At 39.9% G+C, this 72,089-nt stretch overlaps 2 protein-coding genes across 5 annotated transcripts; one reads left to right on the forward strand and one right to left on the reverse strand.

Annotated features, from left to right (window-relative positions):
* The first annotated feature begins 2,637 nt into the window (after positions 1–2,637).
* Positions 2,638–49,573, forward strand: LOC18426835 (putative NAD(P)H dehydrogenase subunit CRR3, chloroplastic). 4 transcript variants are annotated; one of them, XM_088854026.1, is made up of 3 exons: positions 2,638–3,326; positions 3,408–3,553; positions 49,385–49,573. In XM_088854026.1, the coding sequence occupies exons 1-3, from the start codon at positions 3,148–3,150 to the stop codon at positions 49,507–49,509; spliced, it is 450 nt and encodes a 149-aa protein (XP_088710152.1). In that variant the 5' UTR covers positions 2,638–3,147; the 3' UTR covers positions 49,510–49,573. The 4 variants fall into 4 exon arrangements, with proteins under 4 accessions (XP_088710152.1, XP_020518384.1, XP_088710151.1 ...); XM_020662725.2 differs by lacking the exon at positions 49,385–49,573 and adding an exon at positions 25,093–25,971; XM_088854025.1 differs by lacking the exon at positions 49,385–49,573 and adding an exon at positions 10,498–10,774.
* Positions 49,574–65,527: 15,954 nt separating this feature from the next.
* On the reverse strand, positions 65,528–71,121 carry LOC18426838 (transcription factor HHO3). The gene is made up of 5 exons (XM_006833476.4): positions 68,730–71,121; positions 68,391–68,638; positions 68,068–68,311; positions 67,850–67,926; positions 65,528–66,079 (listed from the first exon to the last, which is right to left on the reverse strand). The coding sequence occupies exons 1-5, from the start codon at positions 68,848–68,850 to the stop codon at positions 65,726–65,728; spliced, it is 1,044 nt and encodes a 347-aa protein (XP_006833539.3). The 5' UTR covers positions 68,851–71,121; the 3' UTR covers positions 65,528–65,725.
* Between the last annotated feature and the right edge of the window lie 968 nt (positions 71,122–72,089).

The raw sequence follows: 72,089 nt of genomic DNA on the forward strand, positions 1-72,089 counted from the left end.
AAAATATTATCTTTCCACAATAAAATCTTATCCTTGCAGCACTGCAGATCAATGAAAAAGTAAATGAAAAACAAAAAACGAGAGAAGAAACCCAATGCAGAGATAACTGATAACTCTATTTGAGTTTGAAAAGTCAATAAAGATAAGGATATGGTTATTACTTTGCAGCCTTCATGATTTAATAACAGAGAAAACACTAATAGAAACACCAATAAATAATATCAGCAAATTTTAGTGAATTTTACAAGATTTCAGCGAATCCGTGAGGTTATTTTATGATAACAACGAGATGGGAAATTGAGTGATGGTACGATCATTCTACCATAAAGCTAATAACGAAAAAATAAATGGATATGACTCTTGGCTTAGGCGATTGGAGAAATCCAACTAGAATTTTGCTAGCCTTATGTAAATCACAAAAGATAACCGGGCTTTGTCACAAGAGTGACATTTCAACGGGCTCTGATACTTCTGAACAATAAAAACTCAAAGCTTCTCTGCTTATACCTCTCCATGGCCATGAAAGGCTTTGCTATAGAGGGAGGGATAGAGGAGGCCGTTCAAAGCTTCTCTGCTTGTGCCTCTCCATGACCATGAAAGGCCAAGTTATAGAGGGATAAAGGAGACCGTTCTCCAATGTTCGGCTTTCTCCTCAAAACTCTGAGGAATGTGAGGTGGGTAGTTATCATCTACCCGGTAGATGATGACTCTTCTATCTCTAAAAATGACTTTATTTAGTGATAAAGGTAATATTTATCATAGAGATTAAATAGAGAAAAAATAGCATGTAAAGACCTTATTTAGTGATAAACATACTATTTATGATAAAGATTAAAGAGAAAAAAAATAGCATCTATGAGGGCCCATGGCCACCCATATGTACCAATAGGTAGCACGCTCACACCCTAGTCTCCATGTTGTGGTTTTCATTTCCACTTACACCACCTCACTAATGTCTTAACAAAAACTAATTTCTAAACTATTTGAAAAAAAAGATAGAGGTCTGTCTTTCCCACTAAATTACCTAAAAAACCATAATGTTAACAACAAAAAAGATCCAGATGCACAAGACAACCACGCAGATTGGCCACAACACAAGTACAGAGTGTCGATAGATAGCCCAATGATTCTCACTTTGCCGAAGGAGTATCCTTTTTCACTAGGGTTTCCTGAAAGAGAGAAGAGAAAGCGACATATGTCTATGGTCTCCTTTTAGGGAGAGCCACATTAGAAAAGCCTTGCGAGGTATATTCAACCAACTTCCCTCTTTCTCTACAACCGAGGATCTACCCTTTTATTCCCTCCCTGTGGTTATCTCCGTCTTATGGAAGTTAAACTACTTAACCATGTGGAATTATCGTTGGATAAATTTTCAACCAACTATTAAAAGACAAATTTCGCTTTTCTCCCTCTACAACAAATAACCTAATTGCATGGAGGTCCACCCATACATAAATGGTGGACCATCAAATCCATCACCGATAAAAAGGAAAAAGTTAATGGCCTGTTAATCCAGCATGCAGGCGCCCCACATTAAGGCAATTTATGCTTGTGGCTAAAAAGGAGAAATCCAACCGGTTCCTAACGGTTTAGTAGGTCAAGTAGAGCACCTCGTGTTTCATGCATTTCTTTTCAAATTTATTTAGGTATATGCAGTCCTTCAAAACTTGCCGGTCTAATTTTATCTCCAAGTGGTCCAATTCTGTCTCCAACTTGGGACTTTGCCAAATAGACTTAAACATTATGTTAATTTTTTTTGTCCCCTTTTAAAGCCATTATTTTTTGGGTGTGGTTGCATAAGGTTGCAACCTTAAACAATCAAATTAAAGCGGGCAGCCAAAGTTTATCATAAATATAATTTTGGTACAAAAATTCTTAAGATGGCTTGAGAATCTATTATGATTTCCAATTATGAAAATTTAAACTTCAAAAATGGTTTAATAAACACATGAAACTTTTGAAAATAGGGGGTCCAGATAATGTGTTCCAAGATACACTGCTTTTAAGACTCAAAGTCTTTTTTTCTTTTCATATTCATACATCTTGATGTTGAGATAGTCAATTAAAGGGGTTTCCAACATCAAAATAGCCTTTTATGATCGATTTTTTAGGTGCATGTTAATTCTACATTTTAAGGTTACAACCTTAAACTTTTCCCTTTTTTTTAATGAATGTTCCTATAGATTCTATTTATAGATTTGAAATTTTTACCTTTTTCTTTGCATTCATTTTGCTTTTCTTTTCTAATTTGTTAGTAAGCCGAACCTAGTCAATTACCCGGCGTCAAAAACAGTTGGTGGCTTGTCCTATCCCACAAGTTATAAAGCGCCTCTACAAAATCAATGAAAATTATAGGAAAAATTATGTATGGATCCTTTTTAGCACCCTTTATTACAAGGTGCTACATATTTTTGCAAACATTATATGGAGACCACCCCACCCCGCTAATCTTTTTTTTTCTAAAATCCCCCTTCCGGTCCGATATTTTCAATACGGATGAAAAATTCTTCAATTATTTTTGTTTTTCGTTTATTTAAGGCCTATTCAATATAAAAAATATTGAACAACCTTATTAGTTGAGTAGTTTGATGTTGGTAATGTCGAACAACCTTATGTTTTTTTTAAGGGGTTTTCTTTCATTTTTTTTTTTTAATTGTTTGTGGATGTGATTTTCCCTTTTAATTTAATTAATTTTTCGTTAACACTAAGAAAAATGACTTGAAAAAATGATAAAAATGATTGAGAGATATAGAGGAAGAGCGAAAACGAGGGTTAGATAGAGAGAAAGAGAACGAGTAAGAGAAGGGCGGGCGTGCTTTTCAAGTCCTAAACAGCTAAGGCTGCTTGGCATTTCTAATATTGAATAGGCCTTGAATAAAGAAAAAATATTTAAATTACAGAATTTGCCCCCTGTCTGATATCAGACAAGTGACAATTCTCAAAAAAATATGACAGCAGAGTGGATGCGGTCTCCACATAAAATTTGTTAAATTATTAAGCGCATCGTAATAAAGGGGCCAAATAGGGTCTGTGCGTAATTTTTCCAAATCTTTATTGGAGTCCTACTTTTGGGACCTTGCTGCCGTTCACTTCCTTATCCTCTCCAATCCTTTTTCTTCTGCCATTAGAGACAACAGAAGAGAGAAAATGGAAGCTTATCTCCCTCTCTCCTCTTCAGTCTGCATCACATCCCGCCTATATTCATCGCCGTCCTCCAAGCTTGTTTTCTGCACACACGCGAGGCGCCAAGCACGCAGCCCCTCAGTTGCAGACGTGGAGCGAGCCATTGGCGCTGGCAGCTTCCACGATAATAAGCATAACCCCAGGTTCTTCTCTCTCTCTCTGCTACTAAGTCATTGGCTTCTTCCTGTGATTCATAGCTTGAATTGATGGTCTCTATGTTATAGGAGGGGTGTGGCAACAACTACACCTGCAAAGCTCATAGAAATGGTCCGAGAACCTGGTGTTGGACGTGAAGAGGGCTCTACTCCCAGGAAGCTTCACGAAGCAGGAGAGTGGATGCTTCGCGATACGGAGGACAGTTCTCGTTCCGGTACTCTTTCTCGCCCTCTCTCTCATTCCGTTCGAAGGAATATGAAGGTGCATCTCTCTCGCTCTCTCTCTCTCTCTCTCTCAATGACCCTTGAAGAGAGAGAGGGGGGAATGAAGCTGGCGATGAGCCATATAATTCAGGCTTTATTTTTTTTAATTAATTTCAATGTACTACCTTTTCATTGAAACTGCTTTATAGATCTGCACAAGTATAATTCATAGTGTTAGTAACGAAATTAAAATGTAGTGATAGTAATAGAGGGATGTGTTCCTCCTCCTTTAGCCAAATGATCTGCATCTTTGATAGCTACCTTGCGGCAATACTCAATTTTTGATACCATTAGAATTCCCTTATTTTTTTTGCAACAATTTCCATGGAATCTCTATTTCTTTTTTACACCAATTCCCTGAATTGAGAAAATCTCCTTCAGCTATTTAACCCCCACAAAATCCTTAAAGCAGTTTTATTCCCTCTAGTAAAGTTACTATCTTATGGTGCAGTAGACGTGCCCTATGATAGGGTTGTACTATGACGCTTGTAACTCTTTTATCTTTTTCTAGTGAAAATGGCTATATGGTCCCTAGTCTTTGTTGGGAGGTTGATGCAAATCACCCCCCATTTGAAATTTTCTTGTTTGTTGAGGGTATTTTCATCATGAAAAAAATACCTTTTATGGAAGCCCATAAAAGTGCATTGGTAAAGAGAGAAAACATAAGAAAAAGTATAGAGGAGTTTGGGGATAGAAACTGGTTTTTCGTACAAACTGTAGTACCATTGTAGCCTTGTATTGGATCAGTTTTTCATCAGTATTTTTTCATGGCAACGGTCTTTGTCGATGGTGACGAAAAAATAAGTCAATTGATGGTGAAATTGTGTAAGGAAATACCTACTTTTTTTTTTTCATTGTATCTGGTAATCGCTACAAAACCACAAATTTGTAAATTTCTTCTATTGATAATGAATGCATCATACCCCCTTGCCCGTGGATGTAACCCAATTTGGGTAAACCAAATAAATTTTTTTGTGTGCTTTTTACTTCTTTTTTTTTTGTTGTAGTTTGGTAATTTCACATTTTACTTGTTTTTTCCTATTTTTATATTTCCTAAATATATTGTACATATTATTGTTTTTGGGTACTTTATTTGGTTGTTGGATTCATTGTTCTGGAGTGCTCACCACATTAAGCAAGAATTTGGGGTATCCCAATGTACCAGCAAGTGGTATTAGAGATCAAGGAAGTGGTGGTAACTCACAAGTTTATGGAGGAGAAGTTTAATGGGAAATATGATTTTAAAATTTAAAAATTTAAAAATTAAAAATACAAAATTTATTAGTACATCAAGGACATTAATTGAAAAATATAAGAAAACGATAAATATGATTGATACTGATTGAGAGGAAGTTGATATGAAGGGACGAGCCACTATTTGTTTATGTTTGGGAAATGAAGTGATGTTTAATATTATTGGGGAAAAAATGACAAAAAATTTGTGGAAAAAATTAGAAAGTTTGTATCAAAAAATTCTCTCACAAACCAAAATTTCTTAAAAAGAAAATTGTATACTTGATAATGAAAGAGGATGCAAAACTGTCGGAACACTTAAATGAATTTAATAATTTTATTTGTCAACTTAAAAGTATTGGTGTGAGATGGAGAATGAAGATAAAGTTGTCACCTTACTTTGTATATTGTTCGTCCTAGGACAATCTTTTTACTATATTGAGTTGTAGTAACGAATATTCTCTTGATTTCGGCTTATTGTATAGTGCTCTCCTTGCCGATGAACTTCGAAAGAAGGCATCTTTCGAAAGTTATGTGGAATAAAAGACGGAAGCTCTTATGGCAAGAAGTTGATGGAATGAACGGGGTGATTCGCTGAGGAATCAATCAAGAAGCAATTCAAAATCTCGATAATAATCAAGAGGGCCAAATAACAAAAATCTGCATTGGTATTGTGGGGAGCTTGGTCATATAAGAAAGAATTATTTTAAACAATGTTGTTATATTTGCTTCGTTTTGGGCGAAGCACCCGAAGTCTTTGGGTTCTACCTAATGATTGAAGCAAAGTGAACAACTATCACTACCTTTCACCATTCAAATTTCAAAACGCTATCCAAAAACTAAATTGCGAAGAGAGAGCACTAGCCCCAAATCCAACTAATTTGAGGGGCGTGTTACATTCTTCATTACCCACGTGGCCCCATCCCTCATCAATGGGTACCAGTTGCCCATCTCTTTTGTTTTTACAAAATCCCACAACTATCCTACTTTTATTAAAATAAAATTACCCTCTAGTTTATATGAAAGGGTGGTTATGTTCTCATCTGATAAAATAATTGAATTTTTTTTCTTTAGTTTTTAAATTTTTGATAATTTTTTTTATTTCTTATTATTTTATATATTAAATCTATATTTTATTTATATTGAATTAAAAAACAAAAAACCGAAATCTTCCCCCAAATTTGGTTGTATAGTATTTTTATATAAAAACTTATACTTCATTTATATTCAATTTTTTTAAAAAAAACACCGAAGTTTTCCCTCGAATTCGTCGAAGCACAGAATTGCTTCATTTTTTCTTATCAAACCGAAGAAGGTCCGAAGCGAATCCGACAATATTGGTTTTAAATGAAATGGATGAATTCTCCAAAAATCCTAATGTGGGAGGTGAAAGGAAAATTGAATCTTGGAATGAAGAAAATCAAGTTGAAGAGTCAACATTTGAACTCTTTGAAGATGAAGTATTGATGGTGGCATACAATTCTATATTCTATCAAAATTGGATACTTAATAGTGGAGCTACCTATCACATATTCCGACATAGATCATGGTTTGACTCATTGGTTGCTCCGAAATGTGGATGCATTAAAAGAAATACGAAATGTTTAGACGAACATTAAATTCTAGATGGAAAACTAGTGGACATCACATTCGGGGCCAAATTCACCGTTGCACTTCATATCAGAAACACATGCTTTATTATTTATATTGGGCACTGAGCAATACTAGAGGCTTAATCTTCTGTTATATTTATATCAACTTTGAAGACTTAAAATAAGACGAACACCTTTGATTCTTACTTTGAAACCTATACATCCATTTCTAAAGAAGAAAATACAGATATGTTAAAGGGAACAGATAACGTCGAGGGCATATTGACCCATATACCTGTAAGTAGGGACTTATTATCCTTCGAGTCTGGTCTTCAAAAGAGAACGGGTCTCAAGTGAATCGTAGGAGATAATTATCCTCTCCTCACATCTTGAATACTACTCTCTTCTCTACTCTTGATTCTTACCGAGGTACAACCTTTGAAGAATATCTCTCTATTAAACTGTGTCTCTCAAAAGTGTGACCTCCGCTTCAACCCGAGAAGTACCTCCTTTTATAGTGCTAAATTATGGTTATTCGAGAGATAACCACACACTTATTATCTTCAGATCTTTACCCTCTATCTTCATCTTGAGTTTATCTACTTATTTGAATTACAAATCTTGTAGGGCGCGATCTTTATCTTCATAACACGGTTTACCTTTTGTATTTATCTCCTCACGCTATTGATCTCTCTTCTAAGTTATCCTCGTAGATGCAATTGCTGTCGCTTCTCTAACCTTCGAACCCCATGATTTCATAGGAGTAGAATTATGAATGTTGATGTTAGTGGGTTGTAGCCACTTCTGTTGTTCAACTCAATCCATGCTAACCTTTTAAGAGTGATAAAGCAAGGAGCCTTGAGTTCACCAGTGTTGATAAAATTCCTTGTTCCCAAAGAAATAATTTCCTTTTTGTGGAAACCGATTTGTCGTATAATCTATAAAGCTTTTAAGGCTTAACTGCCGAACAATGATATTAATGATGGGTTAAGATATTGTCGGATAGTTCAAGACTGTTGTTGAAACTGAGATGGATTAAGCCATCTCTAAATAGCTTTTAGACCGTCGTTGGAATGGAGATGGGTTAAGCCATCTCAAAGCACCTTTTAGACAGCGGTTGAAACTGAGATGGATTAAGCCATCTCTGTGCAGCTTTCGATTTCTATTAAAACTGAGATGGGTTAAGCCATCTCTAGGCAGCTTTAGACTGCCGTTAAAATTGAGATGGGTTAAGCCATCTCTAGGCAAATATTGAGGCTGACATGGGTTAAGCCATCTTTGGGTAGCTTTAGACTGCCGTCTCTAGGTAGCTTTAGACTGCCGTTGAAACTGAGATGAGTTAGGCCATCTTTGGGTAGCTTTAGACTATTGTTGAGACTGAGATGGGTTAAGCCATCTCTAGACAGCTTTAGACTGCCGTTGAAACTGGGATGGGTTAAGCCATCTCTAGATAGTTTTAGACTGCCGTTGAAACTGAGATGGGTTAAGCCATCTCTGGGCCACTTTAGACTGCCATTGAAATTGAGATAGATTAAGCCTTCTCTGGAAGGCTTTCGACTGTCATTGAAACTGAGATGGATTAAGCCATCTATGGGTAGCTTTAGACTGTCGTTGAAACTGAGATGGATTAAGTCATCTCTGGGCAGCTTTAGAATGCCGTTGAAAATGAAATCGGTTAAGCCATCTCTGGGCAGCTTTAGACAGTTATTGTAAACAATCCTTGTCGTATTCTTGAAATCCGTAGACTAAGCCATGCTTTAATCATAATCAAATAGGGCACACTTGAATGACGAGAACCATACTCATCCTCTGTAGGCTCATCGCATATCTCCAAGTGGTTTTATTCTTAGACTTTCATCAGGACTAAGTGTTCATACTTTCCAAAAGCAAAGTATGAGTCATTAGCAACTCGATGAATTTACTTGATATTGTACGTGATAAAAGTACACCCAACAAAAACCGCCCTGAACGTTTCACTGAAAGAGGAAAACCTCAAAAGGGGTATAGCGTTTGGCCAATCTCAGGTGGACTTCTAATATCATACAACTTACACCTTCTTCAATAAGGCAGTGCATGCGCGCCTTTTCCCAATCACCTTAATTAAACACGGGAACATATAACCATCTCATTCGTCACTTCCTGATACAACTGTCATCATTTTGGAGGAAAAGAACCCTTGGCTTCTTCATGGGGATCTATAAATCCATTAGTTACCCTTCCTGGTGATCAATCCATCTTCCCAGAGGTTTTTGACTCTTCACCTTCTTCTAAAAATGTCTTCCGATGTTCCTCCCAAGTGTCTCTCTTTCTCTCTAAACCAAGAAGTTACTGCTACTCTTCGTGGCAGTGAGGGTGAGGAGGGGTTGCACATTAATACTCCTACAACTGCTAGCTTAGTTGAGTATGAAAAAAAGTACTCCACAACTTTTACTGTTGTGGGTCTACCTTCTTCTTTTGAGGAAGGTGTTGACATTGCCTCCATGGTCATGAAGGAGGTTGTTGATGCCAAGCTTATACTGGACCCAAAGCCTAAGGAAATTGAAGACCTCAAGCAACTGGTGGTTTGCCTCCATAGAGAGGTGAACCATCACCAGAACATGTTCGACTTCTGGCGAAGCGGGTCAAGGAGCTTCTGGCTTCTGTGAAGCGAAAGCTAGCAAGGGTCAACAGGGTATTCTGCCTTGGGGAGCAATGCCCCCAAAGTGAAGACAAGCAAAGATTTTTTCTTTCTTCTTGCTTTTTCTTTTCTTTTTTTCTTTTTCAATATGTAAGGGCTAAGTTTCCCCCTTTTTTTGCTATCAATGAAGCTTCTCTGGTTTGAATTCATGCCTTGTGCTACATAATTCTGTATCCTGCATCATCTCTGCACCTTCCAGGTATGCATATCATTCCATCCGCCATTGGTTTACCTTTTTATTTTCTTGCCTATTCCATGCAAGATAAGCTTGATTTAAAAAAAAATGAAATATTTTACCTTTCTTTTCAAACAATGCCAAGGTAAATTGGGTAATACGATAATAAGATGAAAATGGCATTTTGCTTTCCACGTGGGGTGTTTTTGGTAAAATGTCCATAGGCTATCATTATCCGGCCACCAAGTCTTTTCGATTTTCGAGATGAGGAGGCCAAGTGTCATATTGCTCTTTAAAAATGTCATCCCTTTGCATCATTTCATCTCCATCCTTTGCTTTGGAAATCTTTTGCCTTAAGCAACTGTTTTTGACATCTTTCTTATTTCCTTTCCAGCAGATCTTTTTTATTAGAGAAACCTTTTGTACTTCCTTCAAAGAGAATAACCTTCCTCAAGGCGATCCTTCTACATCTTCTTCGAGAAGAGCTTTCTTCGTCCTCTTCGACTATCAAAGAATTCTTAAGCTTTGTTCTCTGGTTTTCAGGAAGTTTCCAACTTCAAAGCTCCTATCTTTAAATTGTTTAGGGTGACTCTTTTCTTTCATTTCATCCATGTTTCTTTTTACCTTGTCCTGCCTGCAATCCTTTTCCCCAAGCACATACTTATATCGGAAAGAGGATTTAGTATCTCCAGGATCAGTCTCTCCTTTTTTTTTTTTTAGGTTGGATGCTTCTAAAAGCATGATTTGACCTTCAATCCTCTGGTATCAGTGAACTATCCCCAGATTCTCAATATCTCTTAGAGAGATTTCATCTAACTCTGTTCAACTCGTTTAAGTGTTCTGTCAAAGTCAGGCTAAACCTTCCCTAAGGTGTTGATATGGGAGTCGAAGACTTCCATTGAGTCATTTGGATAGACTTTGGCATTGAGGCCGACTATCTTCAATGCATCTGACCTTAGGTCTAGCTTGTGATGCTTTTGGTTTCCTCTGCTCGATAGGAGCATTGGTTACCTTTTGAGTTTTGGAGTTCAGACCTCGTCCTGAGCCATGAAGGCATCGGGTGTGGGTTTAAAAATTTCGAATCCTGATTGGGATGAGTAGAACCAGAGAGTTGAACCTTGATCTAAGCCATAAGGCATCGTCCATAGGTTTAGAGACTTCTAGAGTCATATCCTTAATCTTTTTGTCATCTAACCTCTCTTTTTCTTTTCTTTGCAGCGGGAATCATGCGCTCCATTCTTTTCTCAAAGGAAGATGAGAATTGGAAGAAAACGTGCATCGACGTCTTAGTATCACAGAACTCTCATGTGTGCCGATTCGATGGAAAGTTTCCAACACATCTCTCATGGCATGGAGATATCAACTTCCTGGTGAACCAGGTTGAGTGCGGTGAATTCACACCCAACTTCTACCATGCCCTCCCTCGATGAGACTTCTTCCTTCATTTCGCTCATGCGAATACTGCTAAGCCTAAGACCTTCCCAATCTTGAGGCCTAAAATCTGTGATTACAAGGTTTCTTGGTCAGAAGAAGGCTTTAGATGCGATGGCGCGTGCGGGTTCATCTAGGCCTACTTCTTTTGGACCCAGAATGTATGCGAGCACTTTCCTGCTATTCTTGAAAGAGTAGGTCTTCTTGGTGCCTACGTGTGCTTGACACTTCCGTACGATCGCTGTTCAAATGTCGTGCGAGCCTTCCTAGAGACTTGGTGTGCTGAAACAAACACCAACTTCCTTGGCTGTTGTAAGAACAGCATGTCCCTCTTGGAGTTGCACTTCATTGGTGGCCTTTCCCTTCTGGGAGAGCGCTATGAGGAATTTACCCTAGAAACTTGAAACAGATGGTTCTTACCCTGGGCTTCGAAGGCCCGGATGTTTAAGAAGTGTATTAAGAGAATACGTGCAAGCGAGAGTAAAGACATCCCTTTCCAAGTCTGGATCAATCACTCCTTTGACATGGAGAAGGCTAAAAGGGAGCCAAAGAATCCCCTCTTTAATGGTTCTGAAACTCCTCCTCCTCTAACTTCGAAGATGCCTTGTCGTCCTGACTCTGGGACCGACCAACCTATTTGGTGTCCTACATCACTTTGTTCTTGCACCACTTCGCACTTTCGGACTCTGGAGGCCATGTGGTCAGGCCGGAGTGCTTATACGCTGCTTGCAATATGGCCGAAGGCCATAGGTATTCCTTAGCTCAGCCTGTGCTATGTTGCTTCTTCTACAACAGGATAACCTCTACAACAAACCTTGAGAAAGTTCTGGGAGATGCTTGAATTCCTTTTCCCATCCATTATGTTTATGGGTGACTAGGTGCCTACTTTCCGTGCACTTATAAATATTATTTGTCCTTCAATATTGACACCTTCCCTTTCTTCCTCCTTCTGATGGGCTGTAGGGCGGCCTTTCATTCATCCTTCCAAGCAAGGCGACTGTTCTAAGAGGATAGCTTCCTTCTATTCAAACCCTTCCCCATTGGGGGCACCTGAGAGGGATTCTTTACAGATGAGTATGCTCTCGGGATCAATAAGGGGACCCCAAGTACTGATTGGGAGATCATGTCTCTCATGAACATTGGAGGGTGTTTACTTCCTTTGAGGGTGGGCAATCGTAGGTTGATTGAGCTCTACAACCCTCATCGCTTAACAAGACAACATCATATGGACCAAGGTTGTCTTGTTCTCTATGACTTCACCAGACATGGATCTTGGTCAAATCCTCATGTGAAGTTGGCATGGGACTCCTGCATATTTCTGGGTCAATCTTGTTGGTTCATCATTCCCGGCAACCGTCGAAAATTCTCTATGACCCGTAGCTATTGTGCTTGGTATCAGAAGCATCTGCGAGGCTTCTTTCAGGGTCCTAGTGATGATATGCCTGCCTTTTGAGAAGATGATAGTCGTGAAACTTCTTGAACTCGCTTCAAAACAAGATTTGAGAGAGTTTTTTCAAGTTGGGAGCCTGGTTGCGCTTCGTTGAAGGCTGAAACGTGATAAGTGCTGACCATCGCCAGAGTATGATTGTCCCAAAAGGGGTAATTGAGGAGACTCGAACCTCCTTTTATTATCATCTTGACAACTTATTTACTCCTAAGTCAAAGACCTCGGAGCATTCTCATCAATATTTGAATTTCGAGAAGATAAGATGATCTTATGAGCCTCACCAGGCCCTTGTATTAATAGTTGAACCCAAGAGCGATAGGTGGCATAAGGGTCTAGTCACTTCATCAAGTGAACCTCCATCTGAGTGCTAGAACGAGAGAAAGGAAGAGGGACCAAGCCCTCCTTCTGCTCGAGGAAGTTTGGTGGAAAGAAAACCGAGGAAGGGACATTCTCCCTCTCTCTCAAATCTGAAAGAATTTAATGGGGCTCGTGATTCGTGCTGAAAATCAAGAGATCAAGGGCCGAATGTGGCTTGTGATATTGTTCCTTTGGCCAAAGAGGCCTTTATAGCAGACGTAATTCTGTAGAAGGCACTGGACTCTACTGATCCAGATTCTCAAGGGAAGAGGAAACCAGAGGACTCTTCTCCTTTGAAGAGGTCATCCAAGAAGGCAAAAGGTTAAAGCTTTCCTGAAGAAGTTAGGGAAACATTTGCTACTCCTCCTCCATCGACTGCTTTGGCATTGGCCATTCCTAGCATAATTACATGGAGCTCTATGGCCAGGGCTACTCCTTTTAAGCTGGGTCTTCATCAAAAGTTGACAGTTAAGAAGTCTGTAAAGCCAGAGGCTATTAAAATAAATTCCTTCTCCTCTCAAGACTCTTCAACTCTAGACTTAGATGTGCATGGAGGAAATCCTCTAGTTGTTGGTGTGAGAATGGAGATCGAGAAAATGGAGACTTCAGTTGACCGAGAAGAGGGGCTTATTGATGCCGTGGAGGGACTTGACCCCTCCCTTGTGCTAAGTGAAAGCTCTTCTTCTGATCATGACAAGACAGAAAGTCCCGCCCCAGAGGCTGAACCTCTAGTGGATAAATTGTGGAGAGCAAAAGGAAAATCCCGTGTCGAGGAGAAGGATCCTCCGATGGTTGACTCATCCACCATAGTTGCTGTGTTGAAAGTGGGCTTGTTAGCCACATCAATACTCACCCAAGCCGATGTGAATGCAGGATGTTTCATGGTCCCTGGCATATTGGATAGAGGTGAGTTCTCCTATGGTGATCCGTTTGAGTCGAGACTTCCAGATCCATCAGTCAGGTTCGATAAGACCAAAATTCCAAGTATTCAAAACTCCTCTTATTGTTTGAAAGAAGGACATAATCGGTCCAGTTTCTATTCCTTACTTTCCATATGATTTCAGGTTAGATCATTACCTAGACCATAGACGAGGATATGATTCAGGCTACTCTCCCCTGAGACTGTCGTTCCACAAGGGGCCCAAAAGGATGATGCTGCTATGACTGTGGTGAATACTGAAGCTGAGTCCGAGATTCCCAAGGTATCAAGCACTGCCGAAGTCTCTGAGGTGCTGGAGCAGTATCCCTTAGAGGACTTGGTTGTATGTCGAGGATCCCAAGGGTCTTGTAGAGTTGGTGCTCAAAGACCCCTCCTCAATTAGTAAAATTCTAAGGGAGATGAGCATCAGCATGGTGAGGACGCTCTTTTAAGCAATTAAGAACAACTCCCTCTCAGATCTTCAAGTGATTCCTTCAACAATCTTCCAGATGATATCATGGGTCGGGTCAATGGAAGCTGATGAAGAGAAGCTCCGATAGCTAATTGACTGCGTCACTCAAGACATCCAAGTCATAGCTTCTGACCAAGAGAACCTTTCTCATACATTTCTCATTTTGATAAGCGAAGGGGAAGAAGCCAATGCCAGCCTCAAGAAAGCTGTAAAAGTGAGGCAAGGCTTGGAGGTAGTTTTGGGTCTGGTGCAAGACGTTTGTGATCAATATGATTGGGCAGAGGCTCAAAAAGCTATGATCCTAGACTTCATTGAAAAGACCAAGACCCTACTGGCAGCACAAAAGCGGTAACTTAAGAGGGTTGTGGAACATTCGTGCCATCTTGCCGAAAAGGTGGACATATCCTTCTCTGAGCACGATGATCAGCTCCGCCGATCTGATGCAGTGATGTCTACAGTGCTTGTGGCTTACAAGGGCCTTGCACAGATGAGGGCAGACATGGAGACAACCAAATAGTGTGTGAACGAAGGCTGGAGAAACTTCTGCACTGCTTCAAGAGCTTCTGAATAATCTTCAATTCTTCTTTCTTTTCCCTTTGAAATCTATGGCTGTTTGCAAAAAGAACTATGCTTCCTCTTAGGATGCTTACTTTCTTTCTCTTTGACTACTAGATTTAGAAAACACATTTGACACTTTTAAGATTTCAAAGGAATTTTCGCACCATCCCACCAATTAGCACACATTCTTGTATACTTCAAACATAAGCCTTTTGAGAAGGCATATCCAAGTTTCTCATATCCGTTCATGAAGAGATATGAGTGGCTTCATATTCCATGGTTTCAAGAACCTCCAAGAGAAACAAACAAACACCATAGTTTAATGTTATTCGGGAAGACCATATGAAAAGGCTTCCGAACCCTTCATAAAAAGGGTATGGGTGGCCAATGCTTAGAGTCCTAAGACTCCAAAGAGTACTGTTGTTTATAGTCATACAGGAAGGACATTCCAGAAAAGCTTTCCTAACCCCTTTTATAAAAAAGGGTATGGGTGGCTAATTCTTAGAGTCCTAAAACTCCAAGGCGTATTGTTGTTTAGAGTCATACCGGAAGGACGTTTTGACGATGTCTTTTTTTGTTTGTTTGTTTGTTTTGTTTTTGGGTCATACGTTGTGGACCTATTGATGGCCTTTTAGGGTCATGCAACTCGAACCTTAACTTGGCTCAGTTTATAGTCGTGAGTAAAGACTATACGACAATGTTTTATAACATCAAAGCTTGATCTTTCAAAGAGACCAAATATTTGCTAGATAATTTCAAGTCTTGCAGCTCGGACTATATGATAGGAAGTTTAAAGTCATACATCATGGACTTTGATCCTTTTTGTTAAGGATAGTATTTCTTCATATACCTTTCATTAATCAGAGGCATGACTTCTTCTCTTGTCTTGGTTCAGATGAGGTATGCTCCAGCTGAGTATGACTTTTTAACGGCATACGTTCCATCCCACTTGGGCTGAAACTTAGATTAAGGTGCACCTATACGACGTCTTACGGCCAGATCCTGGTTTGAAAGACCATATCCTTACCTTCTTGTTAAAAGCTTGGCTTATTCTCAGTTGATAAACTTCTAGCTTTTACTGAGACACTAACCTCTTCTCATCGAGTGCGTTCAACTTGTTGTGTCGGAGTTTGACTCGCTCGTCGTTGGTTAGTCCATAATGGACTGCCACCCTCAAAGAGGGTATTTGAACTTCCAAAGGCAGCACTGCTTCTGTCCCATAGACCAACAAATATGGGGTTGCGGAGGTGGCATTCTTTCGAGTCGTTCTATAGGCCGAAAGAGCCTTGGGGAGTCTTTTGTGCCAATCATCCTGGCCCTTTTTCACGGTCTTTTTCAAGACCTTGCAAAGGATTTTGTTAAAGGCTTCAGTTTGTCTATTGTCCCATGGTCTGTACATGGATGAATACCTCCAGATGATATTAAACTAACTAGTCAATTGGTGAATGTGATCATTCTTAAATGGAGAGTTGTTAATGGATATAATCCTGTTCGGTACCCTGAATTGATACACAATATGATGCTGAACAAAATCAGACACTATCTTGCCAGTAACTCTTCGTAGTGGGACGGCTTCGGCCCACTTAGAGAAGTAGTCAGTAACTGCCAATATATATAAATAGCCATTTGCTGATGCCGGGGTAATGGGTCCCACTATATATCCATTCCCCACTAAGAAAAAGGCCAAGCCATGAGAGTGGGATGCAATGGTTCCAGTGTTTGGTGAATGTAGTTAGCATGTATTTGACACGCGTGATATTTCTTTGCATATTTAATCTCATATTTCGCCATAGTGGGCCAAAAATACCCCATCCGATGTAATTGGTGGTATAACTTGGGTCCAGATTGGTGCATGCCGTATACCCCATCATACACCTCGTTTAATGCTGCTCGTCCTTCCTCGTATGAAAGGCATCTTAACAACATTCCATCATATGACCTTCTATATAGTTGGTCATTGAGGAGGGTGAATCTTGTGGCTCCCCTCTTAAGGGCCAGCCTATCTTTTCTAACCTCAGGGAGTTGGCCATGGACCAAGTACTCTAGGAAGGGTTGATGCCAATCTGGCTGGGGTTCTTCTGCCACTGCAACGATCTCATCAAGGGAAAGTTCCTCCATCAATTTCCTCATAGCTCCTTGAGGGTATGGGGGAAATTTTGTCCACAAGTTTTCTTCATCTTTAGCATCTACATTTTCCATCATAAGGATGGATCACCATTCTTGTACGGGGATCTGAAGTGGTACTTGGGCTTGATGATCATGGCTACTCACAGCTTAGCTAATGCATCGGCTTGAACATTTGATCCTCGAGGAATATGCGTTAGAGTGGCCTCATAAATTTTCCTTAAGAGGTACCTTGCGGATCTCGTATATCCCTTTTAGCTGTCGGACAATTAGCTAGGAATCACCAAAAATGTCAAGGGACCCCAGGTCTAGTTCTAACGCCATGTCTAGACCAATGTTTAACACCTGGTATTCTGCTTCATTGTTTAAGCATTTCTCATTTAATGACAACGCATAGGGCAAGAGGCCCTTATCTAGTTTGACAAATGTCACACCTGCTCTAGTGCCTTTTCCGTGAGAAGCACCATCAAAGAACATTTGCACACATGACTTCCTCATTAGGCAGGCCTTCATTCAAAGAGGACCCTTTGGGCAATGGATGAGCAGCTAAAAACTCAGCCAATGCTTGCCCTTTAATAGCTTCCTGTGGCACATGGGTGATGTCAAATTCCATAAGGAGTAAAGTCCAGTTAGCTAGTCGACCAGAAAGGACCGGCCTTGTCATGAGATATTTAATTGGATCAGCTCGAGAAATCAACTGCACTGGGTGAACGAGCAAATAATGTCGTAGCTTTTGGTCTGCAAACACTAGTGCCAGACACATTTTCTCGATGTGCTGCGGCTTAATTTGTAAACTGCTACTTCCTTCCCTTATTTGTTGTACGAAGCCAGAAGGGCACCCAATGATCCCTCCAAAGCCATCACATATAAAATGAGTGGTTTGTCGGGTACAGGAGCTATGGGAACCGTTGGATTCAATAAATAGTCCTTGATGTTTTGGAAGTTATTATGGCAAGACTTGTCCCACTCAAAGGGGACATCTTTCTTCATGAGCTTAGAAAACAGCTTGCATAGCCCTGAAGGTTGGATATGAACCTTCAGATGTATGCCAGTCATCCTTGGAGAGATTTCAACTCCCTCAAGTTTCTTGGCGAAGGTATTTCCTGAATGGCACATATTTTGATGGGGTCTATCTCGATTCCCCAGTTCCTCATAATGAAGCCTAGAAATTTCTCAGATTTCACCTTGAAGGCGCACTTCAAGGGATTCATCTTCAGCTGATGTCCTCTCAGCCTCTTGAACATGACTTCTAAGTTCATGAGGTGAACAGATCGATCCTTTGACTTGACGACCAGAGCATCGACATAACATTCTCCGACATCATGGAGTATGTCTTCCAATATTATCATCATGGCGCACTAATAAGTGGGCATCACCTTGTAACAATATATCTTCTTCGTGGTTCTGAAGGCTGTCAATTTTTCGTCTTCAGGGGCCATCTTGATTTGATTGTAACCAGAATACCCATCCATAAATGAGTAGGTTTCACATGCTACAGTTGAATCAATCATGATTTTGGTGAGAGGCAAATGGAAGTCGTCTTTGGGCCAAGCTGAGTTGAGGTTGAGAAAATCAATCTATACCCTTGTCTACCCATTCTTCTTTTTGACCGGTACAATATTAGCATGCTACTTAGGGTATAGGACTTTCCTAATGAACCCATCTTTAACTAATTGTTAACTTCACCCTCAATCTTGGGTGCTATATTTGGATGAAACTTCCTCTAAGGCTGTTTCACTGGTTTGATGAGAGGATCGAAAGCGAGCTTGTGTCGTCACGTTGGGGTCAAACCCGGGCATCTCGTGGTAATTCCATGCAAAGATGTCTCGGTTAATACAGATGAAATCAATGTACTGCTCCCTTTCTTCTGGTTCCAAAGATGAACTTAGGAAGTTGGGTCTATGATCTCCTTCTTCTCCCAACTCAACTTCTATCAGCTCATCGACGGTGGCCTGGCCTCCGTCCTACAGTTAGCATGGTGTAGGCTCCATCTCATTTTCTAAACCTGAATTCTGGTAATTGTGGCTACTTAGAGATGCCAGAACACATTGGACTGTCCATTTCCTTTTGTGAACGTTCTTTGAGCTAGTCCTAACAGTCAAGGTATAACTGAGCCCTTGAGTATTGCACTTCTTTTGAGATACGTTTTTGATTGCTTGAAAAGGTGGTATCATCACCTTTCTGCCATTTAAGCTTGATTGGTAGATGGTTCGTAATTCATACTTCTTTCACTGGGCAAGGCTCCATCTTTCAAGGGGTGAGGCTCCATCTTTCAAGGGGTGAGGAACATACTCCTTCTGCCGTCCTTCTTTGAATTTCGTCTTTAAGGGAGAATCGAGTACATCATCTTTGCTCTGGTATGGCATCTTTGGATCGATGCTCACCAGAATGATGGTAGTGAGTGGCTTGGCTCATTCTTTGACGTCTAAGCCTTCAAAAGCTTTGATCAACGCTTGCCCTATCCCATAATCTTCGTCAGAATCACTATGACTCTCTGATTCCTTAACGGAGAGGGGGTCAGGATTCTCAAGATTATAGAATTTAGCATCAGCATAATGGGACTCTACTTGGGCGAAGGGCTTTCGACATAGTCTGTATTCTGTTTTCCTTCATGGAAATATTTAAAGCATTGATACACAGTCGAGGGAATGACACCATTGTCATGTAATCATGGGTGCCCTAATAACATTATAGGATGCCTTGATTTCAATGACTTGAAATGTCACATAGCTATAGATCGCCAGTTATGAGCTTCAATGTCCCTTCCTGCAAGTTCTGAACATCCATTCCCATAGACTTTAACGTTCTTAGAGGAAGTAGATTTACAACTGATCCACCATCGATCATTATTCGATTGATGTGTACGCCGTGTAGGATCCCCTCCACCATCAAAGGTGGATTACGGTACTTCATCCATAGTTGTAGATCTGTATCAGAAAAGGTGACTGACATAACGCCAAGAAGAACTGATAGGTCAAATTTGATCTGGTCCACTTCAGCTTGAAATTCTTCGAGGGATTAGGGGGCTTGTATCTAAGCAGCCTGATGTTCTTTTAAAAGCAAAAGGGCATCATAGACACTTGTGGTATCAAGATTCTTCTTAAATGAGAGGCCACATTCTAGCTGCCAGTCTTTCTATCTGACGGTTGTTTCGAATGTCCAGCAACATTTGATGCTTCGGCCCACCCCTTCGCCATAGGCATCACCTTCTTAGGGGGAGTGACTTTAGACAATTTGATCTTTGCAGTCTTCTTACCAGATCTGAACTTCAACTGCATCGCTTGGGGCTTGGGCGGAGCCTTGACTACCCAAGTCACATTGGCAGTCGTTCCTAGAGGGGCTTCATTCGTTGATTTTAGCTCATGAAGACCGTTCATCATCAAGGGTCTAGGCATAAGGTCTTTCAAAGTGGGATGAGGTTGTATTGTTGAATGAGGGTCTCCATTACTTTTATTCTTTGTCTTCCTACCTCAGCTCATAACATTTCTAGGCGTGGGGGAAGCTTATGCAGTTATCTTTGTGTGTGATAGCACCACCTCCAGCTCCTTTAAACTGACTCTTCTCAGAATTTCAGCTGGCATACACTTTTTCTCATTCCGGCTTGCATAAGTAGGCCGGACGTTCTCTGATACTTCCTCCGTATCAACTGAGGAGTTAAGAGTCTTAAAGTATTTCGAGCATAGCTCGAATAACTCTGGGTGAGTACAACCTTCGACCTTCTCCAACACGGGGACTTGGTAGGTCCGATGTTCAGGAGGGATAAGGTTGATGATTATGATCCCCTCATTTTTGTATTCTTGTATCAGATCCTTCATTGGCCAACAATCTCCCAGCCCATGGGTACGGGAACAATGGTATTGACAGTAAGGGCTCCTTTTAAGGGAGGCCTTCTTTTTGATGTCTTCCACTTTTTTGTTGGGGGAATAAGTCCTATAATGAGGAGATTCCTATATATGGCCGGTACCATGGCTTTATCAAAGTCATAGGGCCCTTGATATAGGAGGTTCTTAGCTATCGGTTAGGGTCTGGCTTCGTCCATCACGAAAGAAACCATGTTGGCCATCACAGTCTCGGTCTCTGGTGTTTCATGCTCAGCACACTTGAGCTTTCTGTCCTTGATGAGGCCTTTGATGATATCCTTTAAGGGATAATAATATTTTATCACATGTCCTCGCATCTGATGGTATGGGTAATGGTCAGTTTGATCTGTTTGACCAACCTGCTTGGGATATCTTGTCATAGGAGGCGTAATTGTCCCAGCCGCTAGGAGATTTTTGAAGACCTTGGGAACCTGGTATTTATCGAAGGAATACTCCTTGTCAATACATCTGCGGTATCCACCTCTTCCTCGTCCACATCCCGATGGTTGTGGAGAATCATAAGTTTTGGGCGGTGTATAATTCCTTCCTCTACCTATTGAGTGACCACCGAAGTAGTCATGGAAGTTTTAAATTAAGCAACCTTAGCTTTAGCTTTAGCTTTATCTGCATCCCTCCTAATGGTTATTGGCTTCGGGCTTAGGCTAAAACCCTCCATAAGACTTTCTAGGTTAACTGCATTAGTTACCAAGTCATTGAAGTTCTCGGATTTGGAAGAGAGAAGGTGTACTACAATGTCGGATCTCATGTTTTTGATACACATGAGCACCTCTTGATCCTCAGGGAGTGCGGTTGCTTGCCCTATGCTCATATTTCACCACCGAGTGATATACTCTTGCATAGGTTCATGATCCCTTTGCTCCACATTGAGGAGTTCAGCCAAGTGGACCACCCTTTCTGTGTTGTGAAACCTTGCTAAGAATGCTTCTTACATTTGCTTCCATGTAAATATGGTCTTAGGTATCAAGCTTTCATGATAGTGACTATACAAACTGTCGCATCAGGAGGTTCTCGTTACTGCATCAGGAGGTCCTCGAAATATGGAGTGATCGTAGTTTCTCCATCACCAACTTTCGCACTGTCTCCTCCGTTAAGGCAGCACTGGTTGGAGATTGAAGCGATGTAAGTGTAGGGGCTGATTGGTTCTCCATGGCTGGATTCGAGGACTGCTGTCATGAAGGGCCGCAGGAATTAGGAGTCTCTCTAGCGGCTCTCAATGCCTCGAGCTCATCTGTTGGCTCTCGGAACTCTACTTCTTTTCGGGCCAACATTGCCCTTAGGCGCTCCATTTCTTCAGTTTCAGGTGCGTCGCTCCCCGCTCCCATCCTCAGCACGCTCACGATAGGGTCTTGTTCGAATGGTGCAGTGGACTCATTATCCAAGCCTGGTGTGGAGAATTTGAAAGGGAAAGACAATGGAGGTACAAGGGGATCCTTCAGTATCGACCCCGCCCCTTGTCCCCTGATATTCAAGTTGGAGGGCAGCAGAGTGCGGGTCCATGAACCCAAGGTAGTGAATGCCACTCAGGTCGGAGTGCGCTCATCGCTTTTAGAGAAGCGGTAAACAAAGCAAACCACGAGAAAAAGAAAACTCTAAACACAACCATACAAGAAACTAAACTGAAACTTATATTTATACATATTCAAACTTAAAGTATTACAATTATCTGAGGCACCAAAGGCCCAATTACAAAAATACATAGTTCCAACATAAATAAGAACATGGCCCACGACCAATCAAACAATACAATCAAAGGTCTTCTAGGCAGGTGCAGCTCCTCAGAGCTACCAAAATGCTCACCCAACCAGTTGTCCTTGACCAGTAGCTGCGACTCTACAAGAATGGAAAGTAAAGGAATGAGATATAAAGTCCAATAAGTAGAATCAGATGTCATGTTCCACTAATATATCTAGCAAGGAGTCATGAGTAATTATTTTCGAAGATAATTAATAATAATAACACAGACGTCATTTAAAACACCAATCTATCAGATCTCATCAGCACAAGTATCATAGCGAATCACAAAACTATAAATCTGAACCAATGCTATTGTGTTTTAACATCAACATCAACATGTATATTAACTAACTCACTCTCTAGGTCACCTACTCCCGAAGTAGAGGGCCTATTCATTAGGCCAAGCCAATCTCATTGCTTACGACCTCTACCATCACTCTGGAGGGAAGACAATGACAAGTGGGTATCCTACTTCGTAATGTCTTCACACACACACACACACACAATCCCCAGCACTCTTTGGGGTTTTTGATAGGTGATGGCCTTGCAAGACACTACTCCCTACACCACCTTGGCTAGGAACATCATGCCATCAAGGTGCCAATCACTATGAATGGAGGAGCGGCCACTCAAACATCATCTATCCCAACTCTCGTCCTACCATTGGGCGAGCCTAGGAGATCACAAGTAAGCAATACAATACGCTCAAAGCATGCCCACCAGTCTTATATTACAGTATGATCATGCAATACACTCAAAGCATGTCAATCAGTCACATATCACAGTATAATGATGCAATATGCTCAAAGCATGCCAATCAGTCACATATCACGGTATGGTCATGCAATACGCTCAAAACATGTCAATCAGACACATATCACAGTATGGTCATGCAATACGCTCAAAGCATTCCAATCAATCACATATCACAGTATGGTCATGCAATACGCTCAAAGCATGCCAATCAATCACATATCATAATATGGTCATGCAATATGCTCAAAGCATGCCAATCTGTCACATATCACAATATGGTCATGCAATACGTTCAAAGCATGACAATCAGTCACATATCACAGTATGGTCATGCAATACACTCAAAGCATGCCAATTAATCACATATCACAATATCACATATCACAGTATCACGGTACATAGTTGACCACAGGGGTCCATTCACATATCACATAGGGCATGTCACAGCTGGACATGTATCATAATATTCACACATATCCGAGTAGTGCAAGTCCTGGAATCATACTTATTTGGAATTACATGGCACTGCACTTATCACATGCATCTCATACACTTATCACAAGAATTTATCGCATACACTTATCACAAGCACTTATCACATACACTTATCACAAGCACTTATCTCATACACTTATCACAAGCACTTATCTCGTACACTTATCACAAGCATTTGTCTCATACACTTATCACAAGAATTTATCTTATACACTTATCACAAGCACTTATCACATACACTTATCACAAGCGCTTATCTCATACACATATCACAAGCACTTATCTCATACACTTATCACAAGCACTTATCACATACACTTATCACAAGCATTTATCTCATACACTTATCACAAGCACTTATCTCATACACTTATCACAAGCACTTATCTCCTACACTTATCACAAACACTAATCTCATACACTTATCACAAGCATTTATCTCATAGACTTATCACAAGAATTTGTCTCTTACACTTATCACAAGCATTTATCTCATACACTAATCACAAGCACTTATCACATACACTTATCACAAGCACTTTTCTCATACACTTATCACAAACACTTATCTCATACACTTATGACAAGCACTTGTCTCATGTATGCTTTTACTTATTCATTAGCATTCATTGATCTTTGCATTGATAACTAGTTTGAGCTAAAATTCAAGGGCATTTTAGTCATCTGACATATTATTACAAAAAAGTAAAAGGTCCTGGAATTTCTTGCATTCTTAACAGTGACATTGCCCTAGAAAAAATGGATATAATTTCCAAACCGTAGAGAATTTTGGTGTGCTTCCAAAGCAAATTTTACACTAGGCGTATGTATCTTTCAAATGGGGTGGTTTGAAAGCATTTGAACTCGATTTGTTCAACCAAAACTCATGGCAACAGAGAACAATTTCTGTATTTTGCTAAATTCTGCCAATAGTGACATACCGTCGCCATTTAGATCGTAGCCTTCTAATTTCACAAAATTTGAACTGGATTAAAACATCAAAATCATAAAAATCTCATATATGTCTCAAATGGAAGTAATTTGGTGTCATTTGATAGGTCAACAGAGGGAGACAAAAACATCAAACCTTCCTGGAATTTCATTGCACAGCCATGGCATACTACAAAGATTACTTCATAGCTTTAAATCTATACTAGATAACAACATGAAACATTTTCTATCTCACACTATCCTCACATGAACATCATTTCACCAATTTTCATGCTCAACAAGAGTGATAGCAGTGTCTAGCATATCATACAAAGAAAGCCTAAATTCTGGAAAATTGAACACATAACATACATGCAATCCTATTTCATTCATGCTTAAACTCCTACTTCATTCATGCCAAAATTCATTCTTTCACACCATGGATACATAGCATCATGACCCACTTACCTTGTGTGCGTAATGGTGTTCACACAATCCCTCACACAGTCACTTCCACCTCACTCCAAGTTCACCCACCAAGCTTCCTCCAAAGGCCAAACTCCAAATCTCAAGTTCTAAGTGTTGGGCTCTAGAGAGAGAGAGAGTGAGAGAATTAATGGCGTGGGAAGGAGGGAGAGAGCTTAAATACTTTCTAGTTGGAGGTGGCAATTCCAAGGTTGACAAGTGGCAAACCTCATATATGCAATAGGACAAGTGGCATGTGTGTCAACATGCATTTGGCAAGTGGCAGTCTTGTTCATGCATGGCGATGACACAAAAGGCGATGGCAATGGAACAAAAGGTGATGGCAATGACATAAAAGGTGATGGCGATTACACAAGAGGTGATGACACAAAAGGTGATGGCGATGGCACAAAACGCGATGGCAATAGCACAAAAGGTGATGGCGATGACACAAAAGGCGATGGCGATGGCACAAAAGGTGATGGTGATGACACAAAAGGCGACGGTGATGGCGATGATACAAGGAGAGATGACACAAAAGGCAACGACAATGGCACAAAAGGCGATGGGGATGTCACAAGAAGCGATGACACAAAAGGCGATGGCGATGGCACAAAAGGCGATGGCGATGACACAAGAGGAGATGACACGAAAGGCAATGGTGATGGCACAAAAGGCGATGGCGATGGCGCAAAAGGCGATGGCGATGACATAAGAGGCGATGACACAACAGGTGATGGCAATGACATAAGAAGCGATGACATAAATGGCGATGGCGATGGCACAAAAGGCGATGGCAATGGCACAAAAGTCGATGGCGATGACACAAGAGGCGATGACACAAAAGGCGATGGCGATGACACTAGAGGCAATGACACAAAAGGCGATGGCGATGGCACAAAAGGCGGTGGCGATGACACTTCTCTTCTCCTCTTTTGTTGGCTCTGTATTGCCATAGAAGCCCCTCCAGCTGGGAAAGGTTTCGATCCTTACATTTCGCGCCTTGGAGACACTGCATGTGATTTGTGGATTTTCAATGGCTAGATGATGCCTTGCCTTCTTTGTAAGATTTCTAGTAGGTGGGAGATTCTCATTAGACGAGAGGTACGAGACATTATCAAAACCCATGGTGATCTTACCCCTCGGGATTTCCTTTTTTCCATTGAGCGTTTGAGTGGTTGCCCTGATCATGTTACATGGCCATACCTCGAGAAACTTGTCTTCTAGGTCATACGAGATCTCCTTCCAGATTGATCCCGATCTACGGCCTCGTTGTGGTAGTATATGACACTAATCTGTTCGAATGGCTTCCCTTGCTTTGTCCAAGATATACTGAGTAGGAACTCTATGCGCATGCTTGATAACTATCTTAACATGCGCCTTATGGACTTGTGTGTACTTTTTGAACTCCGCCTTGGGAACTCGGGTAGGCTTGTAATTGCCTTGCCTCAAATCCTGTTCTATTGCGGTGATCTGTGAATGAATAATACGAGATGATCTTGGTGGCTCATCTTTGTGAGAACTCATGGCTGCTGGTCGATGAGTATCACACGGATTGAGCAAACCTGCATCATAAGAATGTCTGACCGTCGGCATTTGGGCTACATACAGTGATCTCGACAGGTTTGCATCACGAGGATTCCTAACTGCTAGTTGATGGGTGTCGCATGAGTTGGACGAGTTAGCACCATAGAAATGTTAAACTATCGGCATTTGGGCTGCATACAATGATCTAGGCAAGTTAGCATCGTGAGGATTCCTAATCGCCAGCCGATAGGTGTCGTGTGAGTTGGAAGAGTTAGCACCATAGGAATGTTTACCTGCCTGCATCTGAGCATTCTTAACAATTGAGCGTGAAGCTCATATGATCAAAGGCAAAAAACGGGAGCTCTAGGGCATAGACATGAGGTGCCTCGACGGCTCAGATAGTGACTTAGCCTTTACAAAAATAGCTCGGTCACTCTTCTTTAGCGCTGTGACAGATTGGTTCGCAGACCGCAATGGACTTTCTTCACTTGGGATATTGTAAGTGATGGCGTCGCTGTCGAGCTTTGCTTGCAAACGTTGGTTGGGGTAAGTCAAAATCATCCTCAAAGGTCTGTTGCCCAGTAAATATGATTGATATTGATTGGAAGGAATGTGATATGAAGGCATGAGCCACTATTTGTTTATGATTGGCGAATGAAATGTTGTATAATATTATTTGGGAAGAAATGGCAAAAGATTTGTGGTAAAAATTATAAAGTTTTTATCAAAAAATTCTCTCACAAACTAAAATTTCTTAAAAAGAAAACTGTATACCTTGATAATGAAAGAGGATGCAAAACTGTTCGAACACTTGAATGAAATTAATAATATCATTTGTCAACTTGAAAGTATTGGTGTGAGATGGAGAATGAAGATAAAGTTGTCAACTTACTTTGTACAGTGTTGGAATCTTATGACAACATTGTTACTATATTGAGTTGTAGTAAATAAGATTATCATGATTTGGGCTTATTGTGTAGTGCTCTCCTTGTCGGTGAACTTCGAAAGAAGGCATCTTTCGAAAGTTATGTGGAATAAAAGACATAAGCTCTTGTGGAAAGAGGTTGATCAAATGAACGAGGTGATTCATCGAGGAATCAATCAAGAAGTAATTCAAAACGTCGATAATAACCAAGAAAGCTTAATAATAAAAATGTGTGTTGGTACTGTGGGGAGCTTGTGCGTATAAAGAATATTTGTTCTAAACTGTGCTGTTATATTTGCTTCTCTTTGAGCGAAACACCCAAAGTCTTTGGATTTACCTAACGACTGAGGCGAGGCGAACAACTACCATGTTTTCGAACTACCTTTCGCTATTCAAATTTCTAAACGCTATTCAAAAACAAAATTGCGGTCTGCGCAAAGAGAGAGCACTAGCCCCAAATCCAACTAATTTGAGGGGCGTGTTATATTCTTCATTACCCACGTGGCCCCATCCCTCATCAACAAGTACCACTTGCCAATCTCTTTTGTTTTTATAAAATCCCACAACTATCCCACTTTTATTGAAATAAAATTATCATCCACTTTATATGAAAGGTTTGTTATGTCCTTAAGTGATAAAATAATTGAATGTCTTTTATTTTTATTTCCAAATTTTTTAAAATGTTTATATTTATTTTCATTTTATTTTATATAGTAAACCTATACTTTATTTATATTGAATTAAAAAAAAATGAAATATTCTCCCAAATTGGGCATAATATATTTTTATATAAATACTTTATTTATATTCAATTTTTTAAAAAAAAAAACCAAAGTCTTCCCCTGAATTGTCCGAAGCACCGAATTGCTTCATTTTTTTTTATCAAACCGAAGAAGGTCCGAAGCGAATCTGACAACATTACAAGAAACTGGATGAACTCTTCCAAAAATCTTAATGCGGGAGGTGAAAGGAAAAGTGAATATAAGAATGAAGCAAATCAAGTTGAAGAGTCAACATTCGAATTCTTTGAAGATGAAGTATTGATGGTAGCATATAATTCTCTATTATATAAAAATTAGATACTTAATAGTGGAGCTGCCCATCACATATTCCCACATAGATCATGGTTTGACTCATTGGTCGCTTCGAAATGTGGATGCGTTAAAAGAAATGCAGAATGTTTAGACTAACATTAGGCTCCAGATTGAAAACTAGAGGATATCACATTCGAGGCCAAATTCACTCGTGCGCTTCATATTAGAAATACACGCTTTATAATTTATATTGGGTACTGAGCACTTTCAGAGGTTTAATCTTCTTTTACATTTACATTGACTTTGAAGAATTAAAAATAAGCCGAACACCTTTGATTCTGACTTTAAAACCTATATATCTGTTTCTAAAGAAGAAAATAAAGACATGTTAAAGGGAAAATATAACTTCGAGGTCATATTGGCCCATATATGTAAGCAAGGACGTGTTATCCTTCAAGTCTGGTCTTCAAAAGGGAATGGGTCTCAAGTGAATCATAGGAGACGATTATCTCTCTCCTCACGTCTTGAATACTACTCTCTTCTCTACTCTTGATTGTTGCTGAGGAACAACCTCTAACGAATGCTTTATCTCTCTACTAAATTGTCTCTCAAAAGTGTGATCTCCCCTTCATTCGAGGGATATCCACACACTTATTGTCTTCAGATCTTCACCCTCTATCTTCGCTTGAGTTTATCTACTCAGTTGAATCACAAATCTTGCAGGGCGTGATCATTTTCTTCATAACGCGGTTTACCTTTTGTGTTTATCTTCTCATGGTGTTGATCATTCTGCTAAGTTATCCTTGCAGATGAAATTGCTGACGCTTCTCGAACCTTCGAACCCCATGATTTCGCAGGAGCAGAATAAGAGATTCATCATTATCGTCAATGTTGATGTTAGTGGGTTGTAGCCACTTTCGTTGTTCAACTCAATCCCTGCCAACCTTTTAAGGGTAATTAAGTAAGGAGCTTAGAGTTCAATGGTGCTGATTAAACGAGAGAATTCTTTGTTCTTGAAGAAATAATTCCTCTTTTGCAAAAACCTATTGGCCATACAATCCATAAAGCTTTTAAGGATTTAACTTTCAGATAATGATACTAATGATGGGTTAAGCCATCATCAGATAGTTCAAGACTGTTGTTGAAATTGAGATGCGTTAAGCCATCTCAGGGTAGCTTTTAGACTGTCGTCGAAACTAAGATGGGTCAAGCCATCTCTGAGCAACTTTTAGACTACCATTGATAATGAGATGGGTTAAGCCATTTCTAGGCAGCTCTAGACTGCCGTTGAAACTGAAATGGGTTAGGTCATCTCTGAGCAGCTTTAGTCTGCCGTTGAAACTAAGATGGGTTAAGCCATCTCTGGCTAGCTCTAGATTGCTATTGAGGCAGAAACTTTAGACTAACATTGAAACTAAGATGGGTTAAGTCATCACTGGGCAGCAGCTTTAGACTGCCGTTGAGATTGCGATCGGTTAAGGCATCTCTAGGCAGCTTTAGACTGCCGTTGAGACTGAGATGGATTAGGCCATCACTGGGCCGCTTTAGATTGTCGTTGAAATTGAGATGGATTAAACCAGCTCTAGGTGGCTTTAGACTGTTGATGAAACTAAGATGTGTTAAGCCATCTTTGGGCAGCTTTAGACTTCCGTTGAAACTGAGATGGGTTAAGCCATCTTTGAGCAACTTAAGATTGCCGATGAAAACAATCCTTGGCCTATTCTTGAAATCCATAGACTAAGTCATGCTTTGATCGTAATCAAATAGGGCACACTTGAATGACGAGAACCATAGTCATCCTGTGTAGGCTCACTACATATCTCCAAGTGGTTTTATTCTTAGTCTTTCATCATGACTAAGTTTTCATACTTTCCAAAGGTAAAGTATGAGTCATTAATAGCTCGACTATTTGGTATTGTATGTGATAAAAGTACAGCCAACACTCATATGAGTCACTTGAAGGGGATCGGTATCTTAATGGGTAATAACTAAACTACTAGAGTGGTTGGAATAGGTTCAGTTTTCCTATGAATGTTTGACGGAACAATTCGGGCAATTAAGGATGTTAGGCATGAGCCAGAAGTAAGAAAGAGGTTGACTTCCCTCTCTTCTTTAGATTCTGAATGTTACAAATTCACTAGTCAAGGTGGAGTAATTAAAGTATAAAAAAGGGCTCTAATTGTGATGAAAGGAGACTGAGTTGGGAACTTGTACAAGTTGTTCGAAAGCACAATAGTAAGTGATGAGGTGAATTCAGTAGTAGAAGGTGACGAACTTTCATTTCGCCTATGGCATAGAAGATTGAGATATATGATCGATATGGTTATGAAGGTCTTAATGAAGAAAAATTTTATTCTTACACTTATGTTTGATGGATTTGAATTTTGCGAGCATTGTGTCTATGGAAAACAACTTAGACAGCCTTAAAAGAAACAACATAGACAAACCTTCAAGGTTGAAAGGTATACAAGTGAATGCAAACTTAATTATATGCACTCGGATGTATGGGGCCCTTCACTGACTACATTTTAAGGAGGTGCATTATATTTTGTATCATTTTATTAATGATTTCTCAAGAAAGGTATGGATCAAAACTCTCAAGTACAAAAGTGATGTATATTGTTCATTCAAAAATTTTAAAACCGAATTGAAAAATCTATGGGGCATCACATCAAAATTCTTCAAATGGATAATGGTGGAGAGTTTGTATCAAAGGAGTTCGAAATTTTTTTTTCAAGGCCAAGGGAGTTATTAGGCATTACCCAAATACCTAGAATCCTCAACAAAAAGGATAGCATCGAGAGGATGAGTTGCACTTTGATGGGGCATGCGTGGTGCATATTAAATAATGTCGGTCTAGAACAAGAATTATGGGTAAAAGCCATATCAATGGCTTGTTATCTTATTAACTTGTCGTCTTCAATTCCATTGGGAATCAATAATCCTAATGAGTTATGGTATGGAACTGTTAGTGATTACTCCAGTTTAAAATTTTTGGTTGTATTGCTCATGTACTTATTCCAAGTTGCCAAAGGAATAAGTTGGATTCAAAGTCAAAAAAGTGCAATGCTATGAGTTACAACAAGGGTGTGAAGGAATACTGTTATAACATCCAAGTACCCAAAAAATAAGCACTAGTCATGATGTATATTTCGACGAGTCCAAGGTATTGAAAAAGATAGACAATGATAAAGTAATGTAACAAGAGAGCCAATAGTTTGAATGCAACCTTAAAATACTTGTATCAAGTGCAACTATGCCTTATGAGAATGTACCCATTGATCATGGTGAGGAATATGAAGAACCGGAAGATCAAGATGAAGAATCACATCGCCATCAAAATGAAGTTGTGCCTTTGGCATCTAGGCTCTCTATTAGAGAAACTCGTACACCCAAGTGGCATAAAGAATATATGAATCCAATTACTTTGCATGCTTTGATAGTTGAAAATGAAGAGTCAACGTCATTTCGTGAAGTCATTGAAAATAATGATACAGGGCATTGGAAAAGAGTGACGGAGAAGAGATATTGGCCCTTCAAAGAAACAAGACTTGGGATTTGGTATAGCTACTAAGATATAGAAAGGCGGTTGGTTGTAAATGGGTGTTTAAAATAGAAATGGGGCTGATGGAAGGCTTAAAAAGTATTGGGCAAGATTGGTGGCAAAGGATTTTTTACAAAGGCAAGGCATTGACTTTGATGAAATTTTTGAACTGGTAGTTAAGTTGGTCTCAATTCGCTCTGTGCTTGGGCTAGAAACTATGCATGACTTAGAACTTGAAAAAATAGATGTGAAGATGAAATTTTTGCATGAAGAACTAGATGAAGAAGTGTACCTGCAACAACCTAAAGGCTTCATAGATAAGGACAAAGGACTTTTGTTCAAATTCAAGAAGTCCTTATATAGGCTCAAGCAAACATCATGACAAAGGTATAAAACTTTTGATATATTCCTGATGAGCATTGGGTACTCTAGAAGTAAGTATGACCATTCCACCTATTTAAAGTTCTTCAATGATGATACATACTTGATTTTAGTCTTATATGTGGATAACATGCTTTTAGTGTCTAAGGGAAAGGCTAGGATTGATGAGCTTAAGACATCTTTGAGCAAAATATTTGAGTTGAAGGATCTCGAGCTGGCAAGGCAAATCCTCGGGAATGAAAATTGAAAGAGATAGAAAAAATAAAATTTTGTCACTATCTCAAATGTATTACACATAAATTGTGCTTGAGAAATTTTCCATGAAAAATGCAAAGCCGGTAAAGATACCCCTAGCCCCTTCAAATTTCCTTCAAGGCAAAGTCTGAAGACAAAAGAAGAAAAAAGAACAATGGCTAAGGTGATTTATGCAAACACAATTGGAAGTTTAATGTTTATAATGGTATGTACTAGATTGAACATTGCCCATGCGGTTGATATTCTAAGTCATTTTATGGCGAACCCCGAAAAGGTTAATTGGCAAGAAAAAAAATGGTGCTTCGGTACTTAAGAGGCACTAATAGTTATTCAATCACATTTGGTTAAGGCTCAACTCCAATGCAAGGTTTTATGGATGTGAATTTTACCCATGATCTCTATAGAGGTAGGTCAACTACTGCATTTATTTTCACAGTTCGCAAATGGACCAGTAAATTGGATGTCAAGGCTTTAAGACACGACATCATTATCAACAACCGAAGCCAAATATATAGCAGCAAAGATTTTGTGTGGCTTCAAGGATTGATAAGTAAGATGGGCATTGTGTGCAAGCCTATGGAACTATTTTGTGATGATATGGGTGTTATTCACTTGGTCAAGAACCCAATTCATCACATGAGGTAAAAATACGTACGGTTTCAACAACACTATATCCGGCAAGTTGTTGAAGGTGAAAAAATTTGATTGGTGAAGATCACGACTGAAGACAATCTTATGGATATGCTCACAGAGCCTATTCAAGTAGAGAAGTGGGAATGGAACCTAACTTTTGTAGGTTTCAAGAAAGGAAAGAAGTGAGTGGTTGGCAATGCAATGGTGTAACTTTGCATCAAGGTGGAGATTGTTGGGATGGTGATATAAATCACCCCCATTTGAAATTTTCTCTTTGGTTGAAGGGTATTTTTTCACAGAAGAAAGGCTTTTTATGGAGACCCATAAAAGTGCATTTGTAGAGAGAGAAAATATAAGAAAACATATAGAGAAGTTTGGGGGATAGAAATTGGGGCTTTTACACAAACCCTAAGTATCCTCGTATTAGGCTGATTTTTCATTAGCATTTCTTCGCAGCAACGGTCTTGGTTGACGATGATAAAGAGAGGAGTCGATTGATGGTGCTATTGTGGTAAGAAATATCTGTTGGAGCTTTCTTTGCTATTGTATGAGATAATCTCGATAAAACCCCAAACTTATGAATTTCTTCTATTGATAATGAATGCATCCTTACCCCTTTCCCATGGATGTAGCCCATTTTGGGTGAACCATATAAATTTTTTTGTGCCTTCTACTTTTACTTGTGTTGTGGTTTGGTGATTTCACATTTTACTTGTTTTTTCTTGTTTCTGTGTTTTCCAAAATAGATTGCATATATCATTATTCTGGGATATTTTATTTGGCAGTTGGGTTCATTGTTGTGGAGTGTTCACTAACAAATCCCTGAAGTTCTGACTACCCCATTCCTTTAAAAGGAAGGACATGATACCGGACTCACAAGCCAAGCTTACCACACGCAAGATTCCCAAAAAACCATGCATTTTTCAACCTTCGGGTCGGAAGCTCGAATTGCATGCTAAGAAATAAGAAGTGGACCGTCCTCCCCTATTCACGATTTCATTGGCACCTTTGATTAGCAATATGAGTCTCAAGGACAAGTCTCGATTATAGCACCAATGGAACAGACACAAAATTTGTTTGACCAAACGAAGGCTATAAGAAAAGGAAAAGCTAAGATAGAGGAAGTTGACCCCCTGAAATCTATGCTCGCTCCTTTAACGGGTTTTACCCCAGAAACTCAAGAAACAGCTGGCCAAATAAACTCACGAAGTAATCCTCTTCTAGATGCCGAAGTCATACCTCGATGGGATCTATATAGCCTCAAAGCCCATCAATTCATGAGGAAGATGGATTACAGGCCAGCTAACAACCAAGGGTTGAATGATGGAAAGGGGATGCTAGCACCCTTTCGCTATCATCAAAACTACGATGTCTTAGCATAATAAAAAAGAAGGTCGTGGTTACCCGAGGCACCCAAGCCTACCCCCGTGCCTCTTCTTCATCGACCAAATCTCCCATGTGACGGTCTCACAAGAGCTGCCACCGTCCCCTCAGGAACTTACCGCTGAGGAAGTTGTTCCTCAGGAACATCAAGTGATGATAGGGGTTAACCAGATTGATCCAGAGTCTGCCACCGTCGAGACCATAGAAACAGAGAAAGAAACGTCACTCGCCAAGCGCACGGTCGAAGTACTCGAAACTTAAGAACAGACTATCGAGCTGCCTCCCCTTGATGAAGAGGAGATAGACGAAGCCCCAGAGGTTTTAGAAGATGGTGGCCAGTGAACGACTGATGACTTATAAGAAGTAAATTTGGGTGATGAAACTAACCTAAATCCTACTTTTATTTCAGCCATCATGCGTCCTGAAGAAAAGAAGGAATACACAAAATTCATGAGGACTAATCGAGACATATTTGCCTGGCATTATGAAGAAATATTGGGTCTCGATCCCCGAGTAGCAGTCCACAAATTAGGGATAGATCCATCTTCCAAACGCGTCAAGAAGAAATCACGGAGGTTTAGAGCAGATTTAGAAATCTAGATTGAAGCAACAATCAACAAGCTTAAGGTGACATGTTTCATTCGAGAAGTCAAATACCCAAAATGGCTAGCTAATGTCATGACAATCAAGAAGAAAAACATACAAATCAGGATCTGTATAGCCTTCTGTGATTTGAATTCAGCTTGTCCCAAAGATGGTTTTTCACAGAGTTGCTGATTGACTCGACTGCCAACTGCTAAGCATTCTCGTTCATGGATGGCTATTCTGGCTACAACTAAACAAGGATGGCCCTAGAAGACGAAGAGTCCACTGCTTTCCTAACTCTGAGGGAGTCTTTTCTTACACAGTGATGCCCTTCGGCCTCAAAAACACTGAAGCCAATTATCAAAGAGCCATAACCACTATCGTCAAAGACATGCTCCACAAGGAGGTGGAATGCTACATAGATGACCTTGCGGTCAAGTCCAACAGAAGAAGTAATCACATCAAAAATTTGGGAAAAATCTTCGAGAGACTTTACATCCATCAGCTCAAATTGAACCCCTTGAAGTGTGCCTTTGGTGTACAATCTGGAAAATTCTTGGGTTCATTGTCAGGTATCGCGGCCTGAAAACAGAACCAATTAAAATTAAAGCCATTCAGGAATTCCACTGTCGAGAAATCTGCGGGAGCTTAGATCTCTTCAAGGCCTGCTGGCCTACATACAAAGGTTCATCTCTAACCTATCAGGGTGATGATAGCCCTTCTCCCACATCTTGAAGAAAGACCCACCCTTCGAATGGGATGAGTCATGTTAAAAGGGCTTTGACGATATCAAAAGTTATCTGTTGAAGCCCCCGGTTCTTTCTGCTCGAATTCTAGGTAGACCCCTCATTCTATATGTGATGGCACTGGACAAGTCACTTAGAGCATTGCTAGCCCAAATAAGTGATGAGGGAAAAGAAATGGCTATGTACTATCTGAGTCAAAGGATGCAAGGGGCTGAGGGAAATTACTCGCCAATAGAAACCATGTGCCTAGCCCTCATCTGCATGGTACAAAAGCTCCAACACTATCTACTCGCTCACCCGGTTCGGCTCATTTCTTGAGCAGACCCTATAAAATACCTCATGTCGGGCCCTTGCCTGTCGGGCTGACTCGCAAAGTGGTCACTACTTCTCATGGAGTTTGATATCCTGTATGTGCCACAAAAAGCTATCAAGGGCCAAACCCTCACAGACGTTCTGGCTGCACATCCTCTGCCAGTCGAAACACCAGTGATCTATGATCTATCAGACGAAGAGCTCTTCCACGCCGAAGTCTTGGGCGAATAGAAGATGCATTTTAGCGGGGCATTCCAGTCTGAGAAAAGAGGTGCGGGTGTAGTCTTCTCTACCCCTTGCAATGGCCTTCTTACTCTGTCCTTCTCCCTCTCGGAGATAGAATCGCCTAATGAAGCTGAATATCAAGCACTCGTCATAGGCTTGGAGATCCTCCCATATGGACCTGAAGTGTTTGGATGTTTACGAGGACTCAGAATAGGTAATTCGATAACTCAAAGAGGTATACAACATAAGGAAAGAAAATCTCAAACCTTACTTCAATACCGCCAAGTCATTAATGGACGAAGTCGAAGCGGTTACTCTTGAGCACGTACCGCCGTGGATTAATGGGCAAGTTGATGCATTCGTCAAATTAGTAGCAACTATTCAAATGTTGCTAAAATGGGCCACACCAGTATGGGTAGACGAATGAAGATGCACTGAAATCATTAAAGAGGTAGACAAAAAAGGGGAGGAATAACCATCCGAACGATGCCCATTCGAAACTGACAACGCTGATGAGGGAGACACGCAAACTTTATGCCATTCACCAAAATCCCCCATGATTAAAGAGGAAAAATAAGACGAAAAAGAGTCAGCAGCACCAGACTACACATGCATAGAAATAGAGCCAGTAACCCACTGGTGCACCCCTATCAAATATTACATCCAGCATAATCAATCAACTCCCCAAAGATCCCATTGAGAGAAATAGTATCCAAAGGTCAGCCACACGATATGTGTGGGCGATACCCTATTCTGAAATTCCTACAACGATATGCTGCTCAGATGCATTGATCAAGAAGAAGCCAACCATGTGCTCAAGGAGGTTCATTCTGGAGTTTGCGGAATGCACCAGTCTTGTCCTAGGTTGTACAACAGGATCATCAGGATAGGCTACTATTGGCCTACTATGAATACTGACTCCCTTATGTTCCCAAAAACCTGACCTCCTAAACCTCTTCACTCAATGGTGGCATCTTGGCCTTTCCATTAGTGGGACCTGGACATCATAGGTCATATCGATCCACCTTCTTCCTCGGGGCATGTATTCATACTTGTTGCCACATATTACTTCTCTAAATGGGCCGAGGCAGTCCCTGAGCTTGCAGTGACCAATTTCGTGCGTCACCATATCATATACAGATTCGGCATGCCTGACTGAATCATTTCTGATAATGGCCCCCAATTTCGAAGTAATCGAATTGACAAACTGGCTGATAAATTCAGGTTTACATGGAAATACTCGACCATGTACCATCCGAGAGCTATTGGTCTGGCGGAAGCTTTTAACAAGACTCTTTACAACGCTATGAGAAAGTCGGTCTCCGGTACTAAAATAGATTGGCATGAAAAGCTCTCTGAAATTCTATGGGCTTATCGCATTACATCCCGAGCCCAACTCAGTCGACCCCCCTTCTCTCTGGTATATGGGGGTGAAGCCGTGGTTCCTTTGGAAATTTAATTGCCTTCCCTCAAGATAGCCCTCCACTATGAATGACGGATGAAGAACAGGCTAACCTTTGCTATCAAAAACTAGATACACTTGATGAAAAGAGGCTGTAAGCACAATAGAGCCTTGAGATTTAAAACAATTGAATGCAGCGAGCATTCGACAAATCGACCAAAATAAGATCATTCGTGAAAGGGGAACTTGTTTTTGCGGTGAGAAGACCTATCGTTGCTCATGGCCGAACTAAGGGAAAATTCGATCCAAAATGGGAAGGCCCATTTGTGGTGAAAAAGGCCTTCCCAATGGCCTACGTGCTGGTCAATTATGAAGGAGAAGAGGCTATGCCACTAATCAACGAGAGATATTGAAAAAGTATTATCCCTAAACAAAGGTCCAAGCTACACAACCGCTAAACTATTAACACATGTCCTGGTTGTATGACAATAAAACTATGCCACCCATGGTCCCAACTGTATGACCTTAAATCTGCCTCCCAAAAAAAACACATTATATATATATATATATATATAATCTCATTCTATAAAAAAAATCTCAGTCCATGACAAAAAGAGAGGCGCATCGAAAAATGCTTTATAGCCTTCTGCAATAACAACCACTACTAGGGCCTAACGATTGATAAGTCGTCTGACTTCGGTCATACGATCTTCAAGGCATTTCAAAACTACAAGGTTGTCCAAATACTCATCATGACACTCATCCAGCTTGGCGCACTTCTTGCTAAATTCAAGAAATAAAGCATTTATGGTCGACATTAAGGTCATCATCGTAGATACGCAAGCAGTATTGAAAGACGCAAGGTGAGAGTTCCGCTGAGTCCTTCACACGAGCATAATTGGCTTCCAAGGCCCTTTGTTGCGCAGATCTTTCCCCATCAAGAAGTCATGTGACATCTTCTTGCTCTTGTGACATGAAAGGGGGCAAAGAAAAAGAAAAAAAAAAAAAAAAGATGACTGAAAAAGGACCCTACCTTGAGGAGGAGTAGAGCTTGCACGCACCATTTATGTGAAATGACACTCAAGGGAAAAAAGCAAAGAAAAGTACCCCTGTGCACTCCTTTTATAACTGAAGAAAGATAACGTTTCACGCAAAACCAATGAAGTGACACGTGGACCAATCATGAAGAAGTGCGAATGGCACATGAGTGAAACCTCGCATGATTCAAAGGTACGGAAGTATGAATGGCATGCAAAGCGATGTGTCACAAGAGTGAAAGATCGCACTCCGTCCTAAGGAAGCATAAGTGACACGCAAGAAAAACGCTGAGCAATCCCAATGCAGCCAAACACATAACACTGCACGGAACCCTCGCTCAACACTTACTGCCCTGCGCACACGTCTCAATTCGCCCAAATAGCGTCCCCACTTCTGGCAAACAACACCATTTATCTCAGGTATGCAATACTCCATCTCAGCCCACACAAACTTCATGGATCTCCCCCAGGGGTGAAGCACACACTCATGCGCCACTACATGGGATAGACATGCAAGATATTTTCCCTACACTATCTGTACACACAGGGCCTCAATGGTCAAGCTCCCAAAAGAAAAAAAAAAGCGGGGCTTTCATGAAATCCAAAAATGACGTGCACCCTAAGGGCTAGAATGAAAACTTGAAAAGGCAGTCGAACCATTTAAGCCAGATGGTCCGCACACCCCCTCGGGGCAAAACAAGTCTCCTAGTCCATTTCTTATCCCCACCATCCAAAAGCGAGATAAGAACTGAGCGCAGAAAGAAAGAAAAAGGCGAGAAAAAGGCATGGAAGGACAACAAGCACAAGCCATAGAGAAGGAGGATGCAAGCAAAAAAGAAAAGACTTTTATTTCATGAACAAAGAAGTGATTACAAAGATGTGGTTACAATGAATCTGTAACTCCCAAAAAGCAAAATATGTGTATAAACCCATCCTGAAAAGAGTCTCCCATCTAGAGGTCCAGTCTCAAAATCCGCCGTTGCCTTCTAAAAATGGTAGTGTCTTCCAAGATGAGCTGTCATTCTTTTCTAAAAAAAGGACCATGAAAAGAATGAAAATAACGTCTTGCTCCTTTCCGCCCCTGAATGAAGGCAAAGAACCAGGAGCCAATTAGGGGAGTAGCAACAAGCGAAATGACAAGCAAGAAATCTTGAGCTTGACATGTTGGCCGTCCACCCAAACATCGAATGTTGAAGTGGACCAAATCATCCATTCGGCCCACCATCATGAAGGAGATGATGGGCAAGCGAAGACCATCACAATCCGTTCGAATCTTACGCACAGCCTTGGACCTTGCTCTCGGGATCTCGAGCAAACAGTAGGGATCTGAAGACACAAGCCCACCATCCAGCACAGATCTATCAACACCTTCGCAAGATCGAACATCGTCACCCAAGAGCGCAGCACTCAGGCGCACTCAAAGACCTTTGACCCTAAAGCCAGCCTCAGCAAAATGCATGACTTCCCAGACGAAAGCTTCAAAGAAAAGGAGAGATCTCTTCTCCCTCTCCACAAAGAAAGAAACAGGAAAATAAAGAAGCTTCTTGAACAGAAGGAAATGCCATCACGTTCTCTTAGCTTAAAGCCCCTTTTTATAAATGCCACAGGCTGTCATAAAAGCACTTCGATTCCCAAGTAGCGCTTCATCCGACCATACAGACACGTGTCATCACGATAGCGCCTCGATCGACTACCAATCAAGTTCTCTGTCGCCTCGCCTCTCAAGCGTTATTTTCAAAGGATCACCGGTTAAATCTTCCACCATCTCGCCTCTCAAGATTCACTTTCGACGGATTACGAGAAAATCTTCTGCCTTCCTGACAACGTTTCCTAGAAGAAAATGGGCTTGTCATCAAAACAGACCACCTTCCCAGTCAATGTTCTGCCTCTGCACGGATGCATCCTACCTCACGAGGTCCCACTTCGACAATCATCAGATGATAAACGAAAAAGCGTTCCTTGTGCTTATACATCCCTTGTGCACAAAAGTCACACTTCTATCCCCTGACGTCCCATTCGCAGTGTTCACTGCTCTAGCAAGCACCATCCAAAGCAAGACCCCTCCAAAGAGATAGAAAGAAAAAATTAGGTATGGTGAAAACTTGCAAAGGGAACTATGAGTAAAAATGACAAGCGGGTATGGCCATGAAGCTACGAGTAAAAGTGTCCTGAAAATAAGAAAACGGGGCAGAGTGAAAACCTACAACGGCGCCATGAGTAAGAATAGAAATCAAAATGTGGATGTGACCTCGAAGTTACAAGTAAAAATGCCTAAAAAGGAGTCGGTGAAAACCACGCTTCTGGCACCACTCCTATCCAATTCAAGTGAAAACCCAAAAGGGCACTTGGATTAAAATAAACAGGTTGATGCAACTACTACATGAAAAAGAAGAAGACCTCAGCCAATTACAAGCAAGAAAAGATCGCAAATGCACAGTGCCAAATCAAATCTCCATCCTTAGCACCAAAATCCAAATTCCGACCCCAGTGCCAAAATCCAAATCTCCGGCCCCAGCAACCAAATTCCAATCCTGGCCTTAGTGCCAAATCGAATCTCTGGCCTCAGTGCCAAAATCCAAATCCTGGCCTAGTGCCAAATAAAATCTCCTGCCTCTGCATCAAATCCAAATTTTGACCTCAATGCCAAAATCCATATCTCTGGCCCCAGCGCCCAAAATCCAAATTCCAGCCCCAGTGCAAAAATCAAATCTCTGCCCCCAATGACGATCCAAATTTCGACCCCAGTGCCAAAATCCAAATCTCTAGCCTCAGCGCCAAATTTCAAATCTTCGGTCCTAGTGCCAAAAACCAAATCTCGACCCCAGTGACAAAATCCAAATCCTAGTCCCCATGTCAAATCAAAAAATTCCGGCCCCAGAGCAAAAATCCAAATTCCGACCCTAGAGCTAAAAAAATCCCCACCAGCTAGATTGGGACAAAGCCAACCAAGGGAACCCACTTGCTGGTCCAATAAGGAGGCATCATCGACATGGAGTGGTAAGCCCTTTATGAGGCAGCCTATTAGTGTGCTTTCCCAGAAAAGAAAACGATTTCAGAAGCATTGGGAAGGGAGCCTTAAGAGAATTCCCCAATTTATTAAGAGTCCATTTCGGTCGCCCCTCAGGAAGAAGCTTAGCATGGTCTCTTCCTTAAGGATCATGCTGACGCTGATGATCGAGAAGAAAAATAATTTGTTGAGAGGAAATAAACACATCTTGGTAAGCATTCGAAAAAAGATGAAATTCGACAACAAGATCAGATTTTGTATGTTGCACTTCTTGCTTCTCTAGAAGTGCAACATCCATTGGAGCAAGTTGTTGTATGTCATTTATGACTTACCCACATTCTTGACGCAAATAAGAATAGAGTCAGTGACAACCTAGTCCTGTTGCTGCACGAGACACTGCCAGACCAAGGGAACACTGCAGAATAAGCCTAACACTAGGCAATCTTGAAAAAGTATTATCACACCACAAAGAGACCTTACAACTATAGCCCTGAGCTAGGGGCTTCAAATAGTAGTAGACCACCATCATTGCATCCATAACGTCGAAAGACCCCTAGGGACTAAATTTGGGCTCAATCAGACCTCTCAAGAATAATATGACCCCAAATTACCTCGAAAGGGTAAGTCGTACACTATTGCGGTGGGGCCTCAGCAAAATCAGTCCCCAATCATGGAGGTCGTGATCTTCACCTCCCGAGATGACCTACAAACCCCCACATGTCGCTCGATTGAAGTCGAATCAAGCTCAAATTCGGACACAAGATAGGTCTCGACGATTCTGTCATTTTGACATATGGCACACATCATGACATCACCCAGAATCAATGTTTTTCTAGAGATGAGATGAACCCAAAACCACGAAAATTAGAGCTTTTGAAGAAAAAGGCATCTCGAACTTCGTGAAGCAATAAACTCAAGATCTAAACATCGCATCATCGAAAAGACAATTATGATGAGACCGTATCACAAAGGTTACAAACTAATATCACTGTTACATTCAATTTAAGGTCAGATAAATCGCAAACTCCAAGGACCAAAACAGATAAAATTTAGCGTAAAATGACTGTGGAAGTCTCCTATTTAATTTGCAATCAAAATAAAAACTCAAAACACTATAGATTGCATTGTAGTGACAGCCAAAAAGTTCACAATCTAGCCGGATTTCCACTGCTTGAGAAAAATCCTACCTCAAGACGATCAAAAGATATCAAACTCTTTAGAATCAAACAAGCATCAAGACTACGATGATCAATCATCTCAAACACCATCACAAGCATCCGAAAAAGCTTCCAAGACCTGGCAATGGCGAGAGGCCCCTCAGAGAGGGATGGTTTCGCCATTAGGACAAAACGTTTAAGGGGCATTTTGGTCTTTCCTAATTTCAAGATTTTATTGAAATTTCTTTTAAATGTTTTTAAGCTTATTTTGAAAATCCACCCCTGTTCGGTGGGTTTTCTATATAAACAATCTTAGGTCAATTATAAAAGGGTCGGATCATTCATTAATGAATTAGAAGCATTAAGCTCGTTTCTACTTTTCTTTTGCTCATAAGTCTTGGATCTAGTGCGAAAGGGATAGAGAAAACTTTTCAGAGAAAGAAACTATACCTAGCCTTCGCTAACCACGCTGCTCAAAACCCTCTCTCCCTCTTCTATCTTTCTTCTCTCTCTTCACTCATTACTTGCTCCACGCAGTAACCCGTGCCAATGGAGAACGCACGGCCGCGTCTCTCTACCCTCATATCTCTAGCGTAGACCTAGCAAACCTGTGGTAATATATAGCACCCTGCTATCCTACATACGCTCAACCCAATACCTCTCAAAGTCAACCTAAGGATTCCAACCCTTAGATCATCGCTCTAACTTCCTCTCCGTACAATAGAGTTGAGTTGTGAGTGACCCATACGCTCTCTCCCTCAATCACTTAGGAGGAGTATTCCTGAGCTGATAAGTCAAGAGGGTTCTAATCCTTCAATTGCTCTGATCACACAAGCGTACAACGTTCGCATGCAGATGAGAATCTTCATCGCCTCTCTCCCTTATCCCTTCCTTTCGTCAGCCAACCTTCGTCCGAGCAAGCCACTATAGAGGAGTACAATCTAATCCATATTGCAGTTTCCAACGAGAGAGAATGAAGAAACTAGTTGAAATGCCTAAGAAGAGCTCGTGTCCAAACTGAGCTGGCAGACAGCTGGAGGGCTTCGTAATTGTTCTAAGAGGGAAAACTGTCCGGGTGTGTCCTGAACCTCAAAACGACGAGATATGTGCCGAAATGCCCCATATCATAAAATCTCTCTTTGTTGGCTCCTATCCGCACATAGGAGAGCATGCTCCCAATGCACGTGGACCCTCTGTCATTGTTTCATTTTTCCGCCGTCTGCACGAAGAAAAATTAAGTCTGACCAGTTTCGTAGAGAAAGGAAAGGAGAACCTAGTTTTTAAACTCTGAAAATCCCTTTATGGCCTAAAACAAGTATCGCATCAATGGTACATCAAATTTTAGGAAACCTTGTCAAAGGCAGGGTTTACCTCAAATGAGGAAGACTACTGCATGTATAACAAAGTAAGTGGGAGTGATGTTCGGTTCATATTACTTTATGTGGATGATATGCTAATAGTTATTAACTCAATGGCCCTTTTGTTGGCAATAAAAGAACTCCTTTCATGACACTTTGATATGAAAGATTTAGGAGAAGCTTCATATGTGTTGGGTATGAAAATAACAAGAAATAAATTAAACCAAACTATTCAAATTTCCTAGTCAACTTATTGCAAAAGAGGATTTGGAAAAGTTTGAAATAGATAACTGTAAGACCATTTTTTCCCCTGTCGACAAGAAGACAAAACTAGCATGCAAATTCACCTTAATGATGATATCGAGAAATTTCCATCGAAAGAATGCCCTATCCAGTATGATCTCTGATGTATGTCACATCTGGAAAAAGATCGGACTTGTCCTTTGACATGTGCATGATTTGCCGGTTTCAATAAAATCCAAGGATTGAACACTAGAAGGTAGTTAAGAGAGTTCTAAGAAATTAAAAGGAACTAAAAACTATGCGCTCACATATGGGGGAGGTTCATAAATTGATGTGCAAGGGTATACATATACGAGCTATAGAGGTGACCACGATGATATGAAATTCATATATGGATACGTGTTCATGCTTAAATGTGGTGTTGTTTCTTGAAAATCAAAGAAACAAGATGTTGTGGCATTATACACTACGGAATAAGAATACATATCATGTTGTCGGGTAGCTAAGGAGTCTATACAGACAAAGAAGTTCATTAATCAACTATAGTTTGAGCTTGTGCGATGTGCATGTATAAGGATCCTCTGCGACAACCAAGCCACAATTTATGTGACTAGGGAGCCACGATTTCATAAGAGGTCCAAGCATATCAAGTTGTGCCATTAGCATGTTCGAAATACGGTAAAATTGGAGAGATAAAAATAACATATATTTCCACAAGGGAAATGGTAGCAAACCCTTTCACAAAGAGGTTAGTAGCAAATATTTTTATTAGACATGTATATATTATGAGGTTAGTAGCAAATATTTTTATTAGACATGTATATATTATGAGGTTGAGTGTGATGAAGAGAGATTATAAAGCCTTTAATGGCAAAGTGGGAGAAGTTGGGAATTTGTTGCCATTTAAAGGCCTCACAATACATGTAATGATATTTTATAATAGTGGAATAATGAACTCTAATGAGAGTACAGTCTAGAGGGGCCGAAGTTAGCAATAATGATGCCAAGACACAAACTAGGGTTGATGAGCTAGGCCAAGTTGAGTTCTAAAACCTATGAGACCTAAGCATATAGCACAACGGAGAGGAATTTATAGGATTAGCTCTTAATGAGGCCGGAGAGATACCTAGGGTAGTCGGCCAAGGGAAATAATAGCCCTTGTGTGTGATTGGTAGGCGTGAGCAGACAATGGTTAAATCCTTAACGATAGCTGTATTAGGAAATAGGCACCATTGAGGGTGTTACATTCACATGTGTAAGAGATAGCCCTCATGCTTCAATTGTGATGAATGTTCACAAGTCTATGTGACATAGGCTTGTCCCTAAGGGGAACCTGTAGTCCCTAGGCTAGGATTGTATTCTCTTTGCCTATTGGTTGACTTTGGTAGTCTAATTATGAACCTCTGTAATGGATTGTATGTCATGGGGACTATTGAGACAGTTTGAGAAAGACAGTTTGGGGTATAATCCCTAGTAGAGTTGGAGTGCCTTAGTAATTTTTTTTTTCCTTAACGAAGTTGAATCCGATTCCTATAAAATTAATTTTAAAATAAATAATTTTGTTTTAAATGGTTTTAGAATATTAAAATAAACTTTTAGAAGTCTCTCAATATTTTATTTCATCATAATTATTTTTAAAATTAGCAAAAACTAAATTTTCTGTTATTTAAATATTCAGAGAAAAAAATAAAATACTTAAGTATTTCTAAAATCATTTTCTTTCATCTAAATAAAATTCATGAGGATGCCATAATTCATTAGGGACCACCATATTAGGCTCACTTTGTTGGGGGCATAGGGCCTATTATGCTCCACCTTAGCGGGACGCCCCCACTTTCCTCATTTCCCATATGGTGTAGCTTGTGGAGTAAGCCATGCAATTGATTTGAATTGAAATAGGCATTTTTATGAAAGGGGTTAATTGATTTCCAAAGGGGATGTGTAAAGATTGTTTTAAAATAAAAGAAAATACATAATATACTTTTTCTACACAAAATATTTGATTGGATTAGGTTAAGGTAGTTGACGGATAAAATTCTAGCACCTTCAATTAGATCATGATGGATGATTTATGGTCAACGGTCTAGTCGAATCTTTATCAGGATGGCTAAACCCTAACCTTAGCCTCATTACCATAAAACATCTCAATGGGGGGCCATCATAATACACCATCACCTAGAGTTCTCTCTCTCCCTCATGAGTGGCATGCCACACTCTCTATATTCTCATCTCTTTCTCTCTCCCATCTGGAAAAGGACTTAGGAAAATAAAAGTGAAAGGAGGCATGCCCCACATAGTAATACGAAGGAGAGGCTCTTGTTTTATCTCACATACTCTCATGTTTTCATTAAGGGGTTTAGCCAAACTTCCCAATTATGTGAGATTCAAGAAAGACCTAGATCCTATGCGCTATTGGTAGATAAGGCCCATTGTGGGGTATGCAACGTATATTAGAGGTAATCTTATGGCATATCAACGTGTTTTCTTCTCTCTTATGTATTCTTATTCCCAATCTCAATTGATGTAATTTTGGATATGTTATAAAGAAGTTTTGAAAAATAGCAGCAAGTGAGAATCTATTTTTTATTTTCATTTACTTATTTGAGTTTTGATTGTAATTCTTAGACATATGTAAGTGTTCTATTCGGTACCGCAAAATAAATTTTTCTATTATATAGATCGTGCTAGTTCATGTTGTCTACTTTCAACATCTCCTTAAGTACCGTAGTCAAGAGAAACAACATTCAGTTTCCTTATGCCAAGCATTATGGCAAAGATTTATATCAGGGCATTACCTGGGTATATACTAGCACTTTCAATAATATAGCATACTTATATATGAGCTTTTCATATATATAATCTCACATTTCAAATATTACATGCAATCCAAGCACTAATGACCTTCACAAGGTGTGATCTTCTAAATGACACCATCATCATATGCTTCAATTGGATTTATTTAATTCATCTACTGATAAATCTAGGTTCCCCAAAGTTCTACAATAGATTCCTTTATAGTGAATCCATGACTGATGCAAACTACACTTCCTCAATCAGCAAATGGTATAATTTTTTAATAATTTTTAAATCGAGTACCATCCAATTAAAAACTCTAGAATTCTTTATATTGATAAAATCTTCTTATGAGATTATACTTTAAATAAATAGACTAAAAAAATTGAGCACAAACTGGTGACTCATAGTGTCACAATTCAAACTTTGTTGCAGAAAAAATAGAATGTGTACCTTGTGATAAAATTACGATATCTCCCAAAATATAACGCTATTCTCTCTCAAAATTTATTGTTATTTTTCTAAAGCTAGACTCAAGTACAAGACATAAAAACAAAGTTTACCTTTGAGTTCATAATCATTAATAGTACACATAGTCTGAGTAACATAGTGCAATGTTTGTTTAGAACTAGCACAACTCAATGATCAGCTGATAACTCCTACCAAATGATCTTCTCTTGAGACACTGCAATTTGAAATTAGACTAACAAACACAAAAGAAAATCGAGATTACCCTAGAAACCACCTTCAAAACATGTCCTACTTAGTGCAAGAAAAACAAAAATTACCCTAGCAACAACAATGTTTCTACATATGTTTAATCTATGTAATATTTCAAGGACTAGTGCCTTTCACTCATGATTTTGATCCACTAAAACACTTAATATGCGGTTTTTCTCTTATAAAACTTTGTACAATATGTCAATGCACTGGAGATGGATTTTAATCAACATCGAACTTAGTCCCTCTTTGTGCTTCATAATCCATAGTTTTAGACATTGTCTTCTAGATCCATGGGGTTAAATTATCTAATACTTGGCACCCATGTTCTCAAACACAAAAAGATTCTAAACAAGGAAAATGATTCTAAAATGAATTGAATAAGGGCAGGAGGGGACTTGCTTTGATATCAATATTAGGTTGACTTGTAGCTGTTATGGTGAACTTTCAAATTTTCAATATACTGCCCAAGGAAAGCTACTTACATGCACCAAGTTCATATAAAACATCCCCAAATTCATCTTGCAGACCATACAGGCAACTTAATTACAACTGAAATAACAACTCACAATCCATACTTGCTTGCACTAACACATATTTCCATTCAATTATACCAAGGATATTACTATTACATACCCTTGTACAAAGTACAATTTCGGCACATTGTTCAACATACTAAGTCACATAGAACATGATTAAACCATCATCATATGAATTCGATAAATGCATCACTTGAAGAACCATGGGAAGCCAATAAGCCAAATTTTACTTGAAGATTCCCTCAATGGGACTTGATACGCTGCATATACAAAATCACATCGACAGATAGCACATGAATGTAATGCCTTTGCTCATACTAGTGGGAAGCACCAAGAAGAGTCCCTAAGCTATCATCCAACACTCTCTAATGTGCCAAGACAAAAATGACATGTCTAACTATGCTGAAGATATGCTTATTGATAGAGTGGTATAAAATCCACAAAAACAATAGGAAGCATGAATTGTCCCACAAATGGTGGAACTAATGATAAAATGCATCACTAAACTATGATCATACCATGCGATTTTCTCTATAACTAATTATACAATAGATGTACTACTTTACAACGTGGTAAATGTATTTGTTAATTTGGTAATGGGATATCCAATCATAAATGAAACACATATTTGAGTCGTTGAAAACATATATTTGACTTTATTTACAAAGTTTATGAAATATTTATCTTTCTACTAAATCAGCATAAATATGACTTTGATATCAATGTGCAGTGCAGGAGAGAATAATGATAGTGTGTCTTAACATCCTTCCGTTGTGGTTGTTCGCTGTTATTCTAGCAACGGGGAATGTGAAACTGCCTTTTAGCATCCCTTTTCTGGATGACTATCTCATGTAAACTCTCTTGTAAAAATCACTATATATAGTTTTACATCATGAGTATCTTAGATGACTTTTTGGCATCCTTTGGATGAATACCATACCAAGCCTCATGCGTAAAAGACATGGTTAGCAGGTTTCCGATTAATGGTTTTTCATAAATTCTCTAATTTTTTGAAATCTATTAAAATTTTGAGTTCTTTAAAAGATCTTTGAAAAACTATTTTTTATAGAATCAATTTAAATGCACATTCTGTCTTCTTTTTTTTAAAAAAAGAAAACATTCTAAAAACTTCTTCCTTGTTTTAATGTTCTCATATTTCATCTTTTCTCTTCATTGGATTAAAATCTTTGAATTTTAGTTTGAATATATGTTTAATAAAAGTGGAATTAAATAAAAATCATTGTTTAACAAAAATTTTCATCAAATTTTCACAAACTTATAAGAAAAAACATGTACTAAAATAGAATAAAATAATATTATTAACATATTCTGAAAAGAACTATTATCATATTCTCCAAAACATTATAGAGGTAGAAAAAGAGTAACCCAACGGAAAATTTCTCTTTCTCTAAATCAAGAGCTCTATTGCAAAGGGGATGAGAGAGTGATTCACTCAGTTAAACATTCAGACACTTAGGGATTAGAGTTATGCTCGATTATAAGGGTTTGCTTACACTTAGCTAAATATTTAAACACCACCAAATATTTGTTACTAGGTACATATTATCCTTATATTACTTTATCTTTGTGTATATTTATTTAATTTCCATCTTTTTAGAGTTTGTTTTATTTCATTAGCATAAACATTGCAATACTTTGAATGGACTATTGGTTTGTATTTTTAGATTTTTGGGTTTTAACTAAAATTTATTGCGAATTATTTCCCCTTGCCTAGTTTCTATCTTATACCTTGTGTTGTTGTTGTTGTAATTTGTTATTGTAATTTATTGTATTTGGTGTTGTTTTTGTGGTTGCAATATATACTCCCAATAAAATGTTAAATGTTGTATGTTGTGTTACGTCAATGAAGAAAGCATACCATATTGCAGTGACATTGTGATTACTAAAATTTTAAACAAAACAAATGCGTACTAGGACCTTAAATGCTATCAAGTTATCACATAAAACTATTATTCGATGATTATTTTCTCTTTACAATAACTACAAATGATAATTTTATTTCATGTCTTTCATCTATACTTATATGATTTTTTTACTTTTTTTTTGTGGAATCAAAATTATTCCCTTTTGCAACTTATCTAATTTTTGTAAGATGTATTTTTCTATGATTTTTGTCACCCATTTTGTTTTTATCAAAACCAATTTGTCACTGATATCTAGTTATGATGTATTGTTATTTTGTGACTTGCTAACCTGTGGTTCTCACTCAAAATTTTCTTGGATATTACCTTGTCATAGTTGAGATTGTATCTGAATACTTCACATATTAATTTTTTCTTCTCCATGTTGATTGGTTAATGTGGATGTGATATGAACCTTTTTTTAAGAAGCACCAATTTTGTTATATTACTAATGCACATTACTTAGGAGGTTCTTATGAGTTTTTATATCAAAATATTAGTAAAAATCCTCTAAATAAGTTAAACACATCATAAAACACCATAATACTATATGATAAATTTATAAAGGTAAGTATGTAGCAGGGTGGTTTACATTTAATATAAAATAATCATCATCACACCTAGTCATCAAATGTGATATCAGCTAGCTAAGGGTGTTGAATTTATCATGCTCAAGAAGTTCAAAAAATTGTTTCTCAGATTTCGTGATGAAATTATCCAACCAGACAGTCAAAGTTTGCAAATGGTTTCGAAATTGTTTTTCACCATCGTGTGTAAAAAGATAATGGCCCAAATTTTTCGAATTGTAATTGTTAATGTCTTACTATCAAAGTTTATACAAATATAAGAATGAATGTTGGTGCCAGTGTCCCATATGAATCTTAAGTGTCTAGTAATTCGGGTTGAGAACTAAATCACTAGACATGTTTGTAAAGGTATTACTACAAGAATATATTTGGCATCTCCTTGTTCATTTTCATTATATAGTATCACACACAAAAAACATTTAGAGTATTGATATCATATCATCTTTAGTCACCCCTAAGAACAATTTCATAAAACAATTATCAAAACTCAAAAAATGCTTGTATTCAATTCCTCCTAAAACTAACTGAACACTACAGTTGACACGCATTTAATATAATTTTTAAGAGCTTAATATTTTATGTTTTAATTTTTTAAAAGTTTTCATAATATAAATAGAGATGATCTTGAAATCTGGATAGGAAAGATTATGGCGTTTTGAAGGCCCACAGACACGAAAATAAGAACGCAAAGATCGGGACCTTACCATGATTGTCTACTTAATCGGCTAGAGAAAGAAATGAACTGGCACAAACCATAGTACGAGCAAGAACAATAAAAAATATAACCACACACCACAAAAACACACGATATATAGATAGGTGTGTGATGAAGCTCAAGACAACGCTTCTATAATAGAATCAAGACCATACCTTATCTCACAATAAGGGAGGTTTAAAGGCTCAAGATACAAGAAAAAGAAGAATGAAAGAGGTGAAAGTGGGGTGTGGCTCTATAAGGGAGGCTCATAAATGAACAAAAAGGGTAAGAGACAATAGAGTTAATGATATAGGGTAGGACCCCTTTATATAGAGGTTCAAAGTGTGGGCTTTATTATAGATTAGATCTTGGCCATCGATTGAGCAATCAAAGGGCTGAAAGAGATTAAATACCTAGTATAATTAATTACCATGGGTAGCTATCATATGAATGGCGATGTTCAGACACAGGTTTATCACCATGCCCAAAAACATCCTCGAAGATCACATAATTACATAAGTTCCCTTCAAACCGTAGTTTTATTTTAAGCAAATCATGACAATTCATTTTGAAATCATTTGATCCCGTCCATTTTTTTTTAACCAAAATATAAGAATACATGTGTGGGGTGTCCCACTCTCTCTCCCCATCCCTCTCATAAGAAACTTTCACCTCACTTCAAGTTATATGAGGTGTCATTTTTAAAGGGGACATGATATCATCAAATGTCACAAGTTGTTCCTCTTATCCTTTCTCCACCAATCACATACCAATACCTATAAAAATCTATTAACTCACAAATCATATACTTTTAAATGTAATTATTTTTGGAAATTAACCAATTCCATACACACACTGGTATGTACACACATGTCTTCACACATGTGGTCTACACGTGCAAAAAAACTACACTTATCATAGTTATGTGCAAAACCAAACAAAACAAATATGCCCAAACACTAGGACCATCCTTGTCATGCCTACAAGGCACTGATGTGGTAGTCTAGTGGGCTCCACGTGTAGCTACATTGGCCGCATGTGTGTCACGCTCCACCATGCGAATGTCCTTATTTGGAATTTCTTACTAACAAATTAAGAAAGCCACTTTTCTCAAAATAAATTTTTTAAAAATTCTATAAAATCATTATTAATTATTTTTAATCATTTTCATTTAAAATAATACAGTATGAGAATTTAGATAAATCCAATTGAAAATTTAGGATCTTTAAGGAGGTCGGGCTACATGGTACTCCATTGGGCAATATTTAGAAACCCATACCACTTTCTCAGATCAACCCGTATGTGCCACAGACCTAAATCAGGATACATGATTGGACCTACCAAAACTAACCAATCGGTGGTTGGATCTCTAGGTGTGAGAAATTACTTGTGTCCCCCATGGACATGCACTCTTGCAGATGCAAGGGGTCCTCTCTCAGCATGTGTGCAAAATTATGATAGATGAATCTTACCTTATCAGAATGGCTTCCCAAATGTATATGTCGTGTGTGCACGCTGTAAGAAAGCTACACATATCAGGGATTTGAGCTTATGTCCTCTCAGAGACCAGCTCATCTCAGACATGGCTTCATGCACAAAGAAAATGTCTCAAACAAACTGGGATCCACTGATCCCTAAGCCCTGACTCACACTACATGAGGTGTGCACATAAATAACGACCCTGACTGGAGGAAACCCTCAAACCTCTTGGTTCATAACATGACCCAAAACCCTTGCCTCATGTAGTCGAGGTTATTTAGACTTTTTTGGATCCTAGTTTACAAAGATTTCGATAGTCTCAGCATATCCACTATGACACAGAATTGTGTTGGAAACAGACAAGGACTTGATGGGCCATAATTCTAACAACTTGATCCTCTCTATTCTTATCAGCGAGTTATTGAACCCATCGTGGATTGGACAATAAAAAACCAGGTCACCATCCTAAACTAGTTTATTGGATTTTTCGGGCCCCGTTTTGTTATTTTAGTTGTCTAGACTATTTTTATATCTCTCATGAATATTTGAAGTTTTTTATCCATTACTGAAGCTACTGATATGTTGTTGTTTGAGCCTAATCTGTTACGGCTTGAGCCTGCTCTGATCTTGCCTTTTATACCTAAGGCTTGCTAATCTATTGTTGCTCAAGCCTGTTTGTTTTCCTTATGTTCCTGAGGCTTGCTGACCAGTCATAGATCTCACTGTTCCGAGCTTTGATTCTATTGAGCATCTCAAAATTAAATCCAAACAAATATGTTGATTTTCATTTCTAAGTTTCAAGTTGACCATTGCTTTGCGTTGTGCACCTGAAGATCCAGCTGCTCATTTCCAAAATTTATTGTACGCACTAGTTGCGCTCTCTTAAAGCATCTTGAGTTGAGAGGAGTGTTTAAGAAAGAGTGTAATTTCTATAAGGTTAGCATGAAAGATATATATTAATTAATTTGAAGGATGAGATCAGTGGTTTAAAAAATGGATCGGTGCCCAGGATCGGGCACCCAAAAACCCATTCGAATCGGTGAATTGGCTATCCGGATTGGGAATTGATCGAATCGGCCGGATTCAACCTTAAAAAAAATCCAAAAAAAATATTAAAATTCATTATAAATGTTGTTTTTTAGGAATCCAATAAGAAATGGGGGTACTCCATTAAGAACTTTTATTTTTTAACATCAATATATGAATATTGAGATGTTCTTTCCCTACATGAACTACTGTTAACTATTAAATTTACATCACACAAAAGGAGAAGCATAGAATTATCATGGATAAAGTAATCATCATACATGGACTACAATAAAGCATACAATTTATTAAATACGACCTAATAATAAAAGCAAAGATGATGTCATTTTTCATCTTAGTCACGTTGGTGCCATTGATTGAATTCGTGCGACAATTCATTAACTTGATCTAAGATTGAATCATCCAAATTAGTGGGCACCTGACTATACCCAAATCCTTGAGTGTTAGTGTTTTGTTACGCTCCTAATCCAAAATCCTCTAAGCTTGTCCATCCTTCATGATCACCTACACTGTTGTGCTCGTCCCTACCCTCTTGCTGTTGAAACTCAGTATGTGAATAATTTGGTTGGGATAGGTTAGCCTCAGAATCATCATCTCTCTTATTTTCCCTTAGAACGCCTTCCCACTCTCCCTCATTAGGTGAAATACGACCGACATCTTCAAGGAATTATGGATATGTTAGTAGGTTGCTTACTCTTTCATACTGCTCATCACCTTCTTCAAGATCTTCCTCACCGATAGCCTTAAAGAATGCTCTCTTGTGCAACTCTGGCTCCTCTTCCTCTATCACGCATTATTCGGCTGTGTCTGTGACAAATATTATGTCCAAGTCTATCGGCCCGTAATCTTCAAGCTTCCTTCTTATTTGTTGCTATCGAAGGTTCAAATTGTAATGAACATAAAGTGGTTTATGAAGCCTCTCCGAAGCAAGTCGATTCTTTCTAATAGTGTGCAACGATTAGAATGAACTCCAGTTTCACTCACACTCAGTAGCAGAACATGTCTGGAAGAGCACTTGATTGCTATCCTCTTTAGGTGAGGTGCATCACTATCATATGTTTCCTAACATTCAACTGGATTAAAATGCAAAAAGCATTGTAAGGGTAAGAACAATTCATAAGATTAAAGATATGAAAGAGAAAAATATTAGTTAGGGGTTAACTTGGATCCATCTTAGTGCTGTACATCATTTTTAATGTACTTATGTCCCTCACACGAATAAAGAGAGAGCCAGTGACAACTCGGTCCTGCTAGTACTCGAAACACTGACAAACCAAAGTTGAACTATGAAATATGCCTCAAACTAGACAACCTGGGAGGAGTACTATCGTACCAAGGAAAGACCTTAAAACTGTAGCCCTGTGCTAGTAGCTTTAGAATAGTACAAGACCACCGTCGTCACATTTAGAACGTCAAAAAATTTTAATGACCAATTTTGGGCTCAATCGGACCACCTAAAATGGGTCTACGCCCAAATTGCCTCAAAAAGGGTAGGTTTTACACTATCGCAGTGCGGCTTCACTGAACCAGTCCCCAAGAATGGAGATTGCGACGTCACATCTCGAGAGGGACATCAAGGACCCACTGAACCTTTGTCTAACATCAAAAACATCTCAAACTTAGACATGTTCTAAATCACGACAACCATGTCATTATGACCTAAGGCATGCACCATAGTGTGAACCAGAGTTAAACTTCTTTTAGAGAGAAGGTGGGCACAAAACAAGAAAAAATAGGGTTTCAAGAAGAAGACATCTCAAACCTTGTGAAGCACAACTCAAGATTCATACATCGGATTATCGTGAAACCGAGTTCAATGCAACCATCTCACGAAGAGCTACAAACTGGTATAATTGTTGCACTTAATTCAAGGTCGGATAAGCATAAATCCCAATGCAAAAGAAGCAGGATAGCTCGGATGCCGAAATCCCTTTTTACGGTGACCTCCCAAATTAGGAAATGCCGTTAAATGAAGCCCAAAACATATCAACCTTGATGCAAAACGATTGTGAGAGTCTTCTCTTTCATCTGCAAACAAAATAAAGACTCAGAGCATCACAGGATGAATCGCATTGGCAACCAAAGTTCATGAATTTGACCAGACTTCCACCCCATGGGAAAACGTTGCCTCGGCATGATTAAAGGGCATCAAAATGCTCAGAATCGAACAAGATATAATGGTAAATCATCTAAACCATCGCTATAAGTTCTTGAAAAAGCTTTCAAGATCTAGTAATGGCGGAAGGCCCTTCAGACAGGGATGGTTTCATCATTAGCATAAAAGGGTTTAAGGGCTTTTTGGTCATTGTACCTAATTTCGAAATTTTGTTCTAAATTCTTATAATACTAATTAAGCTTAGTTTTTTAGCATTAACCTTGTTCGGTGAGTTCTTTATATAAACAAGCTTAAGTTAGTTCTAAAAGGGCAGATTATTCATCATTCAAATAGAGGCATCACGCTTGTTTTCACTCGTATTTTGCTTCTAAACCCTTAATCCTATCGAGATGAGAGAAAAAACTTTCAGAGATAGAAAATACCCCTGAGTGCACAGTCTGTTCCCTCTATTTCCTAAACTAGGGCATGCACCTAGCCCTCTCTCTCTCTTCCTCTCTAAACGTTACGTCCCCCGTGTCGTAATCCAGTCGCGATGAACGCACGATCACTAGCAAACCCAAGAGTTATAACCCTCGGACCACCGCACTAACTTCTTCTTATACAATCGAGTTGAGCAGAGAGATGCACACGCTCTCTCCCTCAGTCACTCAGGTAGGGTTTGCCTGAGCTGGTAGCCAAGGGAAGTCCAACTCCTCGATAACCTCAATCCATCCTTCTTGCCAGTCAATAACCTTAAGAGAATCTTCATGGAGAGGGACAATCGAGCCCCCATCGCAATTTCAAGCACGAGAGAGAGAGAGAGAGAGAAGAGACCCTTTGAAACCCTGAAGAGAGTCCCCATCCAAACTACGCTGGCAGACAGCCTGAGGGCGTTGTTATTGTTCTAAGAAGGCGAACCGCCCGGGTGTGTCCCCCGAACCCCGAGCAGTGAGGTAAGCATCCGAACGTATCCCCACCGTAAAATCTCTCTTGTTGTTGGTCCCTATCCACGCCAAGGAGAGCTCGCGTACGTGCCCCCATGAACGTGCGACACGTGCAGACCCACCACAGTTGTTTGAGAGAGGATTTGCTCCCCCGCGTGCACCACCTCCCGTCCGCACGAGCATCAAAGCTAAAATCAAGCCTCAACCAACTGATGACTCTACTTGGGACACACTACCCTATCGTTGGCTCGGATTGTTTTCAAGTGAAAACTTCCCTTCTTTCTCTCTCTAAAATTGCAATGGGATTTCATTATCCCTCTTTTGTCTAGATTGTGGATTTCTACATCCCCATATTTGAGACCTCATCTAGGGCGAGCGGGTCAGCTGATCTTACCTCCCCCTCATCCTACTCAAACGGCCTGACTGCCATGCTATCCTAGTCCAACCTAGGAAAACTCAGGGTACAGGCCCTCAAACCCCTTGTCCCTCCTCCTCTGACATCAAAGGGAAATATGTTGATGTTAATTGCGTGGGTGGCACCAGAGTCGCCCCCTCGCATAAGCACCCTATCACTAGCGGACACCCCGTCAATCGCGAACTTCAGTGTGGTCATTGCACCACTACTCCTCTTCACTCGGTGGCTCTCAATAAGACCACCGTCTCTATGGGTAACTGAAAGGTAACTCCACTTGTGTCACACAAAGGCGACGTTAGCACTGACACGCCAATGTGCACACCATGCTTTGGCAATTTCCAAGCCAGTACATGCAGCCCTGCAACTGCCGCATACACATGTACTCACGTCATCATTGACGGTCTAACCGTCACTGTGACGAGACGGGGAAGGCAATAGTCCACCCTAGTCTCCTCAACTGCTTCGGGTTTCTTCCGACCTAGACGCAACACAGGTGAATCTAATGCCACCAATACCATGCATGTGAATCCTGCAACGCGGGGCTGCCCAAAGGCTGTAACCAAAGAAGCACATGACTTTCGAGATAATCGAAGGTCTCACAGACAAGTGCACATGCATGCAGGAGGCTCTAAGGCCCCTCCAACTAAATAGGTGAGTATTGCAAATACCCGGCCTCTCACCTCACAAAGGGTTGGACCTAGAGCCACCCCAAACACTACTATGGAATGTGCACACACATGCAGGTCCAGGGATACTGTCAGTGAAAAAGGGAAAAAGGTGTTCGTCGCGCCCCCAACTGTCTAGAAGTCGCTCGCTTCATGATACTCGAAGAAGTTCCCATGGAGCACCATCCTCTCCACTCCTCCTTCCTTGCACGTGCGAGCTAGCCGCCAGGGCAGGGCTCGAGACAGGAGGACGCCCCATAGAGACCAATCAACACCCCGTCGAGGCGGATTCCTCCACCACCCCCCCCCCCCCCGGTCCCCTTTCTTACCTTGCAGGAATTGATCCCAAAGAAAATTCTCTTTGTGAGGGACATCAATCCTTCACTGCGACGACCATCCAAGGTAAACCCTATATGGGTGAGAAACCCTAAAGCACACCGTGCTAATAGTCTCGAACGCGTGACTTTAAATGCAGTTCCCCATGGTCATGACGGTATGACCTTAAAGCTACCTCCCCACAAAAAAAAAAAAAAATGCAGAAGCCTTGAATGAAACCCCACTGGGCGTTCAAGGCAACAATAAATGAATTCAATCACCTTCCCACTAGGCCTTTGAGTTCATCCCATCATTTCCCTTCTTAAAAAAGGGAAGAGACAGGGTTTGAGGCAGGAGCGCGAGAAGCAAACCATCTATGGACTAAGCATAAGAACAAGAAAAGAGAAAGAAAACCATCTTATTCATGCGTCAAAATGGATACAAAAATTCGAACAGGTTTGAAGTCCACAAGTAAAAGAAGAGGGGAATAAAAAAAATGGGGAGCCCTCCCTCAAAAAAGATCGAGAGCTTCTTTGATTTTCACTCTTAACTCTTCTGAACGCTGCATCACAGCCTTCTTCTGCTCTTTAAGCTGGGAAATGTCTTTGGAAACTACATGTTCTAAATCGTTGACTATCGCCATCTCAGAGCCCAGCCGCTCCAATTCTCGAGACTGTCAATGCACCGTCTCCTGCCGTAAACTCCACTGAGACTTCAAGGTAGCCTAGCGGACCTGCAGCACCCTTATCTCATCTTCCATGGCTTGGATCTCACTAGAGAGAACTGCAATTTCTTCCATGAGGCGACCTTGATGAGAAACGAGCCGAGCCCTTGATTGTTCATGCTTCTACATAACAGCTCGCCAGATAGCCAAACTCTTCTTTAAAACGGACAAGTGTTCCTCATGTGACACTTGCACTCCAGTTTCGCATGAAAGGGCTTCGGCTCTTCAATCCACGAGATCCCGCAACAGTCTTTCAAGCTGGCCGAAGGGGAGCCGTAGAGAGTCTGCAAGCTCCTAACTAATGCTTATTTCTTCACCAATGGAAGTCCTTTTCCAGTAGGTGGCCCCTCCGATAACGTCTTTATTGACGCTTTCGAAAGGGTGCTTGATGGGGCAACCACAGATATGAAGGAGGTCATGTACCTTGTGAGTGTACGGGGTTGCATTCTTCCATACAGAGGTGTAGGAGACAAGAAGCTAGAGGGTTATTTCCCTCACCGCTTCACGCGTTAGCACGGCCTGGACCAAGGATGTTGCACTCCCATATTCTTCGAGAAGAAGAATGGGTAAAAGGGGGGGCTGCATGACCCTGAGGCCCTAGGGACGATTCGTGAGGCCTGGACAAACCTTGACATGAGGATGGTGTGGGAGACTTGTCTCGACCTCCCGAGGCTAAGCAAGTTTGTGGTCCCTCATTATTGTCGTGTGGGTCGTGTGACCGAAGATTACCGTTGGTGGTGGGATTCTATCAACTGGGCGTATTGGCACCTGGATCACTCATGACAGGATATCAACAGCTCGAAATGGGTTTGAAGGGCTGGGAAGTGCTTTACTCCTCCTTTCTCTCAAGTTTTCGATTTAGACTATTATCCTGCTAAGTGGAGAGAGCTTGCTAAACCTTGCTCTTTGGACAAGGACGAGACTGGTATGAAATATTTGTCGCTGTGGGGTGAGACAAAGTCTCTTTTTGATGACCTTAACCTCATTTTTTGAGGGACAAGGGAAGGTGTGGTCTCGGGTAGTGAAGAAAGATCCGCCCAAGGTTTGACTGCTCCGGAAGGAAGTGGGTCGCGAGCCCAATTGATAGGCCAAAGCGTGGCCTGAGGGTTGTTCCGCCTATAGAGCCGATGAGTGCTCCCCTTAAAGCGAGGAAAGATAGGAAGGGGGGGAGAAAGAGGAAAGGGACGAAGAAATCGAAGTCCGCTTCCCCAAGATTGGTAGGAAGGATCTGTGTGAGCAAAAAGGGTTTGCTCGCCGTGGATACATCTTCGATGTCTCCTCTTATGAAACGTGCATGGGTGGGATTTCATATAGCCTCGACTCCGCCTGCCATTGACGCCATCTCAGCCCTGGTAGCAGAGCTGGGAACGACTGCACCTCTACCCGGAGGGTCGAGTCTATCCTCATCTAGTTTTGGGTGTGAATCAGAAGGTCTTCCATCCGAGGTTGAGGCGGAGGCAACGCCTCCCATCAATAACTGCACTGTGCCCTCCGCCCGATCTACGGTGTCTACTCTTACTGTCTCAGAAGTGTGGCGGAAAGAGACACCCTCTTCAAGAGTCCCTTTTTCTAATTAGGCGACCACTCTGCTCAAGAATCCCCAGTCCCAAAGGTACATGTGGAAGACCCTTCGTCTGAGCCTGTCGCTGGCTCGGGAGAGTCTTTGGCTATCATTGTTGGGGACACTATCCTCGAAGTCCCTCCTCTCAATGTAATTGACTCTTCATCTCCTCCTCATCACCCTTGGACGCTAAGGCGCTCATGTTGAGATGGATGCTATGCTCTAGCCTTCAGAGGATAAAGGGGTGTCCTCTTTCAGATATCAATGAAAGGGTTGAGGTTTTTAGGGCTTGCACAGGCGGTTTACAGGCTGTGTACCCTGATAAGGGCACATCCTTCATCCCGACAATCTTTAACATATGAGCATAGGTAGCCTCTGCTAGGTTACCATTAATCTCGTAAGTCCTCGAAAAATATGCAGAGAGCCACCCAAAGATGTAATGGACCGGGAAGCTTGTGGTAAAACGCCCAAGAAAGCCTTTGTCCACAAGGACCTCACTGCCACTGTCTTTCAAAGGAGCTTTACCACAAGAAATAGCCCCAGCCCATGGGAGATGCCGCACAAAACAGGCTGAACCAATGCTAAGCCAGTCCCTTGAGCATCATGCAGGCCATGTAAAAGCCACTCGGCCAAATGATGTAACCTCTTGCCCTCGGCAGGGCGAACTTCAATAGAAAAAGACCAAGTAAGCAGCCAAGTATACTCGGTCCCGCCCCTCTCGCCTAGGAGGGGTAACTATTCTCTTGGAAGCCTTAATGGCCTTTGCATTCAACATGCCGTCACTCCGCGAGATACTTGAACTAGCGTCTTCCCCATCTTGACGGTTACCGTGGAAATAATCCCTCCACGCTTCAAAGTGCACCCTGCCAGACTTGAGTTTGGTCTCCGAGAGAAAGAGCTGATAAATCTCAAACAACTCCCAGAGACCAGGAGGAGTCAGCCTACCCTTGATGAGTTAGTCACCAAAAATAGCCCGATTGCTGGGTATGAACTCCTCATACTCTTTCCCCAACAGGGGCAGGCCACCCACAAAGCATAGATCTAGGAGGGTGAGTTCTGCTTCACCGCCATCCAAGAGTCAACTGTTAGGTTCTATGGCACCATGTCTCCAACAAAGTTTTGATGGTATTGGAGCAGCGGTCATAATCGCAGGTCGAGCATTTACACGTCGCGGCCTGCTCACATTCTTTCAAAACACCAGCAAAAGAATCAAGGACGTCAAATATCGTGTTGTACACAGCCACAAATTGATGCTCTCCCTCAAAGCGAAGAGCACCAGCGGCCCATTGAAGGCCCGGCTTGGCAAACATCCTCTTCCCCAGCCTATGCATATCCTCAATGGAAGCAAAGTCTCTATGTGGGGCATGATTGAGGGGAATGCCGTCCCTCTGAGTAAGAGGCTCTCCATCAGCATCCCCGTACAAACAGAGTTCAGTGCTTTCCCCCACATACGTAATTCTGGAGGGCCACTTTATTTCCCGAGTAGGATCAAGGTCCCCGACTGAGATGCCCCTGACCAGAGAGGATCCTATGTAAGAATCCATCCCCAGCTCTTCCTCACGGGGTAATTGGTTCACGTCGAGAATTCTCACTGCAAAGAAACAAAAGAAAAAAGGTGAACAACCCAGACCGCAGAGCTCAACAAGCATCAAGAAAAAGGAACAAAAAGCCAATAGATAGCCAAACACCAGGGGACAAATCAAAAGAATAAGAGCCTTATCAGTAGAAAGGGCAGAACTCGTACTAGCCATTATAGTCAATAAGCGCTCAAAGGCTAGAGACGCTACCCGAGAGTGATGGTGAAAGGGGCGCAGGAAGAAGAAAAAAAGAAAATTAAGGTTTTCTCTCTAGATAAAAAGCCCTGGTAAAAATGAGAACTACCCCTACGCCCCTTTTATAAAGCCGAAAGAAGAGATAGCGTATCGCACAAAACCGGCGAAGTGACACGTGGCCCAATCATGAGGGAGCACGAACGGCACGCGATGCGACACGTCGCATAAAAATTGGTGCATGGGAGCGCAACTGGTGTGCAAACTGAAGCGCCACACAAGTAAAATGTCGTGTGACTCAGCGGTACGGAAGTACGAAAAACACATGACGCGACGTGTCACATGCAAAAGATCATGCTCCGTCTCAAGGAGGCACATAGGACATGCAATCAAGACGCAGTGCAATCCCGTTGCAGTCCCCTCATTCAGCATTTATTGCCCTTTGTGCGCGTCTCTGTTTACCAAGAACGGCGCACCCACTACCGGCAAAATGCTAGCCCACACAAGCATCGAGCTCACTCAAGAGCTCAGCACACACTCATGCACCACTACACTAGGTGGACAAGCGAACCACGATCCTTGCGCCCTCCGCACACACAGTGCTCAAAAAAAAAAAAAATAGCCCCTTGCAAAAATTAGAAATGATGCATACCCCAAGGGTTAGGACGCAAACCCGCAAGGGCGTCCCAATTGTCCATATCAAGGGAAACGACGATTGTCCCATGGGCAAAATGAGCGTCCTACAAACCATTTCTTATCCTCACCATCAGCGAGGAAAACAACTAAGCCAAGGAAAGACAAGGCGAGCAAACCATGGATGACTAAATGTGAAATTCTTGAAGAAGAAAACATAGAATGAAGAGGATAATTTATTTGGGTCTTGTGAAATGATTTTTTTTCGAGTGAACTCCCTTGCAAACCTTGAGGTAGGATATTGTACATATCCCCTTGAACGGTCCAAATCTCACTTAAATCTGACTTACGGTTTGAAAGTTATGGGCCAAACAAATTTGTTGGCAGAACATCCCATTCTAGTCTCTATTGCATGAATCTCTGCGACCTGCGTATATGCCTTGCACGAAAGGGAGTTATACTCGTAAATTTTCAGGCCAAAAACTTATCTAAAAAATCCTAGATCCTTCTAGAACTTTTTAGGTGTCCATGGAGTCTTCGAGGTCGGTTCTTAGACGCATCTTTAAACATAAAACCCAAGGAAGCCAATAGAATATTCTTAAAGAATGACCAGATACCAAGCCTTTATAAACCCCTTCAACCACCCATTGAAAATTCATCCAAAATTCTTTAGAAAATCCTAGAAAATCCCAAGTTCCCTAGAAAATTAAGAAAATAACCTAAAATCCTCAAAAAATTAAGAAACATAACCAGAAAAATTCCCTAAGGCTCTTGAAACCCTAGCAAAACCCTAAGCCAAAGTTCCTTAAAAAATTCTCTAAAAACATTTAAAAATTTCAAAACCCTAGGAACAAGATCTCCTAAACCTGAAAACCCTTTAAAACCAATTCTTTAATAAAACAAGAGAAGGCACTATAAGTGTAAATCAACCAATGGTCTTGATACGGACCCCAACTCCGAGTTTTCTCGGGTAAGTGATACCCTCCTTACCTTTATTTTTTTCTTATATTTCCTCTTTGTTTCTTGATTTCCTAGTTTAGATCTTTAGATTTTTTCTTTTAAATATTTATTTGGTGAGAGATTTCAGCTGGCGTTGCCAGCAAATTCAAAAGGGATTAGAGCTTAAATATGCATCAGTTTTGTATTTATAATTCAACCGATCCTACTTCTCTATTGATCTATTCATATTTAACCATTTGACATGAATTTTAAGAGATCTCACTCGAGATCTTCCCTACTTCTCTATTGATCTATTCATATTTAACCATTTAACATGAATTTTAACCTTCCCTACTTCTCTATTGATCTATTCATATTTAACCATTTAACATGAATTTTAAGAGATCTCACTCGAGATGTTCCCATGTTTGTGCGTAAACAGGTGCATTCTCTGACCTTTTACTTTTCGTTTGTCAGTTTGTTTCCCCCAGCTCCCTGTATCAGTAAACCACTAAGCCCATGTTCCTTTGAATTTGCAAAAGCTTATGGTTGGGTTATCAAAATTGACCTAATAGATGGTCAGATCTTAAAGATTACAATTGTATCCTTAGAGACATGCACTCTTATAGATACGAGAGTCCTCTCTCTTAAAACATATGTATAACTCTTTCAAACAAATCACATCTTGAAAGAGTGGATTTCTATTTGCGATTGTATATGCAAGTTGTGAGAAGGCTTGATGCCAAGATTTTGGCTCATGTTCTCTTCAAGCTTAGCCTTCTAACACAAGGCTTATTCTCAAATGTGATTCTAAAATAGCTTATATGTGCATATCCAACTTTCTTGCCCAATCTCATACAATCATGAGATGAGCTTATATCGACTCTGACTAGAGAAAACCCTCAAACCCCACGATTTTAAAAAAACCCTTCATGTAACCCTCATGATATGAGGTTTACAACTCTCCTGATCCCAGTTCGCTAAGTAAGGTGTTCTTGTTCAATCCCATTGTGACCAAGAACTATCATAAAATGAGAGGGTCAAAACCTACAACCGGCCATAACTCCAACATCAATCACCATTGAAGAAAATAGTAATCTCTTTTAAAACAAATATTAGAAAAAATTAATCATTTGCTTCCACTAAGCTTCATACCATCTTTGTCTCACATCTGAAGAGGCGACATCGAGAAGTAGATCAAAACTATGAGTTTTATTTGTGGACAACAAAACAATGAAATGTAAACTACACATTGTACAAGAAAGAAAGCAGGAAAGAATCATAGAACTGCTGAATTTCCTTCAGAGGAGACAGCACGAGCTGAAGAAGAAGAGGCAGAAGCACTATGTTCATCTCTAAATGAGGCACCACCCTCCCTCTGCACTCCTTGGCCGGCATCTGAGTGCAAGGGTCCGGTAGGAGAGCACTTCTCCTGATGTGCTTCCTGACATGGTGGTGGCAGTGGTCTGATTGGGGTAGCGTAGATTGCACCGCAAGTAACAGGGGATGGGGTTGGAACTGCATATTCTGGGAGTCCCCAAATGCCCCCCACCACAACAAATTGAGGGGCCTGAGGATTTATGGGCTGCGAAGCCGGGACAGCTGCTGGCCTCCTTGTGTGGAGTCTATACTTCTGCAAGCCAACGTATACACATCATTATAAAAAATCAACCTCAATACCATTCAATTTTATGTTTGGGCCATATGTAAAAAATGCTTGCAGGGACAGGGATATATTGGGGTAATCAGATTGGCAATCTACAACAAATATTTGTCAACGCATGGTAAAAATCAGCTTCCATTATAGACCTAATGGGAAAAAAATGGTTCATCTTCAGTGTCCATTGATAAGTAACCAGTACAATGTTATTGATGGATGGAGGAGGTGAGCCACTGTTACAAGCATAAAAGCAACATAGTGGTTCATCTCTACTATCCATTGCCAAGTATCCCACAAAGTAACCGCCATGAGTATATTTGCACACTCCCTTTTTCATGCACAAGCACCGCCAACACCAAAACCTCTCATCAATCATTGAGATTATCCATCCCCTGCAAAAGATATGCAGTCTTTCCTCCCACAGATGGTGGATGGGGGCGCAAGCATACTTTCTTGCCCTAAATTTTGCTATATGGGAATGTTTTTTTGCTACAAACCAACAGTGTGTGATACATCTATATTGAGCTACCAAGTTATGTTTATTGAGAAAACTAGTATTCAATGTGTGAACATTGGGCTAATATGGATCCGCAAATCTTGATCTAGATAAGAAATTATCTGGGCAAATTAGGAGAACATTAAAATATTAATCTTATACTTTCAAATAGTAAACAAATTAAAAATTTTAAAAATAACTTGAGCGGGAACTGGGCCCTATCTTCAAACACATTTGTCAGGCCCTTTGATGAGCGCCTTTAAGTCAGATTGATTCCCGATTCCCGATTTCAGTATGGAACTTGGTCAGTCCACCACAAATCCTAGTTAGATCCTCGATTCCCGTGTCAGATTAGCAAATCTAAAAAAAAAAAACCAAAAACAGAACGAAATTGGCAGACTTGAGAGGAGGTTTCATCTCCATCCTCCTCTATTCTTGAGGTTAAGATGCTCGTACAACATGCAGTATGTTGTTCGTGTGCTGCACGCGACATACAATATATCATCCTACACTTATGATTCTATTGGGAAATGTTCAAATATTTTCCCTATTGTACTACCAGACCTTTTCTCTGGCACATAAAATTGGTTATAGGGATTTGGTGGCAAATGAGAAATAAAATTAAATGTTGTAACAGATTTCTCCCTAGGTTATGGAGGGAGAAAATAGAGACTTAGGCGGTGGTGTTCCTAAAACTAAATCAAACTTCTATAAAACGGGGTAGAAAAAGTATACAAGTCAAAAAGTTTATATAAGGTGTCAACATTATACTAAGGTGCACCTAAAATACCCATCAGCGAAAGTTGTTCTTGTTCTGGAAAATCCTCAAATCGTCATCTCGACCTCAAGATTCATATACAAGAAAAAAAGGGGATTTTTATTCCTAGGAATAACTCATCTTCTATCTGGACCATTCATTTTCAAGATTTCATAGATCTGCTTGATCATCACTATTTTTAGAACCTTAAATTTCATAACTAAGAGAAACATTAGATTTTTCATATCATTGGAAAGCTTTTCTGCACGGAAACTGCAGGTTCGGCATAATTTTGAGGTACAGCTTACTGCAATAGTATAAGGTTGAAACCTTATACAAACCTCACCCTGAATTTAAAGGGTTGCTAACGATTTTTACGTGCTAAAAGTAAAGTGAAAAACAAGAAAAAAGAGTGAGCACAAAGTCCTTTTTCTGCCCAATTTTGATCAAAAGCACAAATCTCTCGGGAATTGTAAAGGCAAAAAATTACCTGCAGGTGGCTTTTGACTTCGTCATTGGTGAGGCCATCTACCTTCATCAGTTCTCTGATTTGCTTCGGAGTAGCAGCTGCAAAATTAAAAGCCATCAATTTTTGTTTGATAAATCTTAGAGAGATAGAGAGAAAGAGATTGTTTGATAAATCTTAGAGAGATAGAGAGAAAGAGATTGTTTGATAAATCTTAGAGAGAGAAAGAGATGGATACTAACTATGTGAGCCTCCTAGTTGCTGAAGCGCATGCAAGAAACGGCGGTGCAACTCAGGGGACCAGCATCTCCTTGATTTCCTGTTCGGCTGCCCTTCCTTCTCTCTCTCTCTCTCCTTCTCCCTTACTTTCACCCGTTCATTTCCACTCCCTGAAACCGCTTCGGCTCGCCCTTCTCTCTCTCTAGAAAAGGGCTGAAATGCTCCTCTCTGTTTCTTAGTTCCTAATTTCGGATTCAAACCTGCATCCTGCACATTACTTGTGAAATGCCTCTTAATCTCTCTAAAAAAAAGGCTTCTTTTTAAATGCTTGTAATATGACTCATACCTCATTTCTTGATGGATCTGCATCAGAGTTCCAAAGCTGAACCGACCTGAGCCAATCTGGCTTATCGTTTTGGTCTTCTGGTTTCCTCTTCTTCTCTCCAGCAGGAGCCTGTGTTGTTTCAGAAGTGCTTCTTTTCAAAGGAAAAAATTCTTCAAAAGGAGGGTCCTCGCCCGAAGTCTCACCATACCCTGATCGAGCCGGCACCTCTTCGTTCGAAAGTTCAAGCTGTTCCCTACAGGTATTAATGGCTGCTCAGCCCCACAACAAACCCATCAAAACAGAGACAGCAATGAAACTACTCAACACATGAGAGAGAGGGAGAAGAGGATGGATTAAAACCTTGTGTCACTAGATGCAAACAAAGGGGGAGCTCACGCTGAAACACCTGGATCTTGCGCTTCTCCTCTTCTAAGGCCTCCATGTATTCTCTGCAACTTTTCAATCTCTCACAAGATCCCATGTCTCGCAGGACAGGAAAGGTAAAGATAAGGTTTAGAGTGAGAAACAGAGGTGATGGGTTCCTTCAAATTCAATTAAAGCAGAGAGAATAAGCATCGCTGGGTCCGCCCAAGAGCAGTGGTCAGGGATCTCGGCATAAAACCCCCGCTGCAAGAATATCCCACATCAATTCTAGAGAGAGAAACAGGAGAGAGAAAGCAGATGGTGTTACGATCGAAGTCGGCCCGTCGCGTACCAGACGAATCTGTTAAGGGGGTGAGCTTTGAGACCCTAGGCTCAAAACATCTAAATTAGACCCCACCTTCAAATACTTGTCAATAAAGGTTGTTTTAAATTTTTGCTGAGTCTCAAAATATGTTTTATTTCTAAAACTTGAAATCTTATTTTTTTTTTGTTCATGTATTTTGATGTCGAGAAGATCAATTTGAAGATATTTGAACATTAAAAAAAATCTCATGAAATTTTTGAAAAAGGCTCAAATTTGTTTGTTTAGAGCTCTACGTAAACTTTTCCCATCTTTTAAAAGAAAGAAGCAGACATAAAATAAATAAAACAAAGAAAGGTTGAATATTCTTCCCGAGGAGTCAAAAAGAAAGAAAACGGTTTCATAGGGCTGCCGCCCTACCAAAATAAGTAAAGCCTCCTATTATAAATCATCTAAAATTAATAAGAATTTTAGCATTAGAAAATCATAGAAATGATCAACTCAGCTTAAATATTACGGTTGTCAAGAAAACTAATGAAGTTAAACTCTAAAAATAACATGTAATAGATCTATTTAGTGTTAATAGATCTGTAAAATTTGTATATTTTTTTAGTTTTAGAAATTTATTATGGGGGGTTGGAAATTAATTTTAAAGAATCATAAAGATATGTCTATTTAGTGTTAATGGATCCGCAAGATCTCTACATTTTTTTTAGTTTTAAATTTTATTATTGATGTTAAAAAATAATATTAAAAAATTATAAAAATTTTTGTTGCTTAAAATACTTTTAAAAAGAGAATTGAAATTGAGGCTTTATTTTATTTTTATAAAGCCTAGGGGTTTATAGAAACTTCACGAAAGGGAGGAGAAGAATAGTATTTGAATTTTGAATATTCCCGTGAAGATTCCGTGGAGGGGCTGGCAATGACGTGGGTACTACTAGCGGATAAGTTCGAGGAGTTAGAGAGAGAAAGAATCATCCATCGTCCGACTTCGGCCATGCCTCGTATCTCTCACATCAAAGACACGCGGACATGCGTCGAAGCTGCACTGCGGATCACCGTTCCCTCATTTCCCTAAAATTTTTCTATTTTTTCTTGTTTTGGAAAAAAAAAGAAATAAATACGAAAGATGAAATTGTTCATGCTCCCTCGGGTGCATTTCATTAGTTCACCTACGAGGCGAGATCACCATAAGTGTATCATCCCGGCCACATATTTGCAGAATTGCAACCGGTTCAAACCTAAGATGAAAGATTTAATTCTCCCTCCGGTGCATTTCTTGTTTTTTTTTTTTCCCTTCATATACTTGAAAAAAAAAAAAATAGTGTTTCAAGATTGAAAATAGACCGTCCAATATTTAGTGAGACCTGAGTGCTAGAAAACTTAAATTTCATTTTTTTTTTTGTTTTTTTTTAAGAATAATGGTCCAATGATTCTTAAATGATTTCCAAAACTTGATATCGAAGAAACCCACCCCAATAGATAGAAACTATGCTCCCTAAAAAGCATAGTATACTGCTCAAATCTCAAATGAGGACCATCCAGTATTCTTCCGTCAAATCTAATAATTTAGTATGCAATTTCTTTTGCATAAATCATGCATTAATTTCATTTAGTTGGGAAATAGAAAAGTCTTTCCTCAAAAAATGCATGTGTACTGAATGCTCCCCCTGGAGTATGAAACACGCGCCTCCGTGATTCCCAACCATTTTGTCAAACGCGGCTTTTCGCACCCGTGAAACGCCGAGGTTTATGAACGACTCCTGCTGCCCTGGTTGGGACTTTCCGGTCGTGACTCTCTTGGACAAACCATCAAACATGGACGGATTCCCTAAATTTACAGAGAGCTCGAGCTTTATATACCAAATAAAACTCATCTTACCAGGCCATTGTTTTAAGCAAAATTGTTTGATGCAGGTTGGACTGCATTTCTACACATGGGTCAAGAAAGTGTAAAACATCCATCTTAAAGATGGATGCAAGTAAGTGTTCCATCGAAAAACAATAGAAACTAACTGTCCAAATGTTTTCTTATTAGAATTATTATTTTTAATTTTTAAAATTTATTTATTTATTTTATATTTTTGATTTCTATGTTAGAATTACATGTCCTTAAAAATTAAGTCTTAAAATCCGTCTAAAAAATAGATTTATTAAGAAGCCCGCATTTCTACATATGCGGGATTGGACGCATAGAAACCGAGTCCTTTTTTTAAAAACCCTAAAGTATGGGGAATGATAAAATCTATAGAGATAAATATTAAGTTTTAAAAGAAAAGTTTTTTGTGGGTCACCGGGTGCGAGAGCCTCTCCATCATCTATCTTAGAGATGGTCATTGTAAAAAACCCACGGGGCTAAAAGTAATTTAGATGGTGTAGAAAGTTTTTTTAGAAAAAATCTTATTTTAAATATTAAATTTTTTTTTTTTTTTCATATTCATGATCATCCTAATCTAGATCATGAATCCTAAAATTTTAGATTAAAAATCTAATTTTAAGATAGATTTAAGTGGGACTGCGCATATGTGCAGCATGAGTGGCTGACTTATACAAACCCCATCCATTTTAAAAGGAAAAAATTTATATAAGGGTGAATCCCTAAACAATCCTAAACAATCAAATTAAGGCACACCTTAAAAATTGTCTAGAAGAAGTTGCTTTAATTAGATGCTAAAAGACCCTCAATTTGATCATCTCAACCTCCAGATATATGGATATGAGGAAAAGTAGCTTTCAAGTCTTGAAAATAATGCATTTTGTAATGCAATATTTTACTGTCAATTTTCAAGATTTTTAATTCTTTATAGATAAGATTTTTAATTCTTTAAAGATTTGCTCGATCGACACGATTTTTTATTATTTAAATTTTATAATGGATGCAATTTGTGTAGATCTTAGGCTCTAAACCATCAAATTAGAGCCTACCTTCAAATAGCGTCAAGAAATATGGTTTCAATACTGAAAATACTTGTGATAGCCTTAAAATATATTTTCATTTTTATTTATAAAGTTTAAAGCATAAAAAATAGTAT

Source organism: Amborella trichopoda, chromosome 12 (assembly GCF_054954075.1).
Source record: "Amborella trichopoda isolate Santa Cruz 75 chromosome 12, AtrichopodaSantaCruz75HAP2 v2.0, whole genome shotgun sequence".
NCBI lineage: Eukaryota > Viridiplantae > Streptophyta > Magnoliopsida > Amborellales > Amborellaceae > Amborella > Amborella trichopoda.

Coding starts and splice junctions, on each gene's coding strand:
- LOC18426835 (XM_020662725.2), top strand. CDS start 3,148: ATGGAAGCTTATCTCCCTCTCTCCTCTTCAGTCTGCATCACATCCCGC. Junction 3,327..3,407: donor GATAATAAGCATAACCCCAG/GTTCTTCTCTCT, acceptor TCTATGTTATAG/GAGGGGTGTGGCAACAACTA. Junction 3,554..25,092: donor GGAGGACAGTTCTCGTTCCG/GTACTCTTTCTC, acceptor TATATGCAATAG/GACAAGTGGCATGTGTGTCA.
- LOC18426838 (XM_006833476.4), bottom strand. CDS start 68,850: ATGGGATCTTGTGAGAGATTGAAAAGTTGCAGAGAATACATGGAGGCC. Junction 68,639..68,729: donor TTTGCATCTAGTGACACAAG/GTTTTAATCCAT, acceptor GGGGCTGAGCAG/CCATTAATACCTGTAGGGAA. Junction 66,080..67,849: donor AAGTCAAAAGCCACCTGCAG/GTAATTTTTTGC, acceptor GTTGGCTTGCAG/AAGTATAGACTCCACACAAG.